The sequence below is a fragment of the Balaenoptera ricei genome, chromosome 5 (assembly GCF_028023285.1).
Source record: "Balaenoptera ricei isolate mBalRic1 chromosome 5, mBalRic1.hap2, whole genome shotgun sequence".
Lineage (NCBI taxonomy): Eukaryota > Metazoa > Chordata > Mammalia > Artiodactyla > Balaenopteridae > Balaenoptera > Balaenoptera ricei.
In genome coordinates this window covers 91,352,469-91,424,557 of record NC_082643.1, presented here as the reverse complement: position 1 = coordinate 91,424,557, position 72,089 = coordinate 91,352,469, and the positions used below count along the sequence as shown (strand labels likewise).

The 72,089-nt window shown below is 46.1% G+C and overlaps 1 protein-coding gene across 1 annotated transcript; it reads right to left on the bottom strand.

The window, feature by feature from the left end:
- Window positions 1–32,755: 32,755 nt before the first annotated feature.
- On the bottom strand, window positions 32,756–59,586 carry LGI2 (leucine rich repeat LGI family member 2). The gene is made up of 8 exons (XM_059924165.1): window positions 59,390–59,586; window positions 57,396–57,467; window positions 56,336–56,407; window positions 54,281–54,352; window positions 49,121–49,192; window positions 48,250–48,419; window positions 42,120–42,284; window positions 32,756–33,912 (listed from the first exon to the last, which is right to left on the bottom strand). Exons 1-8 carry the CDS (start codon window positions 59,584–59,586, stop codon window positions 33,095–33,097), a joined length of 1,638 nt encoding a protein of 545 aa, XP_059780148.1. The 3' UTR covers window positions 32,756–33,094.
- Between the last annotated feature and the right edge of the window lie 12,503 nt (window positions 59,587–72,089).

Sequence of the window (72,089 nt, the reverse complement as noted above, 5' to 3'; positions counted from 1 at the left end):
CAAATCCTTCTGAGAGAAGAGGGCAGAGGCAGAAGGATGAGACAGAGGAGTGTTTCTCCTCAAGAAGCTATCAGAGATTCAAGCTCGGACTCCCCAGGGCTCTTGGCTTAGGTGGATGGTTGCTTTAGAAACCTGCAGGACCACAGAGGGAGTGGCAGAGGTGATTGTGAACAGAATGATGGGCTGCAGAGTCTCTGGGCTGTGCCGAGGACCAGAGAGCCAGGTTCATGTCAGTGGTGCGTGGCTGAAGGCACCGTGTGTATGTCAGGGCCATTCCTCTGCTGTGGTTCCTCCTCACCTGGGAAAGTGAAGAGGGAGACTGTTCATCCTGCTGGGAAGAGGCGGGACTGGTCCTCACCTCCCTCCGCCGCACGAGGGGGCAGAGGTAAGATGCAGGAGCGCCTCTCTCCATTACATCCAACAGCACAGTTGCTGAGCACGAGGTCCAGAGCCAAACTGCCCGGCTTCCAAGCCAGTCTTTGCCTCTTGCGTACAAGCCACTTATTGTCTTCAGTCTCCTCATCTGTAAAGGTGAATTCTAGCCATCCCTCAGAAGAGGGCTGTGAAGATTTAATTAATTAATATACACAAGCACTTAGTGCCCACACCATGTAAGTGCTATACAAATATTAATTATGGTTACTCCACGCCAGTTGACTATTTTCATTTATTGATTGCCAAGTCCTAAAAGTGCTTCAAGATGGTCCCTGAGTCAAGTGGACTTGGAGGTGGAAATTTGGCCCATAAGCTTGAGCACAAGGTTGGAAGGGAAAGTGGAGCTTCCCAGCCTAAGACAAAGATTGGAAGCTCAGCTCTGCCACAAGCCAGCTCCGTGATCTTGGCAAGAGCTCACCCTCTCAGGTCCTTAGTTTTCTCATCTATAAAATGGGCATACTGATAGTGTTCCCCTCTGAGGGTTGTGGTGAGGCTTAATGCAAATCGTTCCTTTATTTTTCATTTGCTCATTCATTTATTCAATAAACAGATTTTTTTTCCCCACCAAACTAGATGTGTTTATTAAGGTAACAAACTTGTTTCTCAATTTGAGGTGGGTCTAAGGCACACATAATGATCCTTCAGAGCCTCTGATGAGCAGGACCAGATGAAAGTTGCCACAAGGAGTTGATAGAATTCTCACCTCTTAGTTAGATGCTCCCTGTGTGTCTCACATCCAGCCTTCAAGGACTCAGATTCCCTGCACACCTCACGTCAGCAGCATCTGTGTTCCCTCAGAAACCCCTTCTGGAGAAAAAGCAGCTGTTCCCATGCTGGGGAGGAGGGGGAGAGATGGGCGGGAATGTGCAGGAAATTGTTGCCCACAGTGGATGATTGCCCCATGTGTGGGTACCGCTTGTGCCTGGGCGGTGACCAGGACGGCAGGCGGCGAGTGACAGATGAGACTCATGCTTCGTCATTTATATACGACCCCTACTCCAGATCTGCCTGTCCCCAAGGAGGTCTCAGGGCAAGTTGCCCCCAACGTTTCCATTCAGAATGATGCATCCCCACTCATGTGGGGAAGCTTTTAAACTTCAGGGTGGACAGCGTGGCCCTTGGGAATGTACTTTCATGCATTAAGAGTTGATCTTAAACAGCAAATATGCCGCAGTCAGTCATAGAGGGAAATAATAATACAACTTCAAAAGTGCAGAGCCCAAGAGAAAGGGTATTATTAATAGGAAAAAAAATGTTAAGTCATATTAAAGAGCCTCAAGTCTGGTGGAAAAAGCCAGGAAATGGGAACAAAATTAGCATTATCATAGATTTTCACGGTAACTTACTCTGGGTTTTTATGGTGGCTTAAAAAGGGAGAAAAGAAGGGAAAACCTAGCCGATAACAATTTATACGACCAAATACATGTCCCATCCCAAACGCACCTGCGATAGTGACTGTATTTAAAATGTTTTCTTTTAATATTTGTTTGTGGCCGTTCATACCTCACAGTGTTACTAGACAAAGCAGCATTTTGTGTGGATCAGTAAATAGGAAAGCTCTTTGAGGCCTTTCAGGAAGAGGTGCCATTTAAGGGCCAGGCATTATGATCATTAATTTGCATCTTAATAATCCAAGTCTTCACAAAAGCTCACGCTGCAGATGCATCCTCCGAATCTCTGCCGAGGGTCAGCTCTGTAAATAAATGTGGCTCCTCAGATCCTAGAGGACGAAGAGGTTCTGTAAAGGGCAAGGCCCTTCCTTTCTCTCTCTGCCATCCTCTTCTAGGGGGTCCCACCTCCCTCTACTTCAGCCCCTGAGCTCAGCTAGACCGCCGCGCTCTCATGGCTCCCAACACAGGAGCACTGATTCCCAGTGTCCCAAACAATTTTCCTCCATCTGGCTTTGGGGCGCTCACAACTCCACTCTCCTGAAAGTATTATGGGACATATGTGTGTATGTCCATATGGAGTGTGTGCAGATGGGCATGCCTTGAACATACAGCTTTGTTCATACATATCGCTCTGCATATGTATATTAACTGGAGCCACCAGGGTTTGGAAGTATGTGAAGTTTAAATGACTTTAAAAAAATTTTTTTATTGTGATAAAAACACATAACATAAAATCTACCATCAGAAGCATTTTTAAGTATACAGTAATGTTAAGTGTATTCACATTGTTGTAAAACTGATCTCCAGAACTTTGGGGTGGGGGGTAGGATTTTTAAAAATTAAGACAGTTTTCTAGAGCCAGCTTTAGGTTGGCAGTCAAATTCAGGGGACGATACAGATATTTCCATAGACCCCTGACCCCAGACGTACATAGCCTCCCTTGTCAACATCCCTCACCAAAGTGGTGCATTTGTTACAATCAGTGAACCTATACTGACACACCATGATCACCTAGAGTCTGTAGTTTACATCACTGTTCACTCTTGGGGTTGTACATTCTATGGGTTTGGACGAATGTATGATGACATGTGTCAGTCAGTAGGGTATCATACAGAGTATTTTCACTACCCCCCAAAATCCTCTGCCTATTCATCCCTCCCCAACCTCCCCAGAATTTTTTCATCTTGTAAAACTGACACTCTGTACGCATTAAACAATAACTTCTCATTTCTTCTCCCCCAAGGCCCTGGTAACCACTACTCTACTTTCTGTTTCTATGAATCTGACTACTTTAGGTAACTCATACAGGTGGATTCATAGAGTATTTGTCTTTTGGTAAATGCCTTTTTATAAGAAGGCTGGATTCGAGAATTTCTATTAGGAGACGGTCATGATGTCACTGGAGACGTAGCTGATACTTCTGTGTGGCTCCGTGAGGTCCAGCCGACCCTCCAGTAAAGCGCTCACCTCCCAGTGACAAAACTCTCTCCTCTTCCTGTTGTCACCCACTGGCTCTTGGCTCTGGAGAGGATGGCAAGTGGGTGGCAGCTGGGAAAGGAATGAGGACCACTTCTGGCGCATCTGGTGGGGACTCCATCGGAGCTGAAGCTGACGGGCATCCCTCGCTGCGACTTCCTGCCTACCGCCTGGATTACTGAGGAGCTGCCCCCGGTTTTCGTCTGCCCTGGAAGCCCCATGTGGGCCAGGATAACTCCTTCCAGCCTGAGAGACAATAAGACCAACTTCCCCTGGTGGAAAGAAAAGGAGAGTGTCATTCCTAGGTTACATCTGAAGGAGGCTTCTTGAAGAAACAAAGATAAAATTCTTCTAGGGACTTTGGTTGAATGACACCTGCCCTCCTCCCCAAAAGAGAGGAAAACAACCTTTGCTTTAATCTTCACCCGAGAAGGTGGAAGGAAGCTTAACGCATGTATTAGACTCTGGAGGTGGTTCTGAAAAAAACGGGCACCATCGTTAGAATAGTAAGAGGCCAAACTATAAACCTCAAGGTTTTCATGTATCTTCTACCAAATTAATTGGATCTGTGCTGAGTCATTTCTCCCGGTGCTGAGGTAGAAGCAAAAGTGGTTCTTGGGAGATGACAGAAAACCTAGTTAACCCAACCTGACCCCATAACAAGGATTTCTCTGAACTTGCCCCGGGCCTGATGATCCCAACACACCCTCTTGGTGACCTTCTATTAACATATGTAAAGACTTTCAAAGTGACTTCTAAAGCTGTCCTGTTTTGTTTAAAGGCTGCTGACAGGCTTCTGACTCCATGCTCCAGCCTGAACTTGTGAATTTGCTATATGACCATCCTGTGAGGACTGAACCAGATCTAGGCGACTTCATGCTCTCAGTGCAAATTATTTTAGTGATCAGTTACCTCAATTCTCCCCAGCACACACTCCACTCTCACACCTTCCCCCTGCTACTCCAGACCTTCACCGTCTCCTTCTGGCTCACAGAACATGGTGTTGGATGGGCAGCCAACAAGGGTAACTGTTTAAAATGGAAAATCAAGAGCTTGAAGTTGGGTGAGAAGACTGAGATCAACCACCTCTGTAGAAAGTCATGACCCTCTGCCGGTTTCCAGACCTGAGCCACTTCTCAGACCCACAACCCGCTGCTTGGAGGAAAAGTCTTGTAAGGATGGATCCTGCAGCAGCTGAGCAAGTGTCATCCTTCCTCAAGGGTCAGTGTCCATCAATTCAGGTAACCGGGGGGAGGGGGATACCCAGAGATTCCAAGGGCTTTTGGTAAGGTCTAACTTGACACTGAAACTCAGAGGCAAAAAGCAACACTGTTAGTATACACATATAGGGTCAGGTGATAAATGGAGTCCTGGGGCAAGTCTGTTTCACAGTGAGACTCTGGGTCCATGAAACTACCCACTGGTAGTTTCCCTGGTTTCCAAATGTATAATGTGAATAGGCACACTCAGCAACTGACAGAGCCATCACCTTGGTTTCTTGTCTGTAAACACCAAGTGGAAGCTCCTAAAATTTCAGCATCTCCCCAGCCCTGCCAAGACATGATAGTACACATATTTTATATGGATTTTTATAAATATGAATCTATCTCTCTATCTATCTGGTCCTTTAAGGAAGGGGTATGGAGAGATCAGTGCCATCTTCAAAGACTTAAAGGATGCAGGGGTCCTGGTCCCCATCACATTCCCATTTAATTTACCAGTCTGGCCCCTGCAAAAATCAGATGGATCATGGTGGATGGAAAGACACTACCACAAATTTAATCAAGTAATAGCCCCAATTTCAGCTAATGTGCCATATATGGTATCTTTACTAGAGCAAATTAATACAACCTTGGGATCATGGTATGTGGCTATTAAGATGGTGAATGTGATTTTCCCCACACCCATCAAGAAGGAGGATCAGAATTTGCATGAGGTGGGCAACAGCATATAGTCACAGTTTTGCTCTGGATTTGTATACAAGGTTTGCCCCAGAGCTATCCTGATTTCTATCATAATATAGTCTAAGGGACCTGGGCTATGTAGACATCCTGAAGAACAATGCATTGGTTCATCATACCAGTGATATCATATAAATTGGACCCAATGAGCAAGAAGTACTGTGGATGCCAGAGTAGGACATGGTTGCGATGGGAGATAAACCCTACAGAGAGTTGGTGAACTTCATAGATGTTCAGTGGTCTGAGGCAGGCCGGGACATTCCATCCAAAGAAAAATGTACCTTGGACCTCCTATCACTAAGAAGGAAGCACAAACTTGGTGGGCCTCTGAGTTCTAGAGGCAGCATGTGTTTTACATGAGAAAACTGATACAATCAGAGTCATCAGGGAACCTGGAAAGTTTCTAGCTTTGAGTGGGGCCCAGAGCATGAAGGGGCTCTGTAGTAGAGCTAGGCCATTATATAAGCATCTCGTTTGTGCTGTGTAACCAAGAAACCCCACGGTACTAGAGATATCTGTGCAAGAGAAAGATATGACAGCCCCTCATTCCCAATAGTAGGGACGTAGCACTCTAGCACCCCTAGAGTTCTGGAACAAGGTCATGAAGTCTACGGAAGAAAACTTTGCACCATTTAGGATAAAGAAGGTGTGGTACATGTATACAATGAAATACTACTCAGCCATGAAAAAGAACAAAAGAATGCTATTTGTAGCAACATGGATGGACCTAGAGATTGTCACACCGAGTGAAGTAAGTCAGACAGAGAAAAACAAATATCATATGATATTGCTTATATGTGGAATCTAAAAAAATGGTACAAATGAACTTATTTACAAAACAGAAATAGAGTCACAGATGTAGAAAACAAACTTACGGTTACAAGAGGGGAGGGATAAATTGGGAGATTGGGATTGACATACACACACTACTACATGTAAAATAGATAACTAATAAGGACCTACTGTATAGCACAGGGAACACTTCTCAATACTCTGTAATGACCTAGATAGGAAAAGAATCTTAAAAAGAGTGGATATCTGTATAGGTATAACTGATACACTTAGCTGTACAGCAGAAACTAAGACAAATTGTAAATCAACTGTACTCCAGTAACAGTTAAAAAAAAAAGAAAAAGAAAGAAAACTATACACCATTCAAAATACAGCTCCTGGCACGTAACTGGGCTCTGGTAGAAACTGAGTATCTGACCCTGGGACCTCCAGCGACCATGTGACCAGCACTGCCCGTCTTAAGCTGGGAGCTGGCAACCCAATAGAACAGGCAGACCCAGTGGCAAGGCAGTGGAAGAAGAAATGGTACCTCTGGGTCAGACTCAAGCAGGGTCAGAGGGTACAAGGAAGCTTCACAAACAAGTAGTCCAGGTCTTCACGTCGCCTATGAGTGTTTCACAGATTCTGCTCTCACAGCTCACACCTCACACCAGATGTGGGTTTCCCTACAACTCTCTGAAGGAGGAGTAGTTAGCCCAAGCTCAGTGCTCTGACTCACTGACGTGACATGTAGGTGTGGGCCTGAAATGGACCATCAACCACAGCACAGCCCCACGGGGGGCTGAAAGACAGTGCGGAGAGAAATCTTCCTTCGGGGAGCTGCATCTGGTCAACCACTTTGTACGGAGCAGTAAGAGGTCAAGTCAAGGGAATACATGTACTCGCGGGCAGTGGTGAGTGACTCAGGTCATGGGGCTGCTCAAGGAGGCCAAATCCAGCCCTATACCTGTTTTTATAAATAAAGTTTTATTGGAACACAGTCACACCCGTTCATTTTCATGTTGTTTGTGGTTGCATTTGCACTTTAATGGTAGCGTTGAGTTCTTGCCACACTGCAAAGCCTAAAATATTTACTATTTGGCCCTTTACAGCAAGTGTTTGCTGACTCTTGACTTAGGTGGTTGAGAAGAGGAAGGAGCAAGATTGGGAGCCTAGGGGCAGGAAGGTCTGGGGAGGAGGCATGGCAGTGGCGGGGGGGACCCATGAGAGTGGACATAAAGTGTTGTAACATTGACTAGTACACTCAAGTTCACTAGAGAGCATCCCCTGCAGAAGAGACATAAAACAGCCAAGTGGACCAATGACTCAGCCCGTAGATACCAGCCAAAGTCTGTCCTTGCTCAGACTTCTAGGTATATTGTAATACTTAGAACAACCACTAAAAAAAAAACCTATTAAAAGATTCAAGTCATACCAAGTATATTCTCTGACCACAGTGGAAATAAACTTGAAATCAATAACAAAAATATATCTGGAAAATTCCCAAATGTTTGAAACAAAATTACATACTTCTAAATAACATGGATCAAAGGAGAAATTAGCAATTAAATTAGGAAGTATTTTGAACTAAATGACACTGAAAACACAACATACTGGAATTTGTGGGACTCCCCTAAAGCAGTGCTTAGAGAGAAATGTATAGCACTAAGCGTCTATGTTAGACAGGAAGAAAGGTCTCAGAACAATGTTTCCAGTTTCCACCTTAAGAAACTAGAAAACCAAGAGCCAGTTAATCTCAGAGTAAACCAGGACCTCTCCTCACAAGGAGTACATACTGTGTGATTCCATTTATACAAAACTCTAGAATATGCAAACTAAAGTGACAGAAAGCAGATCAGCAGTTACTTGGGGATGGGGGAGAAGAAAGATTGAGAAGGAAGATTACAAAGGGGTCAAGGAAACTTTTGGGTCAGAGATATATTCACTATATTGATTGTGGTGATGTTTCTTGGGTGTCTACGTATGTCAAAATTTATCAAATTGTATGTTTTAAATATGTGCAGTTTACTGTATATATTGATTGTGCCTCAATAGACCCATTAAAAATTAGCAAAGAAAAGAAGCTCTCATTTGGTTCAACTTGGAGCAAAGGATGTAAGCCTGAGGCTACTGGCAGCCATCTTGACATTATGAGGAGTAAACCTATTTGAGAATGAAGCCAACCCAGAGGAAAATAGAACTTGAAAGAAGAAGGCCAGAAAAAGACCAGATTCTGGTGATCCATAGAGCACCTGGATCCAGCTGTGCCTGAAACCATCCCTGACATTTTTGTTCATTGAGACAACACTTTTCTGTGTGTGTGTGTGTGTGTGTGTGTGTGTGTGTGTGTGTGTAACTCAGTCTGAGTTGAGTTTTCTCTGCTGCAACTGAAGAGTTCCATATAACACTGTCCACAGTCAGACACAGACTGAGAGGCCCTTCTTAAGGCACGTTAGGCACCTATCTTAGGGAGGGATTCACTTTGGGATTATGGGAGTGACCAGTGCTGCCTGTCTTCAGGCAGGAAGGCCGTGCCCTGCTCCCCGGTGGTCCCTGAGTGCAGAGGTCCGAGGGGGAGGCTTCAGTGCTTGCACTTCTGGACTGTCTCACAGAGAGTCACGGTCAGTTGCACATCTGCTTTGGAGGAGTATTTTTAGCAGCAAATAAGGTGGTCTGCAAACAAACAAACACCTGGAACAAATCCTGAAAAAGAGAGCATCTGTGTGCGGCCACTGTGAAACTAGGTCAGCCTCGGGCACAACTGCTTTTGACAGTTTGCTCCCGGAGGTGACCCGCAGGTGCCGGCTCCCTTTCCCACCAATCGGCCGTCTGTGGTTTGAGACGCCCAGGCCTGGGAGAGACCCGGGATGCCATTGGCTCCGTGCTCCCCACTTCCACGAGGGTGTAACCCCACCCCAGTCCAGAACCCAGAGGCCTGAGAATCCCCTGAATTCCACAAAGGGAAGCCCCACTGCTTTGTCTCGCAGCAATTCCAGGAGATGCGGTCTCGTCGAGTTGCAAACGTGTGATCACCTTGGAGCCAGGCAGACCCGGCATCTACTCCCAGCTCCTCTGTGGCAACGGAAACTGCTGGAATTTCTGTGTCTTCCGGGCTGACTTATCCCAAGGATCTAATGATATATTTCCCCAGCTCTTAGAAGTGCTCCCACAGTGGGACTTCCCTTTTTCCTCCTCGCTGGATTCTGAGCTTCTTAAGTATCCATATGGTGAGGGTAGGTGGGTGAGCGTGTCCCAGTCACCTCTACGCCTCCACACCAGTGCCCGCACACAGTAGGTGCTCAGTAAATGTCTGCTGAACAAGCGTAGGACTGAATCACATCTTCCCGTATTCACTGCCTGGCCTCAGCTGGGGCAATTCTGTGGGGCTCCAGGCGCCCTGATTCTGAGGGTCTCTATTTCAACCGTCCACTCAAAGTTGGCGCGAAGCATCTCTGAATCTCCATTTGTGTTTGCTTCACTGAGGCCTGCATGGGGTCGAGGCTGAGGCCTCAAAATAGACACATCCAGAACCTCAGTCTGCAGGGCCTATGGATGTGACTCTGATTACACCACTCCCCTGTTTGGAACCTTCTGGTAGCTTTCCCTGGCATTTGGAAAAAGTCCAAACTCCTCACATGACCGCCAGAGCCATCGTGAACTTGCCTCATCTTGCAAACAGTGTGGTCCCCGAGCTCCAGCAGCGCTGTTCCTCAAGCACACACAGAGCTTGTTCTGCTCCCGCCATTTCCTCAGTCTGGAATATTCCCTCCCTGGCTTTGTGTGAGGCTGGCTCCTTCCCTCATTCAGGGCTCAGCTCGGCTACTGCCTCGTCAGAGACGCCTCCCCATCCTCCCTGCCCAAGGGGGACCCTCCTTCCATCTCTGTCTCACCTGCCTCAACAGGGCAACCTCTGAAATTATCTTGTTCCCTTGTGTGTGCTCCTTGTTTGTCTCTCTTTCCCAAACGTGAATGTTTGTCCATTTTGTTCAAATCTTATGCCCGGTGCTTAGAATAGTGCTGGCATCCAATCAAGCTTAATCCATAGCTGCTGAATGAATGAATGAACCAGTAGGAAGGTGACAGGAGGAAGCCCTTCAGACTTGGCACCGGTGTGGGCAGCCCGCTGGAAGGGCCCTGGCTTCCAGGGCTGGGGTGGGGGCAGCGGGACCCAGCAGCAGGGGTCGGGCCTGACAGGGCTCCTGACGGATGACTGGACACAACTTAGGAGTGGAGCCTCCACAGCTGGGGAGAGAAGAGTCTGCGACGTGCGCATAGGAAGGACGTGGCTGGTTTTGCCTGCCCAGCCTCCATCCTCTCACTTTCCAGCAAATGATTCCTGCTTTTCCTTGAGGAGCCAGCTCTCCCTCACTCCCAATCTATGTGGCCTCGAGAACCTTCCTCCTCCCCTCCCCCGCTCCATCCAGGTGACCATCGGACCCAGGACTGGCCGTTCGGCTCAATCCACTGCCTGGCCACAGCAACTGGTTCAAGGACGGCCAAGCAAAGCCCACTCTGGGGCTTTTTCTGCAGCAACTGAATAAGAAGCAAGCAGAGGAGAGCAGAACCAGGAGAGGCTGAGTGGGGAGGGAGGGGAGGGAAGAGATCTGGCAGCAGTCACTTGAGTCCTCTCTGTTTAGCTGTGTCTACCTTGGATTTTTCAGTTGCATGAGTCAATAAATTACCTTTTTCCTTAAGTCAGTTTAGTTCTTTTTAAGAGTCCCTTGTACTCAAAGGGATCCTGCTAATATATCTGGGCCCCTCAGAGTCACCCCAGGGCCCACTTGGCAAGAAAAGCAATGCGGGAGCAATGCAGTCCTGGCTGAGGCAGCCTGCAGTTGTCTGCTGTGCTTGGGCACGGTTTAGCCCTGGAAGTGCATCTGTGTGGGTAGAGGTGACGGGCTGGGGGGTAGAAGTGTAATCTAATAGGCGGCAGGGGAAGGTGGACATGAGAGGAGAGGTATCACCAGGACAGTTACCCACACGGAGCCATCCTCTAGCCCATGCTGGTTCCATGCCCTGGTCCAAAGGACGTCACCAGAAGCATCGTCAAGTGCTCTGTGCAGTTCATGCCGGCTGGGAGCCAAGGGGGGATCTGGAAGTGATGCCTGACTGAGGGGGACATCTGACAGTGTCCATGGAGCACCCCAGAGCGCAGTCACTGTACTTCCCAGTTTCTCCTTTCCAAGCTTGAGTCAACCCACAGCCCTGGCTAGAAAAGGCTCGTCCCTAATGATGCAAACCCTAGGCCAGACACTCAAGATCTGTGGGGGAAACATCAGTGGTTCCTGCTTGCCCGGCACCCATTATTCCCTTTTCCTTTAGGGACCCACCCCTGACTCTGTCTTGCTTTCATGGCGCCAGAGGTGGACACTTGACTTAGTCCTGGGATATAGTTATTGGGTCAGGGATGGGAATGGGCCCATGCCAGACAAATGAGATCCCTCTGCAGACCTTTGCTGAAACTGTTGGGAAAAAGGCTTTTTTTTTTTTTTTTGCCATTGAGGATACCAAGCTGGCAGGATGGTGATCTTCTTTGCTATCTTGTGGGGAGAGCCTGTCTGAGAATGATAATGATACTAAGCATAGACAAAAGCAGAGTTTTCCTTTATAGGCAACATATTGATTCCTAACTTGTTTCTTTCTTAACTTTGTTCCTACAACTGAGAAGACTCCCTGTGGTTTCAAAATCAGGGTTGACGGGTAAGTCATGCCATTATTTCCTTCCTGAAACCAGAGTGCAATGGTAAGTGAATGAGGAGCTGCAGGAGGTGGGGTCCGAGTTCTTCTTGTGACCCAACAGCCCTTCCAGTGAAGAGGACCACACTGGGGAACCCACCCAACTCTCTCTAAACACGGTCAGCTCCATGTTCCAAACTGAATCCCATGTCCAATGCATTAGTGTTTCTTCCAGAAAACTGAATTCACATCAAAAATCTTGCTTCTAAGCACAAAGGCTTAAAAGGTTTCTTTGATGCTTCAGGGATTCTTACAGAAAAATAAATGGAAAATAACTAAGGAGTTATTTATATACTATATAAAATACTTATTTCTACAAATAATTTATGAAAAATAACTAAGGAAGAAGTTAGAAAAAGAAATTTCTCTTGAAATTCACATCATTTCACAAATATTCACAAAGATTCAGGAGGACATCTGGGCTCTAGGAAGATTTAGCATAACATCTGAGACTCCCTGAAAGCCTGCCTCTCTAGTATCCAATCCTGGACCCACCAACTTGGGGCAATTCCTCTTCTCAGTTTTGCTTTTGGGGGATGAGTGGGGAGGTGGGAAAAGAGATACAGTTCCATTCCTGCTATGGCCACAAGAGGGAGCTCCCAATGATTGGCTGTACCCGAAAGGAAATTATAGTCCAGTCCGTGGAAACTGACAAAGAAAACTTGATTTAAAAGGTGTCTTCTGATAAACCTCAGCATCTTCTTGCTAACATGCCAAGAACAATCGCTGAACACTTTTAGTCTGTTCAATGCATCCTCCTGGGATCTGAGAAGCATTGTCCTATTAAATCTAGGTCATTTGGTTTTGGGCATCAGTTTATCTTGGGAGCTGCCCCTACATTTTACAAGGTGAATTCTGGAGCAACAAGATTAAATATTCAGAAAGGGTAAAGTTAACACTGAGCCCTTGGCCTGGTAAATTGACAATAGTTATTCGTGCCAGAATAACTATTTACCATTCTAAAGCTCTGATCCTCATTTCACAATTGTTTATGAAGAATGCCACCATCATCTCCCTTCCCCACACTTGCCTGGGTCTTGTCAACTCATATTTGAATTGATTTTCTCTCTCTCTCTCTCTTTATTATTATTATCATTTTGCCAGGGACTTTGGATCATTATAAGATTGCTGGTAATGACAGACTATAATTAAGCTTAAGACAGATTTTTCTTTTAGGAAAGAGGAGAATCAGCTCTAGCTGAGACTCCAGACTGCTGGGGCTGTAATTTGCGGTGCTGTCACAAAGGGGTCCTTCTCGGCAACGGTGCACACAATGATGAGCAAGGAGCTGCAGTTGGGGGGTGCGTGCCTCTCCCCCCACTCTCTCTGGGGCGAGCAGAATGGACGCCTAAATAGCTGAGTATCGTTTGAGACTGATTACAGGCCAGATCCTGCTATTCTGCCTCATCAGTTGTCATTGTCAGGGCTGCAATTGCACTGGGATATTTCTCTGTCGCCTGCTCCAAGCTCGTTTCTAGGACAGTAGAGAAACTGTGTGGTGAGCCTGAGGCCAGGGTGAGGAGGATTGTTCTGGTTGTCGCCCAAGGAAGGGCTTGGCAGATCATTGGAAATGAAAGATGGACTGACTTCAGCCATGATGCCTGTAGCCTTGGTCTTGGTATGGCTCCCAGATTTACGGATTATCTCTCACAAAGACAGTTGAAGGCGTGGCTTTGCCCTCATCAGCTATGTGTACTTAAGAAAGCAACTTAACTTCTCTGGCCTTAGTTTTCTCATCTGTACAATGGGATAAACCATACTTACTCTCCTATTCCCAAAGCAGATTTGAGGAGCGATGGAAAGAAATTTGAAGAACCTAGAGATAGTTAGATGTAGACAGATAGAGATGGAGATAGATAGATACACACACGTATAATTTATATAGTAAATATAACAACTACCCATATATATTATTATGAGTATTGTGTGTGCATGTGTGTGTAGTTTCTCAGTAATAGGGATCAGATTATAGAGGGTTTTATATGCCAAGAGATGAAGTATGGACTTGATTGCCTAATAATAATAATGATAATGATAAACTTGCATTGAGTGCTTACTATGAGTCAGGCACTGCTCTGAGCACTTTCCATGCATTAATTAATTAATCCATCCATGCAGTGGGTCTCAGTAGGAGAACTCTCAGCACTTGGGCAGGACACTTCTTCATCCTCTTTGGGATCACCCTGGGCATTGTGTGAATGTCAAGATTCTTGTAGGACCCTCAGTTTCTCTGCCCACCAAGCACAGCGAGTGCATTTTCAGTCATATGACGTTCCAACCCCCTACACTTCTTAAAATATCCAGCTGAGTACCCGTCTGCTAGAGTGTAGGCATGTACTGTCCAGTATGGAAGCTCCCAGCCACATGTGACAATGGGGCTGTTGAAATGAAGCTAGTTTGAATTGAGATGTGCTCTGAATGTAAAATAATACACACTGGATTTTGAAGACTTGGCATGGAAAAAACCCTGAATCATCTCATGAATATTTTGTAATATTGATTACATGATGAAATAATAATACCTTGGAAATATTGTGTTAAATAAGATATATGAATTCAATTTCACCTGTTTCTTTTTTACTTTTAAAAATGTGGCTATGAGATAATGTTAAAGTAGTCCATAACTTGCATTTGTGGTTTGTGTTATATTTTTATTGGGCATTGCCAATATGGACTGGGATGTTGTAGAGGGTTTTGGAGCCATAATGGTGCCCAGAGCTGGTGGGGCACATTGCTGGGCCAGCCCAGCAAATATCCGTATTCTGTTTCCTCTGTACTAACAATATCCTAATTGAGTTTGGAATGGCCTTGTGTTAAAAATACTCTTTTCCTTAGTTTCCCATGTAACCTAGTTCTTGCCCAAAAGGTACAAATGGAAGTCTACTGGATGGGGCACCTGGGAAAGCTATCGTTAACCTGAGAAAAGGGGGATTTGGCTGACACGTGACTTTTGACCGTTGCTCTTCACCCCTTTTCCAGCCTGGAATGCAGACACGACGTCTAGAGGTAAAGCAGCCTTCTTGGAACCATGAGGTTGACAGTCACAATCTAAGAATGGTGGGAGGAGGAAAGAGACTGGTTCCATGAGCAGCATCACCAGCCCAGCACTGCCCACCCCTGGACTCTTCGTGATGTAAGCAGAACAGACACCTCTTTTGGTTAGGCCCCTGAACTGGGTTTCTGTTACATGAGCTGAACATGAGACTAACCAATCATCACCTTTATCTTTTGGAGTCAATACAGTGGATATTTATCCCATTTTTAGTTTTTCCCAAACATTGGAGCATTCTTGGTATGTCTGGGGAAATTCTGACATTAAGACTTGGGCTTCCCCACAGCAGAACTCAGAAAACAAAAATGCTCAGGCCCCTCCCAGCATGAGACTCTGGCAATCAAACTCATGTAAGGGAGACTTCAATTCAGAGAAACTGCAGAGGGGGATCTATGGGTTATGCCCCAGTAGCCTTTTAGTAAGCTCCTTTTTGGCTTAGTCATCCCAAGTCAGCACCTACGACCTGCGACCTAGAGACCCAATATATGCAGCTGTGACTTGGTGAAGGTCCTGCTCCTCCAAAGTCTCTAGTAAACTCCAGTTCCCCAAGAAAGGACACAAGAGCCCTGGACTCCTCAGCAGGAATGGCCGATCTGAGATCAGGCACTTCCTTTGCACCTCTGTGACACAGACAAAATGCAAGACAGTTCTTAGTGTCTCCACCCATCTCATTCCCAGAGGCTACCACGATGCTGGGCTTTTTGAGTTGAAGTTACTGATGTGGAAACTAAGGCAAAAACCAGACCTTTGTAGGGAAACGTAACAAGTGAGGAGTTGCTCAAACCTCAGCCTTCTGACTCCAAATGAAGTGGACTTTTCAGCTCAGCCTTCTGCCTTCAACCTAAGGAAATGTATATAGAGTTAGACAACATGGATTCAAATCGTTGCAGCAACACTTAAACTGCTGTGTGACTGTAGGCAGGACACGTAACCTCTCTGAGCTTTGGTTTCCTCTTCTACAGAACGATCTTCTGGATTGTGCAACCTGTGGTCACACAGGGCCCACTCTGCTTAGAAGGGTCCCCACTTTGTTTCCTACTTTGTTGTCGCCATCTTGAAATTCTTAATTTTTGAACAAGGAGCCCGGCCTTTTCATTTTGCACTGGGCCTTGCAAATGATGTAGGTAGTCCTGCTACTTTATAAAATGGGAATAATATTTACCTCAAAGGTTTGCCATGAGAATTAAATGAGAAAACAGCTCTTATGTGCTTAGCCTGGTGCCTGGAAATAGCATCATCTCAGCAAATGATAACTGTCCCATGTCAGTGCAGGTTAATTTTCCTGTGGCATCTTCCCTGGCAGGATAAGTCCCCACTCACTTGCTAACCTCCGTATAGTCAGGGCCCATCTGGGGAAAAATATGACACCCACTGCAGCATCAAGGAAGTGGGAAACATTAGGCAACTCAAAATTCCCAGAGGTGAGATTTTATTTCAGTTCTTTCCCAATGTAAGGGCACATTGAGCTTCTATGAGTTTGATGCTGCAGATGGAATTTCCTAGAGAACTCCACGATGAGAAACCTAGGCCATGTAATTAGGCGGAAACGCCACAGGCTCATAGCAGAAGCTCCAAGCCACCTTCCTCATCTGAACGCTGAGATCCATCTGCACGGGAAAGAACTGAGGTTTAGGGATCAGACCCCTCCTGAATGCTCCTTAAAACGCTCTGGACCTTGCCTCTTGTTTCAGCTGCTTCTGCAGTGACCAGTTCCAGGCAGACCCTGACCAGCTTGGCCCAGGGGCAACAGGAAACATCGTGTGGAATCCTCCTTGGGAGGATGTACATCTTGATGCCATCGTATGGGGCTCCCGCAGAGGCTGCCCAACCCAGAAGTGGGCAACAGTGAATGCCTGCAAGGCTACGCTTGGCTAATGGTAAGTGACAGCTGATGGATAAGTACTTCCATCGCCTCAGCAGGCAGCTCTGAAATTCAGGTCACACGGCCACTTAGATGTCCCTAGTGGGATCGGGTAGCAGCCCCCAGAGCACTGGCCAACCTGTCTCTTCCTGCTCCTCACTCCCAAGGGTCACAATCCCCTCGCAACCAAAGCTTTTGTCTCAGGCCCTGCTTTCTGGGGACCCAGGCTGAGACGATCCCCATGACTCTCCTGAAATGAAATTCATTCATAATAACCTACCTCCACACGTATTTTTTTTTAAATCAATATGGAGTTCTAACTGGATTTTAATGGAGAAATAAAAGGAAGTAATAAAAAAAAATGTCTTTCAATTTGTACATGTTCAGACAAAACTCTACTAGAAGACCAGATGAACAGGCTAAGTACCAGCACCTTCTTGTGGAGTCACCATGAATGTGACCTGGTGGGAAGAACCTGGAAGGAGGGTCGGGGACCTGGCTTTAGCAGTCAGCTCTGCCATTAACCTCCTGTGTCATTCGAGTCCTTTTCTCTGGGCATCTGTTTCCTCAAGGATAAAGTGTGGCATTGAACTGTGTGCTCCTGAAGGACCAGTTCTGCTCTATTTCTATATGGTTTTCTGATCTTCTGACCTTTTCTGAACACTTGTTTTCTTGCCTGGCCTTCCTCCAGCTGTTAGATCAGCCATCGAGAGCTGAAATAATAAAGTTTGCACTGAATATGCATACCTGCCAGGCCCTGACAGATGAGACAAAGTTTGCCATTATGAAATTTACATTTTGGGAGGAGCTGGGGGTGGGGGGTGGGTGAATAGGCAGCAAGAAAACAACTAAACATAGAGTGTGCCAGATAGTAAAGGGTTAAGGAATGTGGAGGTTAGGAGGCAAGGGAGGTTTGCCAAATAAATAAATTCCTTATAATACTCATCCCAGAATCGTCTACGAGGGGCAGGTTTCTCATTTGGAATGCCTGCTGTTCTAGTCACTAGTGCTACATAAAGAAAGGCCCCAAAGTGTAGTGGCTTAAAACAATAATTATTTCATCATCTCACATTGTTTCTGCTGTCTAGGAATTTGGGAAGTGCACAGCCAGGTGGTTTGGGCTCGGAATCTCTCCTGCAGTGCAGTCAGATGGGGGAATGGAGCAGCTGGGAGCCTCCTGGACATCTGTCTCTCTTCATGGAAGCTCCGAGTTTCTCCAGAAGGTCTGTCTACGTGAGGTAGTTTGAGCTTTCTCACAGCATGGAGGCCACAGTGCAATCAGACCCCTCATATGATGGCACAGAGCTCCAGGTGAGCATCCAGCAAACCAGGCGGACATTGTAACACCTTTTAGGGTGGACACGGTGGACATTCCCTAGGGAGGCCCCCATGATTGTTGTGCCCTAATGTCTACACCCTGTGTAATCCCCTTGCCTTGAAGTAGCAGGAACTGTGCCCTGATTCTAAGAATGTGGCCAAGGCAACAGACTGTCGCCCCCATGATTAGGTTACGTTATACGAGAAAAGTGTAAAGATTCTTCAGATGCAATTAAGGCTACTAATCAGTTGACTTTGAGTAAATATAAAAGGAGATGATCCTGAATGGGCCTGACCTAATCACATGTACCCTCTAAAAGAAGGCCTAGGCCTTTCCAGAAGTGAGGGACTCCAAGAAGCAGAGACCGTCTCTGTCCATTGCTTGCTGTTATGGGCTGAACTGTGTTCTCTCTAAATTCATATGTTGAAGTCCTAACCCATCCCACCATATCTCTGAACCTGACTGTTTGGAGACAGGGCCTTTAAAGAGGTGATTAAGTTAAAATGAGACCATGAGAGTGGTTCCTAATCCAACCCAACTGGTGTCTTTATAAGAAAAGGAAGTTAGGACACACAAAGAGACACCCAGCATGCACGCACACAGAGAAAGGACCATGTGAGGACCCAGCGAGAAGGCAACTATCCGCAAGCCAAAGAGAGGGGCGAAAGCTCAGAAGAAACCAAACTTGCCAACACCTTGATCTCAGACTTCCAGCCTCCAGAACTGTGAGGAAATAAATTTGTGTTCTTTAAGCCACGTGGTGCTGTGGTGTTTTGTTATGGCAGCCCCAGCAAACTAGGACCCTGCCTTGAACAAGTCAGCTGCCACGAATTGGACAGTCACAAGGTAATAAATTCTGCCAGAATGCCAAGGGAGCTGGAAAGTGGCTCCTTCCCTAGTTGAGCTTCCAGACAAGAACACAGTCCAGCCCAATGCCTTGATTTCATCCTTGGGAGACCCTGAGCAGAGACTCCAGCTAAGCCGTGCCTGGACTTCTGACCCACAGGGAGTGTGCGATCATAATGAGCATTGCGGTTAGCTGCTGTATTTGTGGTATTTGACTACGCGGCATAGATGCTGAGCCCATCTTTTCTGATCCAGCCTTGGAAGTCACAGCATCATTTCTGCTGCACTTCACTGGGGCCAAGTGAGCCATAAGCCCACCCAGATTCAAACACTGAAATGGGAGTTATTGCTGGGACCAAATTTGGAAAATACAGCCTGTGGCACCTGTATAATTAAACTTTAATTTGTGGCTCATGGTTGAAACGGTAGCCTGTTCTTTATCTACATCATCTTAGTTTACGCTGCATGCTTTCACCAAGTGGTCTTCACATGGGCCTCTGCTGAGACCTGTTTGAGCCCCTCTGGAGGATGTTTGTCTGTTCCTTTGAGGACACCCCCCAACTTACATAATACCAGCATAGCTTGTAAAACAGGCTTTTCCAAACATACCACCCACATTTTATGACTCTTCAGTCAGACATTTTCTCATGGTGCCTTGATAGAAACATTTATTTATCTTCATAGATTTTTCTTCGTCCCACCTTTGCTGTTTCCAGTGGCTGGTTCCATCTGTCAAGGCTGGGAAAGCATGAGTGTGGTGAGTGATGGGAAGCGTGTGTCTCAACACCCTGTCAAGTGGCCCCTGACATAGGTTCTCGGGGGGTGGGGGGCGGTATCTGCCATAAGAAGCCCCCAGTCTGGGCTTGCGCTGTACCTGAGGGCGTAACAAAAAGCCTGGCTCAGGTTCCCCCAGCTGGGAAGGCCCCTGGAGACCTCTAGGCCAACCAGACATCTGGGCTCCGTTCCCTTCTACAACATCCCCATCTAGTGGGTCTGCTGGGGTGCTTCTCCAGTGGGGATAATAATAAACCCCAGTTGCCCCAGGGAAGGAAAAGAGCAGGTTCTCTCTGGAAGGAAGAGGCCATTCATCAGCTTGAGTCTCTAAGCTCCCTTCCTTGACCTCCTTAGCAAGTCAATAGTCTTCACAGCCAGGCACTGTCAAAAGGCACTGTCTGAATTCCTCTAGTTTGATTACATGTTAGAGCTTGGCTGACTAGAACAGAGAGTTTTACCTTAAGACAGAGGAGAAAGAAGCCATGGTATGAGGCAGAGAAGATGAGCAGTCCATTTCTTCTACTTCGGGAGATTATGGGAAAGGGGAAAGATGCAGGGGAAGCCAAGGACCAGCCAAGGTCCTGGCTGTGCAGGATGTGTTGCAAAGGTCAAGGTGAGGGCCAAGAACTCAGCAGAGCCAGTGACCCACTTCTCTACACGTCCCAGTGGCGGCTGCAGAGTCTAAGAGAAGCTCACCGAGTGGTTTCTTCCAACATGGCGTGAGGGGAGGGATGGTGACCCTGACGGAGAAGCTTCTGGCCCCGTGGGATCTCAATGACTATGCACCTTGGGAAGCAGAGCTGCAGAGGCTGAGAGGGCTGGCAGGGAGGCCTGCGAGGGGGACAGGGAGGCCACTGATCTTTTATTATGATCACAATTTTGCAGATGAGGGAACCTGCCCAAGATCACTCGGAGAGAAGAGATGGGATCAGCCAGACCTCAGTGGTCCCAGGGCCAGGGACCGGACCAGGGCAGGGCAGAGGCCAGAAAATTCTACATGTACGTGAGGACCATTCCCTACCCCAATCCCACTGCCACGAGGACCTTGGAAAGCTCTCCTGAAGGAGAAGCCGAGAGGGTGGAAATCGGAAAAACTGTGTGTTTGACTCACTACAGCCTGAATGATCTAATGAGACTATTTAAATTGCTGGGTTCGACTGAGTTTACTAGATTGGCCTGCACTTAGTTTACTCATTACCCCTGGGGTGGGATGCATTAAAAAAATACTAAGTCAATTAGAGGAAAAATACAGAAGCTTAATTTTTTGCATGTTTAATTGGAGTGCAAGTCAACTTATGACTTAACATCAATGCTAGCCTGGCTTATCAAAGGCACTATTTGGTCTAAACTTGAGATTCAGACGGTTCTGGGTTGGAATTCCAGCTGAGCTACTCCTCACTAGCTATTTGACTTTGAACAACTTATTTAACCCTCGAGGGCTTCAGTTTCTTCACATGTAAAATGATGATCACGAGTGTATATTCTTTAGATCAGAGGCCAGCAAACATTTTCTATAAAGGTCCAGAGAGTAAATATTTTAGGCTTTGCTGGTCATGGAATCTCTGTCACAACTATTCAGCTCTGTGGTTGAAGCACAAAAGCAGCCACAGGTGATACATAAATGGTGAGCATGGCTGTGTTCTAATAAAACTTTATTTACAAACTCAGACAGAGCTGATCAGGGGAGTCCTTGCCGTGGTGAGGACTGGGGACAAGGATGACATCTCCAGCTTTTCATGTTCCCCACGCAGCACTCTTTGTGTTCCTCGATCCAATACTACACACACAGGCTTTACTTAGAGTGGAGTCAAACACATGTGGACCAGCAGTCGGCACTTACAAAGCTGCAGGCTGTTTTTGTATTTGTGAATTAAAGCGTGAATGTAGCACAGTGGATGAGAGTATACTCTTTGATGCCAGATTTTCCTGGGTTCAAAGCCAGGCTCTTCCACCTGCTGGCTGTGTGACTCCAGACAAGTTCCTTAACCTCTCTGTGCCTCTGTTGCTCCGTCTGTGAAATGGGAATAATGATTGGAACTGTCTTGCAGGACTTGTGAGGACTAAGTGAGAAAATAGGTATACAGCTCTTAAAAGAGCACCCAGCACTGGGCAAGTGCCATGTAAAGGATAGATGTAATTAGCATTTTCTGTGTGATTTTAAGGCAAAAGACATGAGCTCTTTGGGTCTCAGATTCCTCTTAGTATTGACCCTGCACATTGGTTATGAAGATGAGATGCAAAAATTTACATATGACGTAAACTATCCAGACATACAAACTAAAATGACAGGGAGGATCCTTCTCCCCAGCTGTACTTTGAGCATCTTGAAGACAGTGCAGTGCAGTGGTTAAAAGTGTGGGTTCTGGATTAGGCTTGCCAGATTTAGCAAATAAAAGTACAGGACACCGTACCTGTTAAATTTGAATTTCAGAAAAACAAAGAATAATTTTTTAGCATAAGTATATTCCATGCAATATTTGGGATATCCTTATGCTTAAAAAAACTGTTGCTATCTGAAATTCAAATCTAACTGGGCATCCTGCATTTTTAACCCTAGTCTGGAGGTGAACTATGTAATTGTGTTCTTAACCCAGGTCTTAATCGCTGAACAAACGTGAACAAGTCACCTGACTTTGCCACTCTTTAACAGTGTGACCCAGAGAAGCCCTCAAACTCTTTGTGACTCGATTCTCTTGTCTGTGAGGTGGGGATACGAGAGTGTCTGCTTCACAGGCTCGTGACATACTGGGTGCTGGGGAAACACTGGTGACCCACAGACACAGCCCGTGGAATGAGAGCTGCCTCCTGCCACGGCCTCCTTCTCCACCCACGACTTTAATGGTTATAGAAGTTCCATGCCTTTAATTTCCTAACAGCCATTGAGCTTTTGTTTGAATTCACTTATTTTTCCTTTACAAATGTCCACTTGTCCCTTCCTCTGGGCCATCACGACTATAAATCATTGTCTGTGATTCCATGCTTAGAAAGAGCCAGGGCTAGAACCTACTCTTCGGAGGGTTTTACGGGGTTATTTATTGTGACAGAAAATGCAAATGCATTGGCAGTGAACATCAGGGCAAAAAGCTACCTCAGCAGTATGCACAGAACGTAAATGCAGATGGAAACGGTGGGGAGAGAGTGTCATTTTTAGTAAGTAGAGCAGATACTCCACTTTGCTGAAAATATGAAATGCCAGAAAATTCTCCTGAATTTCTATGTTACTGAAAGACAATTAAAGTTGACCTGCTTCTTCTTTCAGGACCCTGGAATGACATTATATTTCACTATATTTGGTGCTATGCAGTGTGAAAAGCTGATAAAATAGCAAATACAAATTAGAAAGGGATTGTGGGGAGAACAGAGCTTTACTGAGTCATATCTACTCCCATCACCTGCAGGGAGGATCCTCCCTCAGTGCTGGCAAATTTCCCTTTTCTTCTGGTCTATTTTATACCAAAAGATCTCTTCCAAATGGTTAAGAATATGTTCCCCTGGTCTCTGTGGACGACTTGCAAACAGAGCTAAGGAACAGGGAGCCGAGCTCCCCAGATCCACTCAAGGATCAAGAAACATTGCCTTATCCTGAGCTGTTGATGGTAGCAGAGAAAAGGCTCCTTTCCTTCTCCTGACGTTGCCCTCCACGTGGAGGGAGCCCAGGAGCATTTATTCCTGGCACCAATGTGTTGGCTTTCTCTCTCCACCCTGGAAAGGGGGGTGGGATGTCCGAATGCAATTGGTGACTTAGGGTGAGAAATTGGACATGCTAAACCCAGTCGCACCCTCTACCTCCTGGTCTGCCTGCAGAGAGCAAGTGTGTCCCTTGCTCCTCCAAACTGTAAGTCTGTGACCAGCTATGGCAGTCTGTTTTGGGGTTCAGTGTTAAGAAGCCCACTTGCCTGCAGATAAGTCACAGTCTCTGAAGTGACCCTTATCAGTTATAGAGGTGCTATTCTGGCATTTTCCTATTTCTCAATGGGTACAGCTTTCAGACAAAGAACAGGGGCTCGTGTCTTAGTCTGTTCAGGCTGCTATGACAGAACACCATAGACTGGGTGGCTTAAACCACATTTATTTCTTGCAGTCTGGAGGCTGGAAGTCTATGATCAAGGTGCTGGCAGATTTGGGTCTGGTGAGGACCCACTTCCTGGCTTGCAGACGGCTGTCTTCTTGTTATATCCTCATGTGGCAGAGGGAGAGATCCTGTGTCTCCTCCTCTTTTATAAGGGCACTAATGCCATTCTTAAGGGCTCCGCCCTCATGACCTAATCACCCCCCAAAAGCCCCACCTCCAAATATTATCCCATTGGGGATTAGGCTTCAACATATGAATTTTAGGGGGAAACAAACATTCAGTCCATAGCAGCTAGTGACAGGCTGACCTCAAAGCCCAAGAGTTGACAAAGATGTCTCTGAGGTATCCTGGATGGTCTTCAGAGCATTGCTATCTTTCTCTAGGTCAACCACAACCCACAAGCCTCACTGTCACTAAGAATTCTTCTTGGGAGTGGTTAAGGAAGCTAAGGCAATTGCATTCCTCTTCCACACTCAATTCCCAGTCAAGACTCTGCTCATATGTCTTCAAGTAACCTCTCCTGATATTTTTAGCTAAACTGAATATTTTCGCTTTTTAATTTTAATACAGCTGTTTACTCAGGAGGCATATACCAACCTAGGAATGAACTATTTGTGGAAATGGCACCTGTCCCTTAAACAATGTGTGTGTGTGTGTTTGTATGAATGTGTCTGATGTGGCATGGTGTGTGGTGGAGTGTGGTATAGTGTGGTGTGTGTGCATGTAGTGTGTGTGTGTGTGTGTGTGTGATGTGGTATGTATGTGTGGGGCTGTGTGGCATGTGTATATGTTGGCTCCTAAACTTCCTCAAATTAATGGATTCACTTGTCAACCATCTCATTCCTATAAGCCAATAAAAACATTATATAGCTATTCATTACTGCACAGCAAATTACTCCCAAACTCAGCAGCTTAAAATAATAACACTTATTATCTCAGTTTCTATGGGTCAGAAATGCAGGAGTGGCTCAGTGGCACAGGGCCTCTCATGAGGCTGGAGTCAAGATTGTGGCCAGGTCTGCAGTCACCTGAAGTCTTGACTGAGGTCGGCAGATCCACCTCCAAGGTGGTTCACTCACATGGTGCTGGTGTTGGCAGGAAGCCGCAGTTCCTCCCACGTGGGCCTCTCAACAGGCTGCTTAAGTGTCCTCACAACGTGGCAGCTGGCTTCCCAGAGCGAGTAGTCCAAGAGAGAACAAGAAGGTAGCCACAATGCCTTTTAAGACCTATTCTCAGAAGTTACAGACACTTCCACTACATTCTGTTCCTTAGAAGCGAGTCACTAACTACAACTTGCACTCAGAGAGTGAAGTCAGGCTCCAACTCCTGGGAGGGGGAGGGAAATCAAAGAATTTGTACACATATTTTAAAACCACCATGAGTAACATGGTGCAGAAAGAGAGAAGCAAAGTAAGAAGAATCTTAAAATTTTCTGAACTTACTACAGCAGCAATAAAATATATTAATGTTTGAGCATTAGTGCTTCTTTCCCTCTACTGTTGTCCCAGAAGAACTGAGGTGAAGAAATGAAAAGAGGGCCAGGCAGCGGATGACAAGGTGATGGAGGGGAGGTGTTTGGAACAGTGGAGACTCAGGACCGGGGCTGCCACTGGGGGTAAGCTGTTGGAGAGGGAAAGGCTTGAGGGAGACTGGATTTAGGAAGCAGTGAGTGGGAGGTTATGAACAGGCTTTCCTCTCCTTTCAGGGACACAAGTAGAGATCAGAATCACTCGTGTTAACTCTTTGGTTTGGGGCTGCTTCGTTAAGTGCTACACTGTGGTGAGACTGGATCACATGGGTCTCATTATTTACCCGGGTTACATTCACATTTCCTGAGAATTTTCACCATGAACGTAAAATGGCAAGGAAACACTATTTTTAAAGCTTCTTAAATGCTTCTGCCTCTTACTAAAGACTTATGTATTCTTGGTATCTAGCACAGCACTGTTCACATAGTGGGTACTCAATATTATCCGAAAAGAATCAAGTGAAAAAAGTTCATTTGGATTTTCACATAATTTATGAACCAAGATGCTATAATCCAAAGGAACAGAGGAACAAGGTAAACTTGAAATGAAAATATTTTGGAGTTGCAATGTGTCCAGAATTCTTAGATGGGTCAGGAAAAACAAAGGCAGGAGATTAGGAGCGTATCACCCCAGGGGTGAGCAGAGTTGCGCTTGGGGCCAGGCAAAATGTCAAGACTGCTATTTTTTCCTGAGGCCACAACCTTACTTTCAGATGCTCTTCAGGCCTACGACCCTTGAGAGCAAATAGAGCTAACTGGGCTGCCGACAAAACCTGGAATCTCACAGCCCTACTGCTGGAGATGCCGACTGGCGCTCTGGGTCATTTCTGGGGATGCTGGATGGGGGGAGGTGGGGTCTGGAGGGCGGGGCCGGTTTCTAGTAGACTTTCTGGAGCAGAACCTGGAGATGTATGCAGGAGAATGTTCTCCAGGGCTCACGTACAATTTCAGAAAGGCCTGGGGATTCTGGGGTGGCTCCTCCATTACTGTGGACCTCTCTGCCTCTGTTGTTTTGGTTTGTTGTCTGACTGAAGGAGAATCTCAGGTTTACCAACAGGCTGTCTGGAGCAGAGGCCAAGAGGTGGGGTTCGCCAAAGGCCTTCAGTCTCAGCTCTACTACCAATTTGTTGGAAGAAGTCATTTGTGCCAATTAGACATGGTTAGTAAAGGGCTGTAGTGTCTGGGAGGTAGGTAGAGAAACCAATTGCAAGAATAGGTGATCAGTGCAAGTAACACATTACTTATGCCTCCAGTTCTTTTTAGACAGTTAGCTCCCATCAATCAGCTCTCTGAGAAACAGAGAAAATAAGTGTGCTTCCCTTGCTAATGGGCACATGTTCAGGACCGGGCAATTTGCACAGAGCATTTTAGTTCCAAGATGAAATGCACTGAGAGACTGGGATGAGTGAGCTTCTGACTTGCAGGTGTGGAAAAATTCAGTTCTTTCCTGCACGTCTCCACTAACACAAAACAATCATGAAAAGGAACGAGGCCCTTCTCCCCTCTATCCTGGTCAAGAGTTCTTGCCCTGGCATGAAGTGACCTTTTCTCCTACAAATTTATTATCTGTATTTATAGCTCATGTTCCACTGGAATGCACTGGTCAAGGTTGTTCATGCCTAGTATCTGCTCTGATCAGCAGGGCATCCGTTCTATTTGGCTGGTGCCTGTTCTGGACACACTCTAAGGTGATCTGTCTCCAGGAGTCATGCTCTTTATAATTCCCTCCCTATGAGTGAGGGTGGGACCTGCTTCAAATCAATAACAGGGCAAAGGTGATGGAATGTCAGGCCCAAGATTCCTGATGACCATGAAGAAACCAACAGTTCATGTTGTGAAGACAACTATGGTGAAGGTCAGTGGCATGGAGCCGTGAGTGGCCTCGAGGAGCTGGAAGTGTCCCCCCAACCACAGCCAGCAAGAAATGGGCCCTCAGTCCTATAATCACAAAGAAATGAATTCTACCAACCATCAGAATGAGCTTGAAATCAGATCTTTTCCTAGCTGAGCCTCCAAATGAGGATGTGGTCTTGCCGACACCTGACTGTAGCCTCGTGACGCCCTGAGCAGAGGACCTGGTGAGACAGGCCAGGACTTCTGACCCACAGGAACTGGGAGCTGATGAACGTGTTTCTTTTTAAGCCGCTACATGTGTGGTCATTTATTAAACTAATTCAGGGCACATGCCATACCAATAGTTAAATATTTGGTTGTCACCCCTACTTGTCCCATTCATTGCATAGTCACACACCGCTTTGCAGAATATTCCTTAAACCTCATATTGTAACTATAGCTTCATGCAATTATGACTTTTCCTCTTCACTGGATTGTAAATCCAATGAGGGCAAGAACTCTGGTCTTGTACTTTTTAAAAAGCCCCACAGCATATCAAAGTACCTGACACACAGTAGGGACACAGTCATATGTGATTTGAGGTTTTGACCCTTCATTTGTTCAACTAAACCACATGGGTCTTAGATTAAAGGTAGGTGGCCGACTTTGACTGCATGACTACTGGGTACCAGGTTAGACCTCAGACATGCAGAGAACGAATCAGAAGTCCTGACCTGAAGTTGATCATGGCTCAACCCAGCCAACGGGATCTTATAATCTCATCTCCTTCTCACCAGCAGAATCAGAAAATACCCAAAGATTCCTAGAGTTCTTTGTCAATATGTCAAGATTACGATTCTGCTGACCCGGCCAAGGTATAACTGTAAAAGTTCTTCAGTGACTTCTTAGTTTGCAAGTAGAAGCAGCAAGAGGCACCTGCCATGCCTATCTTCCGTGTAAACGGGGAGGAAGCCACCAAGAGAAATGGGCACATGCTGCCCTTCCTCAGTAGCCCATTGTGGGCAGCCCTTCAACTCCACGACTCAAGTGGCTCTACCCAGATTCAAGCAGACCAGAAACCAAAGCCATATTAGGCATGGGTTACTTTTTATTCACAGGCTTACAGAATATATTGAAGTAAGAGGCAAGTCATTCGTTAAGTCTATTTACCAACAAGAGCTAAATATATATATATTCAGCCTTAAAATTCATCCATGGTAGCTTGCATTGTATTGTAGATTGCAAAATCTGCTTTCATATACATATAAACTATTCTTATTTGGCCTAAGTTATGCATTTAAAATACATAAAAATGGTACCAAATGGCATATTGGCCAATTTGTCACAGGTCTTATACATTCCTGATAGTCAAAGACATTGATAGGGAATGCATAGTTTCCTACTAGAAAAAAGGCAGATTCTGATAGAAGCAATGGAATGATATCAGGATAAGAGTGCCTCAGTGTAGATCTCAGTAGCTTTACAATATAATTCTTATTTTAAATTGCATTACACTTGGTTCTCTTCATTAATAATTGGGATGCTGTTAAATTTGCCTGGTCTTTCCACCCCTCTACTTGCTCGGCTGAATCAAAGGAAACCATTATTACTTTTTCTTTTCTTCCACTTTATTTCTACTTTCCCAAGAGAGTTTCCTCCACAGCCATCTGCCCTGCTTTTCTGCCCATTCCATTATCCCCCAAGTCTGGGCCACCTTGCTCACTGCATCAGCATCTAGATTATAGCATTCCACTCCAGAATGCTGCTTAACAGAATCTTTGACCACGGCCTAATTAAAGAATTCTCTTCCAAAACCACGAGCGAAGGCCTGATACCTCTGCAGAAGAATCAGGAAGCCGGCTAAGGACATTTTCTTTAGATGGCATGCAAATAGACTCCCCTCCTGCAGACCTTCATCTCTCTTTCATTATACCCAGGTCGGAGAAATTTCCATCGTGAGTGTTCCTGGCAGCCAAACCTCCAGCATCCCACGCTGATTTCTTGCCTAAAAATACACAGCCTCTCACTCCATGGGGAAGAAAAATGCAACACTGCCATTTCCAGCATGCTCCCCAAAGGCTGATTACGGCCCGGGAGCAATTCATCATCACTCGTGCATTGGAGGTTTTAGTTTTTCCCTCATGGAACTCTTCTTGTTTATCTTGTGGACATTGTGACAAGAACCAGATGTGTCTCAACTTTAACATCCCTCCCATAGCTATCTGGGGAAGGGGTTGGGGAGAAACTATCATGCTAGCTAAAAACCCTCCTTAGAACAGAAAATTATCTGTAACTTCTGGCAGACTTTTAAGAGGGTCTTGCTTGTAATAGCAGTTCTGTACTGTTTAATTGTTAAATGGACCGGATGATTGAATGGTGTCTGTTCAGCATGATTTTCCCTCTGTCTATGCACATTTTGTTGCATTTTTAATTTTATCTCAAAGTGCTGCTATATTCAAAATTGTGATAAAAAGTCTTTACTGGGAGGGCATGGCAGTGTCACAGAAAGAAAATATAAAGCCTGCTGTTCAGAGGGAAAGCTTTAGCTCTGCCACTCACAACTGGATAACCTTGAGCGATTGACTTAAGGTTTTCTGTGTCTATTTCCTTCTCTCTGACATTAGAATAGTATCTGCCCTCCAATATGCCTTCAAAAACTGAAGAACTATTTATGAACAGCTGAGATGAACACAAATGTACATTGAAAAATATAAAGTTTTGCCAAAACGCAGGGTGGTCTTGTTATCCACTGCCTGAGAACACAGTGCTACTCACACCTAAGGCTTGTTTTTAGAGTGTTCGTGAGAGATCTATTCCTGACCCCATGGAGTTTGGGGACAAGTCCTCAATTTAAGGCTGTGTGGCTTGGCCACATGGCCATGTGGAGGGACTCGATCTGGGAGCCTAGCCGCTGAGATTATAAAGAAGAAACAAACTGAGAAGATGTGGGTAATGGGAAGGAATGGAGATGCAAAGGCAGACTCTCCTAAGGCCAGCTCCACAGAGGATGGGCCCACATGCCTCTCTGCTTTGGGTTTTTGTTGCTGCTGTTTGGGGTTTTTTTGTTTGTTTGCCTTCCATTATTACTGGAAGAAAGCTTCTTGCAGAAATTGTTTCTTGGGGTTCTTGGGACAGAGCAGGAAGATTAATGAAGCAAAGCTTCCACAGCCTCCCGTCAAGAACATCTATGCTGTTTGGGTAAGTCGGCCAGAATACCTCCTCCCTTAGCACGGGGACTGTACATTGCAGCCTCCGATGTTGTCTGCAATTTTTTAAAAAGAAAAACTGATTGTAGCCGAGTGGGTTTCCCACCCTCTCATCCCCACACCCCTCCCCATCCCCAGTTGCTTTAGATCTTCCTTTCGCTCTCCAGTGTCTCATCTGGACTTAGCTAGTCCCCCCACTGCCAGTCTCGCCCCCTTTGCTCCCTGGTTTTCCAGATTCCAGGCCACGGTTCCCAGCGTGGTGAGTGCAGAGGGCGGCCCCTAACTCCGCCCTCCGAGGTAAGGCTGGGAAGGGGGCCACTGCTCTGTGGAGGCAGCACTGGGAAAAGGTGCTTCCGCTGTCTCCTCTACATTTCAACCCGGCACAAGTGCTAGGACGGTCTAAGTGTCTCTTACACTCCTTGCCAAGTGCGCGTTTTTCCACCCAGGCTTGTTGCCTGAGGGGCTCCATGCGCCAGAAAGCATAGCTTGCCCGTCTTGACAGTCAGAGGAAAGGCAGATCAGCCTCCAATGTGAGGATCTGGGTATTTCTAGTCAATTCAAATAAACCAGGAAGGCAAAAGAACATGGAAGAAAGAGTGATTTGTGCTTAAAAAGGAAAACAAACCGCTTTTTTTCTTGTTTGCTCCATGGTTAGTAGGAAAGTTTCGAGCAGCAGCCCTACTATGTGTGGGTGAATTAGTTCGGCAGGAAGCCCTGAGCCTGCGGTCCCACAGTGTTCCCAAGAGTGCTGCTGTGACATGGCCGCATCGTTCTCTGAGTGCTGATTATTGCCTCCATCTGCACTGCTCAAAGTCTGGAAACAACAAACACATCCATATTTGTGACAGAACATCTACCTACTCATGACTTGGCAAACAATCATTAAAAAACAGCAATACAGGGCTTCCCTGGTGGCACTGTGGTTAAGAATCCGCCTGCCAATGCAGGGGACACGGGTTCGAGCCCTGGTCCGGGAAGATCCCACATGCCATGGAGCAACTAAGCCCGTGCGTCGCAACTACTGAGCCTGCGCTCTAGAGCCCGCGAGCCACAACTACTGAGCCCACGTGCCACAACTACTGAAGCCCACGCACCTAGAGCCTGTGCTCTGGAACAAAAGAAGCCACTGCAATGAGAAGCCCGCGCACCACAACGAAGAGTAGTCCCTGCTCGCCACAACTAGAGAAAGCCCGTGCTCAGCAATGAAGACCCAACACAGCCAAAGATAAATAAATAAAATAAACAAAACAAAACAAACAAACAAACAAAAAAAAACAGCAATACAATACAAGGTGACTGTACTTTCACAGCCACAAGAGAACCTGTTGGATTTCTCTTTGAGAGCCGCTCTTGAAAGCACTCATTTCATATTCTCTGAAGAGAACCAGCTAACCAGGCAGACTATCTACCTGGAACCTTTCACGAAACCAGACCCCATGAGCTTCCTAAATGGGCCTCACCAGAGAGGCCATCTTGTCCCCTGCGTGTGGACGGGGATTCAGTATGTCTGGCTCCAAATCTGGTCCCTCTGGATCAACCTGAGACCCTTCCCACCCCCCAGCCCCAGCCTGTACCGGATGAGCCCCTGCCAGCACATCACCCTGTGTAAGGGCATGGGTCTCCTCTGCGAGCGTGCTGGGAGAGGAAGGGGCACAGCCGTCACGGACACCCGGGGTTCTGCAATGTGGTGCCTCAGCACCTTCAGGAGGATTGGACTGGCAGCAGCAATATCAGCAAGTCGACAAAGCAGGACGGTGACGTGAGTGGGCGGGGAGGCAGGTGGGCAGGTAGGTAGGCTGGCATGCAGTTACTTGAAATATTAAGTAGCCCAGAGGACAAAGACACGCATCCATCACAGAATCATCTCTAGGTTTCAAAGAACATCAAGACTTGTATAAAAAAGCCCTCTCTGACTCCACAAAACCTTACTTCAGAAATCCTACCAAATGCTCCACAGATGAACATACCTGTTCTATCGCTCTAAAGGACAGAATAAAAAGCACCATTCAGTCTTTGGCCTGTCTGCTGGTTACCCACAAACTCAAAGCATGGGTCCAGAGAAGCAGATGAGCCATGGAGAGCATCAAACAAGCACAACTGCTCTGGCCACCATGGGGGTCAGCTCTGAACCACAAGAAGAGGGGGAAACTTCTTTGTCTCACTCCTGGGTCCACAGCCTGTGATGGACCAATACGTGTGTCAGCAGAATATTTTTTCTGTAGCAGAGGAAGCAACGTTAAACGTTATTTTGTTAACACACCCGTGATGAACAGCCATCTATATGAGCCAATGAAACTGTCAAGGCTCTGCTATTAGGGGGGATTCAGGAAACAGGGAAGGCTCAAAATAGCACTGCTGAGTGTTATCAGATTTTTAAACTAATCATCAGCAAATCTTTTCAGCTGACTTTGGCTTTAAGCGTTCTTACCCACTAGATTGCTAAAATGGAATGAGAAGGGCCCATAGTGTGTTTGGTCTTTTTTTTTTTGCTTTTATTTCATTATAAGAGCTGTCCCATCTTATCCGATTTTCTCCTTCCTCATTAAAAAGAAAAAAAGGCACATTATTTCCCTAGATGGTAAGAGTTAACGTTGTACTCCTTTCTCAGTAATTACAGGCTTTCAGATGTCTTTTTAAGTGGGAGAATGGACATGTCATGCAGTTAGCCAATAAATGCAATCCCTGATTAAAATATGAGTTCTAAAAGTTTGAAAACTTCTATTTCCCCAGTGCATTTGTAATTTCAGACCTGTGAACCTGGCTTTCTTTTCCCCCCTTGGTCCTCTCTTGTGACAGCTAAAGCTACGCGTCTTTTGAATTCACCAATCACACCTTCACAAACTTAAGTCAACAATTATGTGTTCAAAAATCTTTGTTTTCCCTTTGAAACTGGATGCAAAAAAGAAATCTCTCCTGTCAGTGGAGACGGCTGTGAAGGAACGAGGCGCCTGCACATAAATCTCCTTGAATTTTTTGAAGAGCTGCTTCTCTTTATCCCACTGGTATATCTGGGAGAACGTATAGTCACTCCCCAGGGCCAGGTAGTGATTCTCTTTAAAAGAAAAGGGCTGCAGGGTCATGGCCCCCCGGGATGGGAGAGCCTGGATCTCCACAAACTGCTTGCTATTCCACCGCATGACCCTAGAGTCCCCGATGAAGCGGGTGAGGGAAAGGTAGAGGGCGTTCTGCATCCTGAAGCTCTTCACGGCCAGCACATCTTCCATGTTGGGGATGTCGCTGTGGGGGACAAACTTCTTAGAGCTTTTATTCCACTGGAGGATGATGGGGACCTGGGAGCGGCTGGATAGGATCAGGTGTGATTTGCCGTCTATTTCAACAAACTCGGCGTCCGTGTCCCTGAACCACTCGTGCAGAGACTGGTACGAGTAGAATCCTTTGCTGTTCCACTTGTACACGGTCGACAGACCGGCTTTGGAGCTGTCTGCGATGACAAAGAACTTCTCGTCCTCGATCTGAAACAGCTCGATGTCGTTGGGCTTGGAAATGCGAGAGACTTCTATGTCCTGGAATTTGACAAACTTGGTCCAGCTCTCGTCGTATCTGTAAATGTGAGAGCCGCCGAAGAGCTGGGCCACCACCACAAAGACCTGGTCGTCGATGAGGATGGCCTTACAGCCCACGATGGACTGACCTGCGCTCCAGAAGAGGGGAGACGGGGTTAGGGCAGCCACTGTGAGAAACACTCGTCCAGAGTCAGAGAAAGACAAATATTACATGATACCACTCATATGTGGAATCTAAAAATAAAACAGGTGAACTTACTTATAAAACAGAAGCAGACTCACAGACATAGAAAGTAAACTTACGGTTACCAAAGGGAAAAGGGGGTGGATAAATCAGGAGTATGGGGTTAACAGATACACACTACTATATGTAAAACAGATAAACAACGAGGACCTACTGCATGGCACAGGGAACTATATCCAATACCTTGTAATAATCTATAATGGAAAATAATCTGAAATATATATATACACACACACATATATGTATATAAAATGGAATCACTTTGCTGTACACCTGAAACTAACACAATATTGTAAATCAACTATAGTTCATTTTTTTTAAAAGAAGAAATAACAAAGAACAATGAACAGAGTAAATATTTGTTTATGTAAATCTAAACTATATATACCAAAAATTTCTTTAGGTAAATTAACTGTATTGAATAATAATATATTAAACAATCAGAATATTTTTGCGTTTAATCAAGAGAATGAAAAGGATAAATCTTTATGTAAATCTAATTGGTACAAAACAATAATAAAATCTTCAGGTAAATAAAAAAAAAATGCCCGTCCACAGTGAAACTGGAACCCTTATGAACTGCTGGCGAGAAATATAACATGTTCAGCCACTGTGGAAAACAGTATGGCGATTCATCAGAAAATTTAACAAAGAATTACCATATGATCCAGCAATTCCACTTCTGGGTCTGTACCCAAAGAACTGAAAGCAGGGTTTTGAAGAGATATGTGTACGCCATGTTCATAGCAGCATTATTCACAATAGCCAAAAGGTGGAAACAACCCAAGTGCCCACTGATGGATGAATGGATAAACAAAATGTGGTATATACACACAATGGATTATTGTTACACCTTAAAAAGGAAGGACATTCCGACACATGCTGTGTCATGGATGAATGTTGAAGACATTATGCTAAGTGATATAAGCAGTCACAAAAAGACAAATAGTGTATGATTCCACTCATATGAGGTACCTAGAGGAGTCAGATTCATAGAGATAGAAAGCAGAAGGGTGGTTGCCAGGGTCTGAGAGGAGGGGAGAATGGGGAATTACAGTTTAATGGGTACCGAGTTTCAGTTTTTCAAGATGAAGAGTTCTGGGGATGGATGCATTTATTGAACCACACACAAACACAGTTAAGACGGTAAATGTTATGTTATGTGTATTTCCTCACAATTAAAAAAAATAGCTTTAAATGTACCTCCATCGAAATAGGTTAAGTGTTGGTCACCTGGGCCTCTGGCGTCTTTAGAGGCAGGCGTATAATTCAGGAAATTCACTAAGACACCAAGCGAATTGTCTGCATGCTATGCCCGACTCCATAGGGCAGAATGAGGCATTTAAACGGGTTTCCTCTCTTGGGGGGTAAAAAGCTAGGAGTCAGGACTTAGAGGCAGGAAAAAAAAAATGTAATGAGAGCTCTTGAGGACGTTTGACCTTTTCTGATTTCTGAAGCTGAGCGGAGGCAGAATAGACCAGTGTTAAACCTTGTGACTCCAGACCACACGGCCCAGCACCTCCTAAGCTTTCTGACCCTGTGGCAGTTCCTCAGGCTCCTCCCCTACCAGACGAGACTAAGGATGCTGCCAGCCCTGACCTTACACAGACGCCGTAAAGACCACCTGAGAAATTTCACGCTCAGGGTTTTTAGTAGAGAGCTTGTACACACAGGAAGTGATCAGTAACTAGTCGCTCTCATTATTGGATCATTGAGGCAACTGAGATCACGAGCCATGATCTGAGTGATCTAGCTCAGGAGGCGCCAAACCAGAACTTCGCAGGAAAAGGGGAACATTTTCAGTCGTGACTCCCCTGTCTGGGTCACCTCCCATCATCTTCTCCCTATCTGCACCCAGACCCCCAACCCTCACCATTCCAGCCAGACAGCAATAAGACCACCCACATCTCAAGAGTATTGACCCGTCATCTGGGTCATTCAATTAAAAGTTATTTCTTCCCCCTAATTTTCTAGGCAGTTTGGACCAAAGTGAATTTGGTCTGTAAATTACAAGGATAATTACCCAATTTCTGTCCTCAGTATTAACATTGGGGGCAGACGGTGGGTGGATTTTAGGGTGGTATTTACTTTTCTCTTCCACTGCTTTGGCTTTCCTGCAAGAACCTGGTCTCTTTCCTTTGTTTAAAACTAATTATTGCATTTTTTCTGAGTATAAAGGTTTTTAATGTTCATCAAAGCAAATTTTGAAAATAATAATAGGTAACACATAAAGGCACTATACTAAGCACTATACATGCTTATTATATACTTAGCATACACTTAATATTGTACCCCGTTTTATAAAGGCACAGAGAAGTTAAGTAACTTATACAAGGTCACACAGCTACAATGTGATGGAGCCTGGGATCCAAATCCAGGTAGTCTGGCTCCAGTCTACACTCCACCACCAATGTACCAAAAAGTACAGAGAAGAAAATCAAAATCACTTGAACTGCAAATGCTGAAATAACACTTAATATCTTGGTATATTTCTTTAATTGCCAATCTCTGCACATATTCAAATGTGCTTTTTAAGTTAGATCTGGGCTTATAGTGTACATGGATTTTTTATAACCTGCTTTTTTCCCTTGACCACTATGTCGTGAACATTTTCCCATGTTATTGCATCTTCTACAACTTGATTTTTTAACACTACATGGTATTCCATTGCATGGAGGCACCATATTTTATTTAATCCCCTACTGCTGGACATTGCACTTATTTCCAGTTTTTCATTATTGTAAGTAATAGACTTCCCTGTAGAGAAATCTGTGTTTGAAAACCATCTGGTAGTGTTCTTAAATGGAGAGATTGCGGGGTAGACATTGTGCACGTTGTTAAGGCTTCTGGGTTTAAACTACCAAACTGCTCCTCAGAAACTGCACTGACTCCCCCCTGACAGCACTAACTGAGATGCATGTTCCTCCTGAGTCCCTGGCTACGGAGGTCCCTTCTACCCAGAAGCATCCTGCAGCTTTACTGGTCTCAGCCGAGGGGCCGTGTGAGAAAGAAAGAATTCCTTTCTTGGAGATGCCCCATAAAGCATCCTCTTTCCAGGTGTAGCCTGTGGAGTTGTAGCTTATGGAGTTGTCAGCAGCAGCAGAAATCCTCGTGTGTGTGTGTGTGTGTGTGTGTGTGTGTGTTTTAATCTAGGAGGAGAGATGCTGCAACATACTTAGTGGGCAGAAATCAAAAGGCAAACAAAATTAATCAAAAACAGGAGAGCTGAGAAGAGATGTAGAGAGAAAAAGGAGAAGACGTAAGGAGCAAAACTTGGGGGGCGGGGGGTGGGGGCGGCTCATGACCCTGGCTCTCCCTCTCCCACTAGAGGATGGATGTCCCTTTTGCACAATGCCCAGCAGGGCCACAGAGGGGGGAAGCATGTGTCCCTCCCATTCCTCGGGGCCCCAGACTTGCCGGCCATGGATGGAGAAAATCCTGCCCAGCTCTTGTTGACTCTGGGATCACCCTGTGATCAAACGAGATGATAAATGAGGCATGCACAGCCCCATGAGGAGAGAACGGTCCACATTTACCTTGGTCTTGTTCGAGGCAAGTGGTTCTGGGGCTGTGTCCTTGCTCATCCATTTGTTATCTGCCCAGCTTGTGTGAGCTGCAGGGCTTTCCTTCACAGCAGGCTGAATTCCAGCGAGCCACACTCTTTCCTCCACAGAGCGAGCAAGGCCCCTACTTCTGTAACCACCCTCTTTCCCAGCCTCCCTCAGGCCATGCTCTGCTGGTCCTGGCACTCCTATGCTTTTGAAAGTTGTGGAGACAATTTTATTGAAGTCAAAGAGTTAGGGTCTATGGGAGAAGGAGGGCTGCTCCTATTTTTTTTTTTTTCACTATAAAATAGAGACAATAAGTACACATTATGAGGTTGTGTAGCTGACGAAAGAAACAGCTTATAAATCACTGAGTATGTAAATGTGAGTTGCCTTCCTCTAAGTGAAAAATTATGTGACGAGATTTGTGTTTAATGGAAATTCATGTAATAAGGGAGCAGAGAAGGCAGACTTCATTCCAATCCGGTCAACAAGAAATGCTTCCTGTAGGAGGCTGCATTTGAGCCTGGAAACCCAGGTGAAGGGAGAAACAAAAGAGGGGTGGTTGAATTGTAAGATGGGATCAGAAATCAATAAGTGACAGGAAATTGGCAATATGTATTCAGAAATGTGTGTTGGGACCCTAATGTATGAAATCTGTGTGCTTTCATGAATTAAGAAGAGTAAAAGATCCAAACCTGGTGGATTTCCCTAGCGGTGGTAGCAAGGAATAATAATCAAATATCTATTTTTTATCCGCAACTGATATCCCAACACTTGTTGAGAACTTACTATACGCCAGGCCCCATGCTAAGTGTTATATAAGCTACCCAGTTAAATTTCCATGGGCCCAATACTATGATGATACCATTTTACAGATGGAATTCCCACTCTACAGATGAAAGGGGCTCATGGAAGTTAAAACTTGGCCAAGGTCACCAGCTAGAAAGATCTAGAGCCAGATTTGTGAAAAACCAGTGTGACGTTGGAGTTCATAAACTTAACGAACACACTTTTGTAGCTCACTTCTTGGGCTTGGCTGTGAAGAGGATCCCAGTGGGCTGCATGCCCAGCTGCCCACCTCTCAGACTTCAACACTGAGAGGCCAAGGAATCCCTGGAAACCAGTAAGCTCCAGCCCTGGCTCTGGCCACACCCACTCTGCTCTCACTGACCACTTCCTACCCCCAGCTCTGCAGCCTCCGCTGGGTCCAGGCCATTAACACTTGCCTGAATCCTTGCAATAGCCTCTCAACTACTTGCTCTGATTCCACTTTGATCCCCTCCCCACACACGGACTACGCTCAACCCAGCAGCCGGACACAACCCAGCATTCTGTAGCAGGCACCTGCATCTTCTGTGCAGACTGGCTGACCTCTGAACAAAGGTAAAAGCCCAAGCCCTTCGTAGGACCTGCAAGGCCCCCACGATCAGCCCTCTTACCTCTCTGACTCTGTCTCCTACAACTGCCCCTGGATCATTCTGTCCAAGCCAAACCAGCCACCTGCCTGTTCATCAAACAGGAAAAATACCCTCCTGCCTCTGGACTGCTGCACTCACTCTTCCCTGTCTGGAATGTTCTCCCCACCGTCCCCACTCTCCATGCGCATCAAGCCCTCGTGTCCCACAAGTTTTATTCAAACACCTTCTTAATGAGGCCTCTACCAGACACTCTATCTAAAATTTCAGTCCTCTCATGCCAACACTTCAAATCTTTCCTCTCTGCCACCTTTTCCCTTCTTAGCATGCTGCCATCTAATGTGTTGTATGTATTACAATTATGTGTCTTATTTTATTGTCTCTCTGTCTCCCATTATAACACAGACTCCTTGAGGGTGGAGGTTTTCTTGTGACTTGTTCACTGCTATGGCCCCAGCACCTAGACTGGGCCTGGCTCAGAGTAAGCGCTCAAGAAATCTTTGCGAACAAATGAAAAAATGAATGAATGACTTGATGAACCTAGGGGTGTGACCAGCTGCTGTATGTAGGAAGGGCAGGTGGAGGGCAATGTTGTCCCTTCGTGCCAAGGTCAACCTGGGAGAAGGAAAGGGTGGGATGCAGCAGTGACAGGTCCCGGGCTCTGCCTTGGAAGTAACAGTGGAGTGATTCAACATGCCTGAGCCTTCATCGCTTCGTTCGGAAAGGTGAGGAGGAAGCCAGCATTAAGAACTGCCTGCTTCGGACTTCCCTGGTGGCGCAGTGGTTACGAATCTGCTTGCCAATGCAGGGAACACGGGTTCGAGCCCTGGTCTGGGAAGATCCCACATGCCGCAGAGCAATTAAACCCGTGCACCACAGCTACTGAGCCTGTGCTCTAGAGCCCGTGCTCTGCAACAAGAGAAGCCACCGCAGTGAGAAGCCCACGCACAGCAACGAAGAGTAGCCCAGCTCTCTGCAACTAGAGAAAGCCCACGCGCAGCAATGAAGACTGAACGCAGCCAAAAATAAATAAAATAAATAAATTTTTTTAATTAAAAAAAAAGAGAAAGAGGAAACACTTAAAAAAAAAAAAAAAAAGAACTGCCTGCTCTGTGCCTGGCACTCATCCAATTCTCACAACATCCATGGGAGGTACATCTCCTGCCCATTTCACGGATGAGAAAACAGAGGCTCAAAGGCCCCAGCTACTTCCTAGCACATGGCAGAGTCAGGAGTAGAATCCATGTTCATAGGTTTTCAAAACCTGAGCTCTTTTTTTTTTTTTTAAGAAATTCACGTTCTTTTATTTATTTATTTATTTATTTTTGGCTGTGTTGGGTCTTCATTTCTGTGCGAGGGCTTTCTCTAGTTGCGGCAAGTGGGGACAACTCTTCATCGCGATGCGCCGGCCTCTCACCATCGCGGCCTCTCTTGTTGCGGAGCACAGGCTCCAGACGTGCAGGCTCAGTAATTGTGGCTCACGGGCCCAGTTGCTCCGTGGCATGTGGATCTTCCCAGACCAGGGCTCGAACCCGTGTCCCCTGCATTGGCAGGCAGACTCTCAACCACTGCACCACCAGGGAAGCCCCAAAACCTGAGCTCTTTATAGCCCATATGCCTCCTCTCTCTTGAAGAGAGGTCGCTTGTCCTCTACCTACGGGCAGGGAACCTGCAATAACACCTCAAACAGCTGTTATGAGCCCCAACGAGACTAACCCGAACCTGGCTCTCTGCAAGCCCACACCCAGCACCGGCAGCAAGCACTGGCATCAGAACTCCCTGCACGAGAGCCCGGCTTCACTCTGCTCCCACCTCCTCGTGTGAGAGGGAGGAGAGAAGGCAGAGGGGCCTGCTCATTCAGCCCTCACCGATCTTCCAGGTCAGAGAAGAGATGGAAGCACAAAACCATGCGGGTGGTGAGTTCCTCTCTCACCTCGTTTCCTCTAACACGGACCGGCTTTAGGGTCCTGAGGCCTGGGTTCCCCTCCACAGGTTCACCTGCACTGCTCTGTGCTGAGTCTGCGCTTGGAGGGAGCGGGGCTGCTCCCGGGAATGTGGGCTCAGCACTGGGAGGCCAGATGGCACGTCGGGGCGTCAGGATATACGGGGCGTCAGGATATACGTCTCAAAGACCTCTCCGGGCTGCCAGATCAGCCTCATTAGCAGCTCTGCTCCCCGAGGGTGAACGACGCTCTCCTTGCATCCCTGCACCTGCTGCAAGGCCAGAACCTCCGTATCTGGAAATGCTACCTGGATACGCTTCTCTCTGCCCCAGCAAGACGCTGCTCGAACCAGAGCAGGAATCACTGAAGGAAACCCTCACATGGGGCAACAGTTAGGCCACGTGGTGCTGCTTGTAACGTCAGTATTATTATCAGATTGCACTTTGATAAATGAGAAGTCTTTGAAAGATTATTTTGACTTTATCCACTTATTTAAAAAGCAAGTAGACAGTCCATTTTTAGTAGCACTAAGACACTGGGATTCAATGATGGCCCCAAATGAAGCTCTAACTAAGTCTTATTCCAAAGGCTTGAATTAGGAAGCCATTTATGCTTATTTTGTATGTACTTATTAAAAGGAAGTAGTGATCACCAGGACTTGGCAAGGGGGCAATAGAAACAGCTATAGTGTGTGTGTGTTCGTGAGTGTGTGCATGTGTGTACGTGAGCACATTGCATGTGTGTGCATGAGCACGCGTGTGTGTGTGTGTGTGAGTGTGCATTAGCATATTAGTTAAGAGTTTACAAAAGTCAAAGGATTCATTTAGCTGCTAAAATGCTCATGCAGTCTGAGGCTGTCGTAACTGCTCGAAGTCAAGGGATTCAGGGAGTGACTTCTCACCATTTCAGGAAAATGCTTCCCACCACAGGCCCCCATCACCCTCTCCCTTTACAAAAGGATCACCAACAATAAATAGAATCACCACCTGAGGTTTCTGCTCTCACCAATAACTGACCATATCCAGAAAAAGTTGGAGGGAAGAGGGTGGGCTGGAATGTGCTCCCAAATCAAACCAAGCCAGAGAGCCAAGCTCCCTCTCGGGATGACAGAGAACATTTCTTCCCTCCCGGGCTTTAGGCCACGCTGAAATGAGGTCAGTACATCCAGTCAAAGCCATAACACACCTGTAATATTGTCATAGCTCCGGAAATTCATTTCGATGTGGTCCCACTCCAGCACCATGCAGTTCTCCATGCTGGGCTGAGCGATGGCCACGTACACATCATTCTTGGAGTTGAACGTATCCACTGAAACCGACTGGTAGGGCAGAGTCTGATGAACAACAAAATCTGGGAAGAGGTGTTTAAAAAAAAGTCTCCATGAGCTCTCCTGTGAGCATTATGGACCGCCATTCCTCTTCTATCCTTTCTCTCATCAGTTCCAAAGAGGACTGGGGAGGGGGGAGGGCAGGAGAGAAGCAACACACATCATGGCGTGCTTCACTCTGGGTGAGTCCAGAGGGTTCTGGCTTGTGCAGAATTAGCAGACTGAACGCACAGCTTCTAATACAGCTTCCTTGAGATAAATAGCTCACAAGTCTGGCTAGAGGATCTCAAAGTTTTAAACAAATTTGGTGAGACCTGGCTTTCAGAAAGACAGGACAGAAAGGATACTGCAGGGCAACATTCCTGAAACTATCGTGAAATTTACTCCATGAAGAAGGGCTGCTGTGGTCAAATTCCTTTGGGGAATGCTGTTATTTTTAGCTCTCTCAGAATAGTCCAGGTAATAAAGAAAACTAAAAGTAAATTCCCCAAAGGGCACGCTGCAGTTTTGGAAACCAATCCAAACTCTTTGACAAGGTCTTGGAGGTTTATAAAGCCCACGGTGCGGGGAAGTTAACCTAAGTGTGTTTACTGGTTACTGGACTCGTAGCAGTGCTAAGTACGGCCGTGCCTGGGATCTGGGTAGCGCTCTGCAGCTCAGGGAGCAGTTACAGGAGATCTATTAGATTTTCCAGCAACATAGACGCCGTCCTATTTAAGCACGCATTCTGCTCTTACACTTAGTGGCGAGTCAATACCCATCATCTGTGTCGCTCCCTGAGCTACAATGACTCACTGTGTGAAATCTTGGTAGGGAATGAACAGTCTTACCAAGAAACAGGGTTAGCATGCCCTCGGATGCAAGAACAGTTAGTGTGTGCAGTAGCTAGAGAAACAATGACGAAAGAAGTTTTTCTAAAAAAACAAAATACTAATAAAGTTTATTTCTTTGGCCAGAGATCTTTCAGGGTGCACTGCTTCTCAGCAGGCTAAAAGTGCCCAGGGTAAAATGAGGGTGGACGTCTGGCTTAGGAAAGTAGTTCCTATGAGAAAATCCTGGCTTTGCCCACCTCTTCCCCACCCAATCCTTATCCATGCCCCCTGAAGTCCCATCTCCTCTGCAAAGCTGCCCTGACCGGTCCAATCAGGGACCCTTCCTAACTTGCTGGACTCATAATCAGGCAATGTTGTTTACATCTTAATATCTACTAGGACTGAGTCTCCAACACAGAGACATCAGGGTCAGATTTGAAGAAATGGGAGAGATCTTAGAGCCAGAAGCTGAAGCTCAGAGAGGGTGTGTGCCCGGCCATGGACACACAGCCAGCGTGGTGTGTCTCCTGAACCAAGGGCTTCCTAAGGAAGGTCCTACACTTCTCGGAGCTCCAATGACACAAGCCCACAGCAGCCACTCAAGAAATAATTGACTCAGAAGCCTCATGAAAGATGTCAACTGAGAAAGGCATTAAAAGGGCAGGTACCAGGTAGTGAGTAAGGAGGGCCAGTGCAAAAGGACTAGAGGCAGGTAAAGGGGCAGAGCAGCTGAGCGAGTGTTAAGGTGGGAAGCGTGGAGCCGGGGCGGGAAGAGCAGGTGCCAGTCAGCGGGCAGAAGGTAAAGCTGAGGAGTAAGGGCGGCGTGAGGCACTGGAAAGAGCGCTGTGCCTGGAGTCAGACAACCTGAAACCAATTCCTGTGTTTGAATCCCTGGGCTGCGTGTGCACCTCCCCTTACGAGGCCTCGGTTTACTCATCTGCAGTATGGGGGCAATGATCCAAGCTCGATGGCAGGAACAGACTAGGGAATGTGGTGGACATGCCGACCTCAGGCTCAGCACACGGTAGGCGACTGATAAATATGGAATTGAGATCCAAGCAAGGACAGTCCCCCTCCACTGTCCTGGTCACCACTGGGCCATCTCTTGGGGAGAGTGTTCATTTTAATGGCATCTAAGATAAAGTGCCGGAGCGCTGACTCTGCCTTTTTGCTGAGTGACCTTAGGGAAGTTACCCAACCTCTCTCTGCCTCAGTCTCTTCATCGTCTGTTATGATTCATACTCACGTAGAACAGTGCTTTGCACAAGGTGCGTGCTCAATACATGTTACCTTTTGGAGGGGCCCCTCTCGTTCTCAGTGGACAGGAGCTGCTGAGTAAATGCTTGCTGGCTTGGCGAGTGTGGGAGGGCTGGCCTCGCCCCTGACCGTGGCGGGGAGAGGACGGGGCTGAATGAAGGACGCTTGCAGGTACAGGGAGAAGAGGGAGAAGCAAAGAGGAAGCTGCCTCTGCACCCGACAGCAAGAGGTGGCCGAGGGACAGTGGGGAGAGGCGGCAAGAATGGGGGAGGTACCCCCCCTTCTGGAACATTCGGAAGAGCTGGGGCAGGTGAGACAGACTGGTTTCCACCCCGCCTGCGCTTGCAGCTCCAGGAGCTCGGGCAAGAGCTTCAGGTTCCCCAGGAGTAAAATGGGGGTGACGTCTATTTCACAGGGTTGCTGTAGAGGCCAAATGGGAGAGGGAGGATTAAGTGTCAGCGCCCAGCCTCGGCTGCGGTGATCCCTCCGGAGTTCTACTTGCGTAACAGTGACAGCGTGAAGCTGCCTGCGTGAAGACTTAGGGAAGAGTCACCGTGGATCCTAGTTCCCCCTCCTCTATCAAGTCCCCCAAAATAACAGCGTTGCTTGGTCAAAGACTAAAAACTGAAAAACCCCTGGTTCATTCCTGTGGGCCCTGGTGGCCCCAGTGTAGAAGTCGGAAAACGCTGCAAAAGGCTTCCGTGTTCACAGGCTGGTAAATGGGAAAAGGGAAATGGGAGCAGTCACAGTCTGCTTTCTTTCCTGGAGGCAGAAGAGGACTCAGAGAATACAGCTGCGTTCTTTTAATTACCACCAAGACGTCTATAACCTCCTCCAGCATCTCCGATTGCCTTGCCTCATCCAAGTCTGCCCAAGGTTCCCAACACTCCTGACGCTTGTAACCCCGTCTCCTTGTGCTCAGAGCTTCCTGACTACACTCTGAATTCTCAGAAACACGAGCACTTTGTGAGCTTAAAAATGCAGGCCGTTTAAAGTGCAGACCCAAAAGTTTCAGTTTTCTATTTTTAAAAAGTTCCAGAATTTTAATCTTATTTAAAAAAGGAAAATAGAGAGCATTTTTACAGATCTAGCCTTTAATGGTCCTATTTTCATTGATTTTCCCCAAACATTGGTTTCATAATATTTTCTATATACTGGCTATCTGGCACAGCACAGACTGTTAAATCATTCAAATTATAAATCTAATTCTTAAGAGGAGACTCCTTCTCCCCCTTCACCGCTCCTGTCCAAAAAAAAGGAGGAGAAGAGAAAGAAGGAAGAAGGGAAGAAAGCGGTGAAACAATATGATTGATGAATGTGTGTTTGTGTGAATGGGGGAGAGGACTCGGGGAATTTAAACATCTTCCCCATCCCCATCGTAAGTTATTTCTCACAAACGGCAAAAGCACATTCATTGTGGAAAGATCTCAAACAATCCACATACTGATATGACATCAATTTACTAGTGTTAAAGTATTAATGGCCTCCTCTGCAAAAAGCACTTCCACTTCCATTCACATTGGATTAAATTAAGTTCATGATGTCAGTGGGACTCTTACAATTTAGGCCTTGCTCCCACTGGAATCAACAGATTTTTACATACCTATTTATAGCACTTGCGGAAAATAAATTATACATGACGCTGATCCTATTGGGAGAGAAACTGCACATTAATGCATTATTTCTCTCTGCATTTTCATCAGCCCTGAAATAGGGAAACTAACAGGACAATTAGGATGCAAAATTCACTCCCTCTAAGGAATTTAGTGAATTATCCACCTAACATGGGGAATTATGAGTAGGTAACAGGGATTTTTGAGTTGGTTAAAAATAGACTTGAAGCAGAGGGTTATGGAGGGACTGATTAATCTGGAGAGCTGAAACCGGCCAGGGGTGGCTTTGTGGTGTTAATTACACCCCTGTGCTGAGGAACAGGATGGTAATCATATCCTCCTCTCCCTGGGAAGAACAAGGTGAGACATCTACCAGAAGAATTTACTCCTTTGCTAAAACCCCGAGCTAAGAGGAAATCAGTGCACTCAGAAAATGTGCTTCTTCCCCAAACTCGAGTGAGGATGTGGTAATGGTACCATGAGTCTTAGACTTGGCTTTCCAACTTCCATCCATCCTCACCTATCTCCTCCCTGGCCTTAAATAGAGCACCAGCGTATGAGGCTTGATCTGAGCCAGAAGATAGGAACCCCCAAAACTCATACTTTATCGACCTAGTTCTTACAAGGCAGGGACTATGTCTGGGGGGAGGGGTCACAACTTGGTGGCACCATTTTTTCGTGATGGAAGACACCGTGAGTGAGAGCTCATCAGTTCATGAGCCTTAAAGGGATAAAACAAGAGCAAAGACAGAATCATCATCTCCCTGTTTCCAGGCAGGGGGGCTGACTTTCTAAATTTTAGCAAAAAGCTTGTTAGCAAAGATAAATATGTATAAGAGAATGCCCCCAAATGTGTTAAGGGGCTCATGCTGCCCCAGAGATTCTGGGTTTAGGACAGATTCCTAGTTTCCAAGGCCCTCTATAGCCCAAGCCATTTCTCTCTGAGATTGGCAACGTTGTCACACACTAGGGCCGGGTGTGAAGAGAACAATGTAAAAGCTGCTCACTTCAGCATGGGGTTTAGAGAACTCTCCAGAAAAATGAGAAGAGACAGAGAGGAGCCCCAGCGAGCTGTGGTTTCACATTTCATACGGCATGGCCTTGAATGCCACCTTTTGGTGCAAATGTCACTGACCGTGACCTCTGATATATTGCACTGCTCTACAATACAATAAATAACCCCCCAGTGGCCTCAGCTGGCTAAAGGGCACCTGCCAATTACACAGCTGAATAAGTCCCTGTTCAGTGATGAAAGGCAAGGTCATTTCCATAAGACTTCATCTCAGAAAAGAACAGAACTTGTCAGGTTCCTTATTTACAAAGATACCTAGAAATAATTTTTACTTTTGAGTTTTTTGTTTATTTGATCGGGGTATAGCAGTAGGACTAGCCTAAATGTGATATTTTGTTCTTAGAGTTTTTTTGTCTTTTGAGTTTCCATAACTATTTTCTGAGTTCTCATTCCTGCTGCTCCTACTGACATGACCTGAGGCTTTGTAGATACCAACTCTCAGCCTAAGTGTTTATTTTTATAAGTCTGGTAAGCAGGTTTCATACTGTGGATTGATCCGCTCTCCTTTAAAATCTGGCTTTTAGAAGCTATAGAAACTCCATCTAAGCCTTTCATATGGAGATACTCTTGGGCTCTCTACAAGATATGACAGTTGAGGTGGTTAGTATTTTAGTTTTATCTTATAACCTGAAAATGTATAAACTGAAACCCTGAGGCAGACTCTGGAAAACAAAATCAAACTTTCTTGACATTTTTTTCCTCAATGTGAATTTTTCCTTTTGGTAACTAGTTGTTAACTTATATTCCTACCTTGCCATCGATTAGGATGCCTAGTTATCTCATTTTACATGGAACTACAAAAGCAGTTTATAAATTTTAAAGTCTGGTATTTATTAGTTAAATGTCCTATAAATTTCATAGTATTCAATCAAGAGAACAGTGACTTAGGTCTCTCTGTACTGTCTTTATATGAAACCTAGATTGCTTTGAAAATGTTCTCATGCCAAACCCACCTTTGACCTTAAAAAAAAAAATCTTTAGACAAATTTGAATTTTGTAAAGAATCAAAAAGAATCAAAAGTAAAGCCAGTGCAGTTAACAAAAATCCTTCCAAACTGTTGAGATATTTTCCTTGCCACATCAAATCATTTCTTTGAGAATGCTTAAATTTCCCCTAAAATAATTTTGATAGAAAACTTTTACCCCCATGTTTCCCCACTCCCTGTTGACAGTCTAAAAGAAAAACAAAGGGTTATTCTAAATATCAGACTTTGATGATAGAGGTTCTGAATACCTGTAGTTGTGCATTCGTAGTCAAAGCTGGTCACGTCATTCAGCTTCTTTTCCTGATATTCTGGTGGACCGATACACAGGACATCAGAAACAGTGGAATTTGTCATCTTCAACCACAGATACAACCACTTGGCTTTGCAGTCACATTCAAACTTATTGCCCCTTAAATCTCTAAAAAACAAAACAAACACAGACACAGAGAAACAGACATGTTGGAAATATTTTGGCCCTAACATGAAACTCCAGAAATCCTGATATCCTGACATATTTAATAACTCCCCAAAGTGGAATTTTTAAAAAATTTTGTATTTAATACATCCGATGTCTCTTATGTACCACTGACTTTATTTAACACTCTTCAGTGCCCATGATTTTAACCGTATAGCACAGAGAGTGCTCAGAGTTGACACAGCACCATTTTTCCAAATCCTCTTGAAACTGTCACCACGCCATGGTGGAAATGGGGGAGGGGTTACAGAAGAACACCACCCAGCATAGGTTCTCACAAGCAAAAACAGGACATTACAGGAAGATAGTTTTGACAAACACAATTGAAACTTTAAGATCTTGTTAAACTTTGCCCAGCAAGGAGTGACAAGTACTAGAAGACAACGCAGGTGGATACACTACTGCTCTCTGGAAGAAAAGAAGCCCCCCCCCAACCCCCCCCCACCCCGACCCAGCATGCCGAATTACCATTGGCCTAATGCTACTAAGTATATTCCAAAATGGCAAAGCTAACACGATACAAACTATATGCTGTTTCCCAGTATTCGCTACTTTGTCATAGATTTTTAGCTACAACATAAAAAAAATGCAGTATAGGGGGAGAGGGGATTTCAAGACAAGCACACATAATTTTCATTACTTACAGTTCAATCAGAGAGTCTAAATCACTGAAGACATCCCTTGGGAGTGCTTTTATGTGATTATTGGCCAAAGAACTAGAACAAAAAGTCACATTTTAATGTGGTTATTATCTTCATGCCCTATCCCTCTGAAGTCCCTTAAATAAAGCAAGTGATTTAAAACAGAGCTCTAAACCTCTTTAGCAAAAGGTAGTTCAATTTCTGGCTTTGGTCATTGATACTGAGATAAAGAAATGAGTTTAGTTACACAAAGATAACATTATAGATGCTGGAGCATAGAATGTCAGTTTTTTGTTTTGTTTTTAAAACAAGCATTTATTAAGCTCTTGATATACATGTTAATCCTCAGATGGCATCTCACGTTTCTCAGAATAAAAGTCAAAGTCCCTTTGATGGCACCCAAGGCCCTCCACTGTCTAGTTACCTCCATTCCCACTTACCTGTGGGACTGAATCTCTGGTGATTCAGATCACCCACACTGGTTCCTTTGCTATTCCTCACACAGGCTAGTTACACTCCCAGCTCAAGTTCTCTGAACTTGGTGTTCATCTGCCTGACGCTCTTCCCCTAGGTGTAGTTCATCCATCACCTCCTTTAGGTCTGTCCTCCACTTTCACCACCTTCCCTGATCTCTACCCAACTCCTTCCCATGCTCTGTTGATCTTCACTGCACAACTGTCACTTAGCATACAATATATATTAATTATCTATCTATTTGTTTACTGACTCTGTGTTCTCCCTATACATAAGCAACATGAGGACAGAGATTTTTGTCTGTCCACATCCATATCCCTTGCATCTAGAACAGTGCCTGGCACATAGTGGGTACTCAGTAAAGTCTTTCTGAATGGATGATTTAAGCACTAAAATGAGAATGATAAAAGGACAGATGTACAGTCTTATCCTAAGAAGTTCCCTAATGGGGCATCTAAGTGAATTTTATTACTTGTGACTATTAAAAAATAGTATTTACTTTATGTAAATATTCTTTTACATGAAGAATCTCAGCTCTAACCCTAATGATAATAGAAAATCTCAGTGAACCACAATGTTTAGGGAATGACTGATTATGATCAATTTCATTTTCTCATTAATTAAGGTTGACCAGAAACCATATTTTGTATTTTTGCTCTTAGTGTTGAAGATCCTTCTAAAATGTCCTAATCTACACCCCCATCTCCAGGAAGCAGACTTGAACAAACATCATCAATGCTTTCTCTGATGATTCAGGATTATGCAGTGCCCTGTCATCCTGCTGAAGATGAATGTACATGGTGCTGGGCTGTTGACGTAGAAAGATGATAGGTGTTGAAATGACATACATCAAGTCTGATTTCTCCCAGGCATCATGCCCTAATGTGAGTCAGCCAAAAAACTGATGCTTACTTTTGTTTTCTTTTATACATTTGAGCATACAAACAGCAAAACATATAAATGATAATCCACATGTAGGTAATTCAGCACCAACCTCTTTAAAAATATATATGAAATTAATCTTTTGTAGCATCATAATGACCCATCCCAGAAGTAGGAATGAAAGGGTTTTTCCTCCTTAGAGTCAGCTAGGGTAGAAAGCTTTGTGCCCATTTTAAATCCAAACATTCTTGCTGCACGATAGCAACGGAATACAGGGAGACCTATAGTTTCTAAATTATGTCTTTTCCTATCCAGTTAACCACGAATGGATTAAAATACAATTTCATGTATTATTTTACCTTCTTTTCCTAAATGATTTATTGGTACAATTTTAAAGATGTTGGAAAACAGGCTGAACAGATTGAAATCGTAACTACAGACTGTAGATTATAGACTACAGACTGTAATCAGACTGAACATTCTCTAGAAGTAGCTTCTTGAAATTTAAAAAGGAGACAGTTTTGATTTTTTTTCTGGCTGCTCACTTTTTCTGGAAAGTAAAGTACAATTTTTTTAGCTAATCAAAGGTTAGTAGTTTAGCTAAACATTTTTAGTGAATTGAAATGCATTGGATTGAAGTGATAAGCATATACAGAATGGTCAAGGCCAAAAAAAAAAAAGCAGAATGTTTAGTAACTGTTCCAAGTGTTCAATTTAGATATCAGAAAGCTGAAATATTTAGATGGACTGTCCACCCCTACCCCGCCCAGACTCCGTGCATAACATCTCACTTTCCACTTCATTTTGTGTACAAGTTCATGGCACTTCATTTCTAAAACTACTTAACAGCAACTGGTCCCTTGGGCTTTGTGGGACCGCTGGAAAACAAATGTCCTAGATTTTAGTTACAGATTGGCACTGCTCCGTCAATGCTTTGAAACCTGATCTATGTTTCTTTACGCATGGATGTGAGTCTGCAGGTGTTGGAAAAGTTCATAAAGGTAAAAAGCAGATACTTAAGCAAGCAACTTCCAGATAGTCACTTCCTTAAGCACAGGAGTGAACTTTAGAGAGCTGATGTGTTCTTCTTGCTTAGAAGTTTACAAAAAAAGGGGATGGGGTAGGCTGGGAGGATCAGTTCATTCTTTCAACGGTGTATTAAATGTTTTTATTACTACGTACATCTCCAGCCCAGAGGAGTCAACTTTAAAAGTCATAAGACTTGCCCTGCAGTAGAGCACATATGGAAAACCCAGCTTAGTAGCTCATTGGTCAGTCAGTGAATCAGAAAGAATGTCCTGCTGGCTTAGTCCTGTGTTAGACCCTGGGGGAAGAGCAGAGCTAATGGAAGATCCGCAGGGGCCCTGCCCTCAGGGAGCTTTCAACACAGCTGGGGAGATGAAACTAACATCCGTGAAACGGCACCAACCAATACGGCCAGTGTCTACAGCAAAGTGTCGGTTGTGTGGAGTCAGCTGGGAGGGCTGCAAGAGGTGTGGAGGGGAGATCAGGAATGGCTCCAAGGAAAAGACAGAACTTAATCTGGACTGTGAAAGAAAAGGCAGATTCCAGGAGATCGTGGGCAGAAGAAACCGTATCCTGGGCAAGGGAAAGGATGTAAGGGAAAGGCCCAGTAACGGGGTGAATTGGGTGTGCACAGGGGCGCCCTGAGAGCCCAGTGTTGTGAGTACGTTCAGGGAAATGAGCTGGAGAGCTGAGGGGAGGAGGGCCCCATAGGCTTGACTGTGGGATGGGAACCCACGCTGGATGGGCTTACATCTCCTCTAATGCATCAGATGCGCTCTGGACCCAAACAAAGGACTCCTTTGTTCCCTCTGTGTGTGCCCCCTGCATGTCACACAGACAAGCAGGTGCCTCTTGCACACATATGGGTAATACACAGCATGTGGTTGTACGTGCAAATGTGCAAGCACACACACACAGTTATGTGCACACATGAATAGAAGTCCATGTACCCAAGGGCCCACATGCACAAAGATATGCAAATACATATGCACAATACCTGCATATTTACATCTGTTTTCAGACCAAGGACCCACAGCCAGCTGGTCAGATGAAAGTTGACATCTGGGCGAACTCAACCAGTCACACAGGCTTTGCTTTAGGTGCATAATCTGCCCAGAGCCTTTGCTCAAAAACAAAGGCCTCATTCCTGACTTCTGGGAACTGGATTTGTCTTGCCACAGCTGTTCTTCTCCAGACACCCACAGTTGTCTTCCTAGCAGACCCTGTCTAGCCACCCAAACTGCTAAGGCTACTCAGCAGCCCCTGGAAAAAACTGAGGCTTCTTCATTAGCAGAGGGAGGGAATGATGCTATTGTTGTGAACGATGACGACGATGATGATAAAAACGCCAATCAGACCTTGAACATTTACCGTGGATAATGGGCCGGATGCTTTGCAAGCAAGCACTAACCCACTACGTGCGGCAATCTTATGAGGTCTGTGTAATCATCCCCATTTTTAAGGATGAGAAAAGTGAGGCTCGGAAAAGGCTAAGTAATACTAACAAATGGTGGCCTTGAGATTTGCACTCAAGTCTATTGTGACTCAAAGCCCATTGTCTTCGCCTCTACAAGAACGTGGGGATTTGGCATCTAGGTTGAATCTGAGAAACCAATCAAGACTTTTATAGCAAGGAAAGAAAACATGGAGGAATAATGCCAATAAGAGTCTGATGCTGTCCAGGATGGGCTGTGCGGCTCCAGATGTTTAGACTCCCATTTCCACTCCCTCATCTCCTTACTCTACAAGCTGTAACTTAGCCAGGACTTCAGATTGGTAGGATTCCAGAATCAAGTGCTTACTGAGCCTATCGACAGACACCTTTGCCTCTATCAGGGTCTGATGTGAATGATTATCTCCTTAGATGCTGTATCGGTTACAGTTACACACCCTGGAGGTATTGCCACCCTGCCTAATACCCCTACTCAAAGCCCTCTAACTTCCTCAATTGTCTTTTTACCACAGATAAGCTGACTATGGAGATGGGACATGTTATCCTACTCAAACACAAAGTTTCTAGTGTGCAAATGGGACTGGTTCCTGGTTAATAAATTGCTCCTGCCAAGACAATGACGATGTTCACATTTTCATAAGCACAGGCACTATTTTTCCAGTTTTCTAAATTTGCTAAGTGGGTGTGCTTGCTTTATTTGATATGCCAATTCAAATCAATTTGTTTAATTTTTTTCTCCGGAAGGCTATTAAAGAACCCAGAGAGCTTAGCTTAAACCACAGAGTAATCCAACATAAAAAAAAAAAAGCTATTTGCATCCAAACTAAATGAACCACAAAAATGTCTCTATTCTACTTCATCCTAATGTTAATCCTCCATTCAACAAACATTCTTCAGTGAGTCAGGTAAGCCTCAGTTCCCAAATCTGTACAATGGGGACTCACAGATTACGGTGAAATATAAAGAAGAGAAGGCTCACTAAGCACTCAGCCCAGGGCCTGGCACAGAGTAGGTATATGATACATGTTTCATTCCTTCCCACCTCGTCCATCACTCCCAGCTCAGAGTGCTCCTGACTTCACATGCAGTCATGTGGACCATAACGGCAATGCGGGAGGACAGAGAAGATAAGAAAGCCAAGTGTGTGAGCGATCACAATGGGCTGGTGTCTGATCAACAATACAGAAACCGCTCGGGCAATCTGGCAATGAGTCTCCTTCAGAAGCTATTACAATATGTACAAAACAGTCAAGAAAGAGATAGGCACTGGGAAGTGACCCTCACTCTACACATTAAATAGGACTTACAACACTTTTCACAGGACTTACAGGTGAGTCAGGTCACGAAGGCCACGGAAGGCGTTTCTTGAAATGGTTTCTATTTTGTTCCCTTCAATGAACCTAAGGAGAACAGCCATATAATTAAACTGAATTTTCTCTGCTTAATATCTCAAAAAAACGATATTGGGATGCTTTCAGGATGAAATCTAAAAGCATTTATGAATTTCAGAAATTCATCTCCAAAGGCTAGGTCAGCTATACCAGATTCCAAGTGGGAGCTGGGTGTGTGTGCAAGAGTGCCTCCACACAAATGTGCTTTTTGCACTCCTTCCAGAAGCAGCCTGGAAGTCTTCAAAGTCAGAATTGGCAGCATGGGTAAAAACATCTTGGGGGGAAAAAAGAGAAGAAAGCCCTACACAAAGGCAAGATATTCTCAAATTCCGCAAGACTGGAACGCTTCCAAACATCTTCCCCCCTCCAACCTTCTTACATTTCACAGTGCCTAGCTATTAATACTTCTGTTAATATCATTGCCCCTTGAGGGGAGCCCATTGTTTTACATCTTCATATTAAAGTCTTTGCCCAGGGAGAATTCCATTAAGCTTGGCTTCCGGCAAGCTTGAGTTCATCATGTCCTACACAGTGTCACCTCTGAACAAGTGGGTGACAAGGCAAGGATATTCTCAAGATCTCTAGGCTACTTGGAAATAGAAAGTATAAGGAAGTTGAGCATGGGCCAAACTTCTTTCTCTGTGCTAAGATGTCTTAGGGCTTGTACACAGGACCTTGCAGTAATAACTTCAGCCATGCTTTAAAATGGGAAATACATGAAGTGAATGCACTAGGACTATTCCCTAGGGCCACAGTGAACTAAATTTTAGTTTACGGCATCACATTTCTTCAAATGTAAGAAAGTCTCTGATGAGATGGTCCAAGGGAGACTTTGCAACATGATGTTTTTCGTTAGTGAAACAGTTCTTGATTCATACACTGAGAATGATCTGGTGCCTGGTTTTTTTTAAAATCAGGGGTCTATTCAGTAATAGACTTCAGTATAAGCTGAGAAGCGAACTTCCTCCTCAGTAACCTTGACAGGAAGATGTGCTGCTTGAAAGAGAGAATGGATGGCTCTTTGTTCACCACCTCCATCGGCTGTTGATGTGCTTTGAGAGAACCTAGTTGGCCTAGCACTTCAGCCTGACCACTCCTCCCAGGTTACCTAGACTATCAAGTATTATGAGAGTACCTATATTATGTATCCTCTGAAGAAAGAATTTCTCCAGAGACATCTTTCCTGAGGACAGGAAATCAGCAGAGAGCTTTCTTAGACCCAGGATGTATTTAGAATTCAAACATCTACCTGTTAACCTCAGATAAGAAAGCAGAGACATGGATTTAAAAAATCTCCCTGAATGCTAAGTAAGGAAATCCCATCTGATAGCAGGATTAATATTATTACAAAGTGACAGAAGACAAGGGTGGAAGAACTTAAGGGGAAAAAAGACGACGTTAAAGTGTGAAGAGGCAGAAATCAGAGCCAGGCATTGCTGGGGGGGGGGTGGTGGTGGGAAATATGCACAACTGAAAAGGGAAAAATAACCTTTATTTTAAAGGAGAAAAAACAAAATTAGACCCTCAGCTGCAGCTCACAGGAGACACTGCAAACGGGATATAGGACAGGTAAACTAAAAACATGAAGCTGTATCCCCAAATAGGGAGACTTTCTTAAAAATATGTAACCCTCAGAATCCTTCAGCTTTATTTCTGGCTGATCAGCAAATCCACGTCTAGTTTTGAGAGGTAAAAATATCCAATGTAATTTCCAATTGTGCTTATGACATGACAAATTAAATGTCAGCAGAGAATGAATGGATATCTTTCCTTCTTTGTTTCCTTTCCCCCTCTTTGTCTCCAACCTCCTCCTGTCTCAGCATGTTTATACACAAGTAAACTATAAAAGGTCAGCGCTGAAAACAGAATGGGGTTTTCTGAATTTTCTCCACCCTTAAGCTCTCTAAGAGATGCTGTTCCAGCTTGGAAAGCAATACAGCCATTCCACTGGCATGCCAAACACTCAGCAAATAGACAAAGCACAAAACTTACAGGTATTCAAGATGAAAAAGTCCAGCAAAAGCATCGTCCCGGATGACTGTGAATGAGTTAGAATTCAGCAATCTGAAAATAAGAGACATTAGGTTTCAATGCAGAAGTGTAAAATTTGAGTCACATGGTGAAGCCATTTCTGTTTCTTTTGTTATGTTCTGATCTGTGGGCAAACATGGGCTCTTCTCAGTGTAAAACTGGCCCATTCGGTGTGCGACCTGACTCACAGACACTGATGGACAATGGCAAGTGGATTCCCTTTGGCCAGATTTTCTGGTCACCCCCATTACTTCACCTTTCTTCCCTACGGGTCTCAGTACATATGATCTGAGAGCTCCTATTTCCATAATAACATTTAGAGGTTAAAAATGGAGGTTCTCTTTTAAAGTGAGGTGTTTGGAAAATGGTACGTTTACGTGAAATTCAGGTCATAATTCAATGTAATCTTGTCCCCAGTTGCTGGATATGGGAGATGGCATCTACAATAAAGTCCTTGACAGGAATAAAGATGCAGATGTAGAGAATGGACTTGAGGACACGGGGAGGGGAAAGGGTAAGCTGGGAAGAAGTGAGAGAGTAGCACTGACATATATACACTACCAAATGTAAAATAGACAGCTAGTGGGAAACAGCCGAATAGCACAGGGAGATCAGCTGGGTGTTTTGTGTCCACCTAGAGGGGTGAGATAGGGAGGGAGGGAGGGAGACGCAAGAGGGAAGAGATATGGGGATATATGTATACATATAGCTGATTCACTTTGTTATAAAGCAGAAACTAACACAACAATGTAAAGCAATTATACTCCAATAAAGATGGTAAAATAAATAAATAAATAAAGTCCTTGAGAAAAACACGTGCTGAAAGAAGGAAAAGACACTGAACACTGGGGACTCAGCTCAGTGGGGACACAACGGGGCAAGTAAACACCAAGAGCCAGCCACAGGTTACTTGTGGAGCTTGGGTATCTTGGGAAGGACTGATACCCAAGAGACAGAGATGGCTCTTCCCAGGACTGCACCTCCAGGCCCGCCCTTTCCAGAGAGGACTTCCCATACTCACAGCAGCTGCAGGGAAGGCAGATGAGAAAACATTCGGTCCTTGATTTCCGAGAACGTTCCATTTACCAGGCTCCTACGGGCAAGAGAGAAAAAAAACAAGGACTAGTTTGCTTTGAGGAAGTGCCGGGCAAGATGGACGAGAGGCCTTATCCTCTACCTGTGCTTTAAACTCCTCCACTCAGGAATGAGGCTTCAAATGGTTGGCCAGGGTCTTCTCAGGGGTAAGAACAAGATGAGTCCAGCCATTTTCCAATGAACTGGATCAATAGGAAAACTGGACTGAATAATAGAAACCGTTACTATCAGTCTAGCTCCTTGCATAGACATTATCTCAGCCGGTTTATATCAATAAACCCTCACTTCCTTTTCTTAACTACAGGAGGCCCCAGCTGAAGATGGATAATTCCTTCACCTCTGCCCATGATTCTGTTCGTGTAGACACAGCATTAGTGTTGGCCGACGAAACTCAAGGGTAGGATTAAGAGTTCCCCTTGGGAGCACATCTCTGAAAGCCGCTCAGAGCACTTCTGATTAAATGCACTGTGAAAGCCTTGGGAAACAACCCAGAGACACCTGAACTTGAACGTGTGGTGGGAGGCCACGCCATCTGCCAGAGTTAACAGCCAATCAGAACAAGGAACCTGACTATTTTAGCCACCAGGGCCCCTATCCTTTCTGGCCGCAGTAGGACCTCAATACATCATTTCAGAATTATTTCAGTTAATATGCAGATCCGTTAAGCAGCTGCTGGTCTAAGGGATTTAACCAGGGGAATTCTCATTTCTGGAATGCTCCAGGTCACCCGACTTAGCAATATTAGGCGTCAAACAGGCCCTCTGTTCCTGCTCAGCCAGACTCTCCTGACTTCTGATACATGCGAACAGGAAGCCCTTCACTCCTGGGTCCAGGCCCCAGCGCCTTGCCTGGGGTGGAGACGCGGAAGTAGAGCACAAGAGCAAGTGAGAGCAACCCCCTGCCCCCCATGGGAATCCCTGCCTCTACGACTGCGTGGGCATCACCCAGCACCTTGGCCTGGATGTGGGAGTCGTTTCAGCAGGAAACATTTCCCGGCAGTGAAGATATTGCCCAGTAGCCCCTTCCACAGCCACTATGAGAGCTGGCCATGTGGCTTGAGTGGCTGTGTGAGGCCAGGCTGAAAGCTCCTGAGCAGGTGGACCAATAATGGGGAGCCCTTTCCTGTCCGTTCCTCCAGCACTGAATAAGCAGCCAGCACAACGCGCGGTGAGGAGGGGGGCAAGAAGCCCTTATGAACTCAGGGCAAGGAGTCCGGCTGACTCCCAGCACTTGCCCACTGGGCTGGATGCCCACATTCCCCAATGCTCCGCCAGGTCCTCTGTGCTTCCCTCTTCCGGGCCACATGCGGCGGCATCTCCACTTCTAGAGGTGACATGCCTTCTCCCAGGTTCTGCCCTACCTGCCGTGTGGACAGGTCCAGAGGAGGGCACCATGTAAACCACAGCCTCAGACCTCAGGAGGGACGGTGAGGCCTCATCCCTCTGCAAGCGCTCCAGTCATGCTCGGCTGCATACACATGCCCCCCACACAACCTTCCCACCCCCAACACACATCCTCTCAAACTTTAATGCGCCCCAGAATCACCTGGGGAGGCCAAACGCAGACTCCAAGGCTCCACTCTCAGACCCTGCATCATTCGGTGCGGGCCCCGGAATCTGCATTGGCACAAGCCCCCCCAGGTGGATCTGATGCAGGTGGCCCGCGGGCCAGACTTTGAGAAACACTGCCCCAGGGACTCGTCTGGCTTCCCAGACTCTGGATCTCGGGTTCCCCTCATCCTCCCCGGGGCCCGAGACTCCAACCCACGTCCCACCGCGCGCCCCAACCCAAACGCAAAGGAAGGGGCCGGGAAGTGGGGTCAGGGTCGCGCTGTCCCGGCACCAGAGGCAACTCCCCGGCGGCGGCGGGCGCCGGGTGGGGCAGGACGGGGCAGGGGCTGCCGGGGTCCCACTCACTCACAGGGAGCTGATGTCGCCCGGCACGATCCTGGGCACCCAGGAGGAGCCCACGCAGATGATGGACTCCTTGGTACAGCTGCAAGTGGCGGGGCAGCGCGCCAGCCGCCTCACCTGCGCGCTCGGCGGGATCAGGCACGCGGCTCCCAGCAGCAACAGCAGCCGTCCCGGCGCCCCGCCGCCGCCCCGCCGCAGCGCCATGCCGCGTCCCCGGTCCCCGCCCCGGCCGCGACCCCCGCTGCCGCGCCGCGCGCTCGGACTCCGCGCCGCTGCAGACGCGGGCGCCGCTCGCTGCTCCGCCGCCGCCGCCGCCGCTGGCTAGGACGAGGGCGCCGCGGGTGTGGGAGGCCGAGCCGCAGCCGAGCAGCATGCTGGCCGTCACCCCCACTCGGCGCCCCCCCACCGGCGCCCGGGCCTCGCCCGCGCCCGCCTGACATCAGCACCCGAGCCCGCAGCCCGCTCTGGCCAATGAATAATGCGGGGCGGGCGCCCGCCCGCGGGGGAGGGGGCCTCGCGCCGCCCCCCGCCGCGCCCCGCCGGCCCCTCCCGGACCCTTCCCAGGAGCTGCGGAGAGAGGAGAAAGTTGGGTGACCTTAGGGGAGGAGCCGGCCTGGACGGAGCCCCTCTGTGGACACGGCCGAGCGGTTGGGGATCAGATGCCCGCAGTCCCTCCACCGACTCGAAATAATTTTGGGGAGACACTGGGCTCCTTTTAGCCGGGCCAAAACGTGAGGGGTTGGCGGCGGAAAGAGTAGAGCCTGGGGAACTGGCTTCATGACTGGGAAGGGAGACTTTGTCCCGGGTCTCTGAAGAGTACGGAATTTTGAGCAGCCTTTATTAATGTTTAAAAGACGTGAATGCTGCCATTGAGTTCAGCGGGCATGGCTTTGCTTGTCTTTTGCGGTGCGCGATGGGGCTGGCTGCCTTCCCACAGCGCCCTGGGCTCACTGATGCCAGCCCCCTTTCCCCCCCGAAGGCATGTGGGCAAGCAAAGCTGCTACAGCAGTGCACGGTCGGCTGCTCTGGGGCCTGCCGCCGGCTTGCCGCAGAGCTCAAACGCCCGTACCAGTTCTCCCTCCCTCAGCGGCTCACTAGGCACCGCACCCACCCCAGGTAAAGGACAGGGGGCAACTGTTAGTAGAGATAAATGGTGTGATACATTCTAGGGCTCTGTACATGTAATCTTCTAACCCTTTGAGCCAGGTCCTAATCTACGGATTAGGAAACTGAGGCACCGAAAGCATCAGTAACTGGCCGGTGATCAAGGAGTAAATGGCTGGGGAGAGATGGGGATGAGAGTCTGGGCTGAGGATTGGTAACCAGACCCTGCTGGGCCCCTCTTCTCTCCGCACCTTTGGTGCAATGAGCTTGAATCTTACCACAAGGTAGTGTGAACTGGAGAAATCAAAGAAAATGGCCAAAGCAGAATCAAAATTGCTAAAAACCAGGGCTGCTCAGAGTGGGGAATCAAGGGCCCATCATCCGGCTACTAACCAAGGAAAACCATTTCATATGTTAAGCTATACCCCAAAAAGGCAGTGACCAATGCAAAAGGTTATTATTACTGTAGGACTCACCAATACTAGACTCCTTCAGCAGTCATTTGGAGCACATATGGCTGGCCACTGGTTGGAGGGGGCGGGGGAACAAAGCTCCTCAGGGAGCTTGAAGTCTAGCTGGCAGATAGCCCTGAAGGAGTAACTCCACGTGGCTACATGGGGGTCACAGATTGACCAAAAGGGGTTCAGGAATCGAAAGTCAGTTTGTTGCAGGTAACTTCATGGAGGGAGTTGACATTCGTTACAGGTCACCATTTAGCCAGCACCTAGCATCCATGGGAACCGGTGTACATTTATCATCACACAATTCACATCTGCCCTGAGAAATGGGTCTTCCCATCCTATAGATGGGAAAACTGAGCTCAGAGATGTTTTTTCTCTTGCCCAGGGTCACACAGGACACAGCCAGGAGAATCCTGCTCCAGAACTGGCTGCTGTGAGTAGCCCTCGCTGCTGTGTGGACACGCATTGCCCACATGCCTTACTCAGCAAGGCCCGGTGCTGGCACTGAGGCCGCAGACCACGGTCTGGAGAGGGTGATAGGCACATGGACCCACAATCATGGGTGTGTGTCCTGCACATCCTGAAAGATGTCTGCCTTAAGTGAGATGGGCTACTGCTTTATAGAGAGGAGGGGGCAGGGATTCTCAAACACAGTGCCTTCCTGCTCACCCAGGAAAAGGTTCTCAGCTGTGTTGAAGTGGAGCAAGGAAAAAAGGGTGGGGAAGGTAAACTCTCTGTCCCCAGAGCTAGACAGCTGTGGGTTTGCAACCCAGCCTGCCACTTACTAACTAACTGTGTAATTGTGGGCAATTATGACCTCTCAGTGCCTCAGTTTCCTCACCTGTAAAATGGGATAGTTGTATACACCTTTGGGAGCTAAATGTGAGCAAAACTTTAAAGGACCCAATGCCACACAAGAGGTACTAGGTATTTGTTCAGAGATCTGCGCGATATTGTGGGCAGGGCAATTCTCAGATAAACCCTGGGATTGGAGGGAATGGGTGGTGGGTGGGGTGTGAGAGGCAGTGAAAGGAGATGAATTTTGCTAACCTTTGTGCCTCCATTTTAATCAAGGACAAGGACACAGGCTAGCACAGTGGTTCTCAATCAGAGGTGACACTTGACAACATCTGGGGACAGTTTTGGTTGTTGCAGTGGGGTGGGTGATACTGACATCTAATAAGTAGAGGCCAGAGATGCTGTTAAACATCCTGCAAGGCACAACAAAGCATGATCCAGCCCAAAATACCACCAGTGCCAAAGTGGAGAGATCCTAATCTCGTATCCTAGAAAGACCCTTGGCATGAAGAATTCCAGAGATGCAGATTCTAGGCCTGGCTCCATCACTCATAAGCAAACCTTCTTGGTCATGTCACTCCCATCTCCAGCCTATATTTTATCATCTATAAAATGGGTATAATGAGACCTTCCTCTTTCTTCCCTAAATAAATGTGACATATCATTATTACTTCTATCCTTACCCTCCCCAAGCTAGGTCTAGCTCCAAACCATTCCCTCCAACCTGAAAAACTAGAAAGTTCCTGATAGGAAGGGTGCAGAGAGAAGACTTGGGTGGTATAGTTGGCACGGTTGGTATTTGTTTCGGCTCCGTTAGAGACACTAAGTGAATGCTTGTAAATTATAAGGTGCAGTTTATAAATTAAGATATAAAAATGGAAATGCAGATTACTTTGGTTTGATTCCAAGATCTTCAGTGGTTAAAAAAAAAAAACTTAATAGACAATCAGAGAGACACAATCTGTTTCCAGGAAATAGCAAGTTTTTCAAAATGTAAAAATCCTTGTTCGGATGTACACTTACTCATGCTGTATCTCCATGGCAGGAGCACACATTCCTATGGGAGGTGAAATGACACAGGCTGGAGTAGCATGTGTAGGCAGCTCACAGCATTGTTCATTCATTCACTTCGCATTCAACCACCTGTCATTAGGTCAGTATTGATTCAGAGCCTACTAGGTGCTGGGTTGGATTTAGGCATGAAGTTGAAGGAAAAGTCGAAAATGCCTCCTCCCAGGTTTTGACTGGAGCCAGTGGGTAGATGGAAGCACCATTCCTTTAGAAGAGAAAGCCTAGAAGAGAAGAAAGTTTGGCTGGGAGAGAGGTATCAACGGTTTGGTATTGGAGGTGTTGACTCTGAAATGCCCATGAGCCATCCACATGCCAATGCTGAGTTGGCAGCTAGATGACCAGTGGGAATGGTAAGGAGGAGATGGGGGTGCTGGGTAGGAAATCTTCAGGATGAAACCTTGATTCTCCCTCAGTAAGCTCTCAATGTAATGTTGGTTGATTGAATGAATGAATGAGAAGATGAATGAAAGATATTTTGTACATAAGAACACTAAAGACATTCAAGAGAAAATCTCTCTCAGGTGCAATCAGCAAGGAATCACAGAAATCTTGCAGAAGAGTGCAAATCTAAGAATACTGCAGTTTGGGGATCTATTTTTAAACCAAGCATAATCTTCAAATTCTAAACCAAACTGTAAATCGTGTAAGAATCTCAGAGACCTCATCATGCTTTTCATCCCCTTCCCCCATTTTTCAAATAACCCCCACCGTGCCACCCGCCCCTCTCCCACCTTGCTGGTGTTCTCACCAGAGCTCTAAGCTTTGGAAAGCCTTCACTAACATCTAAGTGGCTCTGATGCTTGCTGTAACAACCGAAGAAAACTTATTCATCCAAACCTCAAAGGCACTTGGTTTGAATGGCTACAAATTGGATTCTCTGGTGAAAAAAACCCCCAAAAAACACAAAACACAGTCTTGTCTCTCTCTTTTTTTTAATCAAAGAGTTTGCCAATCCCTCTTTGACCACATCACCCTAATATGCCACTCTTGTGGTTGGCTGCTGGTCAAATGTAGATGCCGTTTCTGGCTTCCCATCGTTTCTTTGCTTCATAAACTCAGTGGGTGTCACAAGTCTGGAATTCATTCTGAATCTGCCTCAGATTGGCCTCTTGAATTCAGTCATGTTCTTGAAGCGCTGCCTGTGGATATTTCACGCAGTTTCCTAAATCAGCTGAAAGGCCCTCAAGACACTGGCCGTGGTACCTGGTGATCTCTGCCACCTCCTCCCCACCACCAGCGTGACGGACACCTGTGGGAGATTTGCTGCCCAGCGTGAGCCACCCCTTCTCGTGACAACAGGACACAATTTTGCTTTGGAGGGAATCATTCCTTCCCAACATACAATCCATGTGGCTCACTTGATGAATACTCCCATTTCCCATGGCACATGGCTCTAGACTAGAGCATTCCGGAACATTCCACTCTCCCAGCCACAGTGACTGGTTTTGCGGTGAATACCTCATCCAACTGGAGCAATCAGGGCTAACAAAACTGCTTGACAGGACCTATGCTTGACATATGGGAAAGCAGTCTCACTCTTCCACTGGCCGAGGAGTTGGGGTGGTGTGAGCCTGGAAACACACACAGGTTCCTGAGAAGGTGCCCCCCCCCGCCCGCCCAGGAGAGGAATCCTGATGGTATCGTTTGGGTCTCAGATCAAGTCACCCATTAAATTCTGCAGTTTTGTGAGATAATAACTTCCCTTTTTTGTTTAACTAGTCGGAGTATGGGTTTTGGTTTATTGCAACAAGATGAATCCTGCCTCGTCCATCCAGACATCACTAGTTCATTCAGACATCATTAGTCCATGCAGACATCAGAGACAATACATAGCACCTTCAAGATGAAACTGAGAAGCAGGTAAGACTCAGTAAGTGTCCCCAGCTTTGCCTCTAAAAGCTCTTTTCCCTCTTTCCCCAGTTTTGCTCTTTCCCCAATTTTGTGATGTCCTTTCCCTCCCCTTTGTCAGGGAAATTTTGAAATTCTATACTTTTTTTGTCATTTTTCTTCTTCTCATCAATACTGCCAGAATTCCGTCTATTTTATTAGTTTTCTCAAGGAATCAAGTTATGCCTTTGTTGATTTTTTTCTATTTGATCTTTGTTCTCTATGTCATTACTATATTTTAATCTTTTTCATCTGTTTTCTACTACTTATTCTGAAATTTTGCACCTTTTTAAAAAAAGTTAATCAGAATAACGTTAGTTTACAAGTCACTTTATTTTACAAGAGTCACTTGTGATGGTTAATTTTATGTGTCAACTTGACTGGACCATGGGATGCCCAGCTAGCTGGTAAAACATGATTTCTGGGTGTGTCTGTGAGGGGGTTTCAGGAAGAAGTAAGCTTTTGAATTGGTAGACTGAGGAAAGAAGATCACCCTCACCAGCCTCACCAGTGCAAGCAGGCGTCATCCAAGCCATTGAGGGCCTGAATAGAACAAAAAGGTGGATCAAGGGTGAATTTGCTGTCGCTGCTTGAGCTAAGACATCTGTCTTCTCCTGCCTTCAGACATTGGTGCTCCTGTTTCTCAGGTTAGAGGAGTCAAACCAGGACTTACACCATCACTTCCGTGCCCTACCCATCCACCCCTCCCCAGTTCTCAGGCTTTTGGATTAAACTAAAGTACACTGTCAGTGTTTCTGGGTCTCCAGTCTACAGACAGCAGATCATGGAGCTTCTCAGCCTCCATAACTGCAACCAGCCAATTCCTATAATAAATCCTCTCATCTATATCTTATTGGTTCTGTTTTTCTGGAGAACTTTGATGAATACATCACTTTATTTATATTTATATCAGAATGCCTTTAACTATGTTCCTAGTTCTAGGAGAAGGTCCCCGACCTTTTAGCTGGGTTGAGTTGATTAGAAGTACATCTGTGAGTCACAGACAGTGGGTCTGTGAGTAAAGTCAATCTCCTAAGACAAGGACGGTTTTCTATATAACCAACTTTCCCAGTCTCAAATTTACAAGTCAATATAATAATTTTATGGGAAATCGCTTCACTCTTCTTAGCAAACAGACTTAGAAATTCTACTTTAGGAGAACAAGTTACAAAATGAGTACGGATTTAACTTCAATGTATAATAATGGGTCTTTAAATATCCTCTAAGCTCTTCTCTAATCCATAAACCATGGCTAATTCAAAGCTTTGCATTCTCTAAGGACATAGAGCCTCTTAAGTTTCTTGCTGTTGAAGCCTGTGGCCTCTGGTCTCAACTTAATTTTAAATAAGACTAAATTAAAGATATTTGGGGCTTATTTTTTTTTTCATTCAATAGAATCTGAGTTATTCTGTGATCTTACGCCCTCTGCTCAAACCACCCCAGCCCACATCAAAACATGTTCTGAGGGAAGTATCTGAAATGCATCCACATTTAATCCCAATGGTTATTAATTCACTGGACTGCCCTTCCCAGGGATGTTTGTGTTTGAACATAGCTTTCAGGAGTAAGCTCAACACCAAGAGAAGAATTTCAGACAGACTCCCTGAAATCAGAAAACGGACTAAGTCTTCCACTGCTACCTGCAGACCTGGCTATGAGTCTCCCCTCTTCAACGTACCCATGTCTTATAGGAAGAGTTGCTCTGAAGAAGAGTTTCCAGAACTTATCTTCAGAGTCCTCCCTCATGACTTCCTTCCTGAGGTCTTCAGAATCTAGTACTATGACCCACTGGTGAAGAGGGACCATCATGGAATGTGTTGTCAGGGGTCCTGATATGATCCCAGTTTCATCATTTATCACCATTGAAACCTGGGCAGGTCTCATCTTCAAAGGGCCTTGATTTCTTCTTCAGCAAATGGGAGAGGACGATGCACATCACCCTGGATTGCTTGAAGGATGAAATCAGTTGAAGAATATGAAAATTCTTCATATTGGAAGTTAGTTAATTACATGGTTAATTACATGGTTAGCTAGTTGGTCTCTACCTGTTCATTGAGAGCCACAAATCACAATAGGTAAAGATATAGCTTTAGATATAAATAAAAATTGATATAGATATGGATAGATATAGATTTAAATATAAATAGATTCTCCTCAGGGAGCTTAAAACAAACCCAAGGAAATAAGACTTTTCTATGTCAAAAAAGCCTGCTGGTACTCAGAAGGGTCTTAGTTCTTCCCCACCACTTTCTTTCCACATCCCAAGAGACAGAATCTGTGCATTTATCTGAAAGCTGGAAAACTTAGTTTAATTGGCCAATAAATATTTATTGAGCAGAAACTGTGCTAGACCCTGGGAATACAGTGGTGGACAAGGCAGATGTGGGTTCCCACTGCCCTCGGCCGGCCCTGCACATGCAGTAAATCTGGGAGGGTGTCCTGCGTGCCTGGGTTAGCAGCCCCCAGGCAACTGGGCAGAATCTCAGGAGCCTGGCCAAAGGGCAAGATGGTGGTGACTCCAGTACACTGTTCCCCTCCCCGACACACACACTCACATTACACTAGGGCAAGACCAGGGCAAGACCAGACCTGCCACTGCGCTGAGATAAATTCGCATCCCTTAAACCTCATGACTCCTTGTTCTCGATCGTTAGGATGACATTGAAGCTTAGAATTTATGTGGCTCCTGAAGACTGCTAATTTGGTAGGAGAGCAGGGGATCCATCATTTAAGGAAGGCAAGGGGGTGTATCCACTGGCACGAATGCTGACCCACAGGGGCAGTCATTTCGGGAAGAGGGCAGTAGTAAATCCCAAGTTTGTCCTCAGCAGGCCATCTTAGCTCATGTCAGACAAAGGCTTGCCCTCTGTTGAAAAAAAGGTCTGCAAGTGTTTCTAACTCAAGCATCCCTGTGTAGGGATATTTACCTTCCCAGGCAGGAGAAGTAAAGTACCTCTTAAGGGTGCAGTGATAGGGGACTTCTCTGGCTGTCCAGCGGTTAAGACTTCGCCTTCCAATGCAAGGGGTGCGGGTTGGATCCCTGATTGGGGAGCTAAGATCCCACATGCCTCCCCGCCAAAAAACCAAAGCATAAAACGAAAGCAATATCATAACAAATTCAATAAAAGACGTTAAAAAAAAGAGGGTGCAGTGATAGGATCTGACATTCACACAGCAGTTTCACAGCTTACAAAGCCTTTTCACACTCCATGATCTCAATTGCAGCCTCATGAACAGAAGGCATTTTCAGAGGAAGAAACTGAGGCGTGGACAGGTTAAGTGTCCTGACCAAGATCAGGCAGCCAACGTCAGGGTGTCAAAGAGTGCAGTGGATGGAGTTGTCCTATCCCATCACAATCCTGCTGGGGGGTATTGGGGAGAGTGTTAGGGATAAGTTGGGGAAAAAATACATATCAATGCCTTTCACAGTATTCTAGAAAACAGAAGCCCTGGCATTCCTTTCTCCATCTTGCCCCCCCGTTATTTGAAAGTATATCTTCTCCCCCCCTTCCCGCCGCCCCACGTACTGTTGATGGGAATATAAATTGGTGCAGTCATTATGGAAAATGGTGTGGAGGTTCCTTGAAAACTTAAAATAGAGCTCCATATGATCCAGTCGTCCCACTATTGGGTATATATCCAAAGGAAAATGAAATCAGGATCTTGAAGGGATATCTGCAATCCCATGTTCATTGCAGCATTATTCATAATAGCCAAGATATGGAAACCATCTAAGTGTCCGATGATGAAGGCATATCTCTATGTTGGACTATTGTCCAAAAGCAATGTTAAATATAACCGTTCCTCAAGCCCTCAGAGGATGGGTCTTGATGATGTTTAGGCATACGTGACCTACAAGAATGAAGGCAGAATGAAGGTCCTCTACAAATTTCCCCTTGATGCATATGAGGCCTGGCTTGAGGCAAAAATCCCCAGGAACCAAGAGAGAGTTGCTGAAGGGTGACAAGGGCAGAGAGAGGAAAAGGCATAGTCACCTTTGTAGATCATGAATAATCCTGGAGCCTCCAGACCAAAAAAGGGCCAGCTGAGAAAACTGCCCCCAGCGACCCTCCACACTCTTCTCCATCCCAGTACAAGCTGAGGCAGTTCCCTGGAGTGTACAATCCATACAGCGCTATTTATTTTTATCTTTTGTCCTCTGAGAGGAATAATAGAATTCATCGATAATGTCTTGTTTTTAGACTCGCTTGGGAAATCAGAAAATGTGCCATGAGGATGGCATTCTTTCTGATCGATTTCACTATAATATTTTGGACAATGTAATTATAGTTGGATTTCCCCATAAAAACCAAAGATCCCTTGGTGTCCTTTGTGGTATCTGGGCAGGCCACTGGAAAAGGCTTCCAATGGTCAGAGTATGGCCAATATTGGTACTGTCAGATCAGCTCAATATTCTGTATTTCCTCACCTGCCATAAGTGTGCATCTCTCCTGGAAGATGAGGTCAGTCTTCCTTCTGGCTCTTTCTAGGCTCTTTTGGGACACTGGTCTGCAGCGGTGTGCTATTTGGGATCTGGAGGAAGCAGAGGCTGAGCTGAAGTTGAAATTGCAAAAGCTCTATTAGGGAGGAATGCCTATAAAAGAAAACAGGGAGAAGCAGGTCGGGGCAGGGGAGTATCAGACTGCAATACAGACCCCACCAAGCTCAGCCAACCTTGCTGCCTGGTAAAGGGGTCCAACTTCCAGCAGAAATGGCCAGCCCTTGTACCACCGCTTTGCTCAGTCATAGTGCAGACTTTCCCTGAGAGAAGAGTGAGCTCGGCTTGCAAGCTGAGAAGGATCTAGAAGGAGCTGGCAGCTGGAAACTGTCAGCTAAGCCCACTCCTGGCCGCTGGAGAACCAGGCCTTTGACGAAGAGACATCTGAGTTGTGATTCTCTGGGTCTGCTATAAATAGTGAAAAAGATATTTGGGCTTTGCCAGTTGACATGAACTGAGAGGAACTTGGTAAAAGCTGTTACAGAAGATCTCTAGGCCTTTCTGAACCCAAGAGAATATTAGCAGTGATTTCTTCTGAGAAACGTACTGCTTAAGAGGAGCTGATAACTGCTGCTCATTGAATTCCATGCTTTCATAGTTCCCTGGTTGATTCAATAAGCATCTATTGAGCACTTTCAATATTTATCTATTGAGGTCCTTGAATATGGCAACTGGAGTGAAGGACTGAGGCTACAAAGATTCCGGACGCTTAAGCCCTGCGCTCAAAGAGCTGGCACTTAAGCAGCAGATAAATAACTAAAGAAATGTAAGAGATCGTACAATCGCTATTGAAAAGAAAAGCTTTTGGGGCTTGATCAGTTGACAAAAACTGAGAGGAACTCGGTAAAAGTTGTTACAGAAGATCTTCAGGTCTTTCTGGACCCAAGACACTATTAGCAGTGATTTCTTCTTCTAAATTCACTGCTTAACAGGAGTTAATAACACAGAGTGCCATAAATGTACAGAAAAGGGAGTGATTTCTTCTAACTTGTAAGCCTTCCCAAGCCTGCTCTCACTGGACCCTGACAGATGGGTAGGGTCTGAGAAGACAGATACAGAGAGGGACATTCTGCATGGAGGAAATAAAAGGAGCAAAGCTACCGATTAAGAACGACAGCAAGGATAGTAGCTAACACTTTTCTAATACCTATTTGTGTTAGGCACTTTGTATAAGTTTATTTTACTTAGGACTTGAAACATCTCTGCCAAGGAGGTGTTTATATCCCCAGCATACAGGAGAAGAGTCTGAGTGTCAGAAAGTTTAAGTAATTTGTCCAAGGTTGCATAGGCAGTAGCTGATTCAAGAGTCTAAGTCGGGTCACCTGACCTGCAAGTCAATTCCCAACCCTACGCTGTCCCCTAACATGGGTAAATTGGAGACCAATGACACCGGTGGCCAGGGAGGGCACAGAGCAGGATGAGGAGGAGAAGGAGGGAGGATTCTAGGGAAGGACAGTGGGTCCAGTCGTGGGTTGTCTGTGGAACATCCAGGTGGACATGCCGAAGAGCCAGGTGGAAATTTGCATCTGAAATGCAGACAAGAGACTGGCGTTGGAAAAGGGTCTGGGAGAGACGTGGGGAGAGGACATTGCTGTGTTAAGAGGCGGAGACCTGTTTATGTACCAAGGGGAGCAGTGGGTCTGAGGTTGGCTAAGTGCCTTGTTTGCAGAGGAAGAGGAGCAGCATATGCTCTGTTGGGGGTGAGAGTGGGCTAGAGAGACAGGGAGAGAGCAGGAAGGACAGACACAGAGACAGGAGGGGGGCTCTGCTGGCTATGAGCCCTTCCTCACCACTGCCCAGTCTTTGGGAAAACTGCCAAAAGCACACATGCTCACAATGAGTGATTGTGTGTGTGTGTGTGTGTGTGTGTGTGTGTGTGTGTGTAAGCCAGCAAAGGAGCCTTTCGTGTCAGACCCACACTGAGTCCAACAGAGTCTGTCTGCTTGCAGCAGAGGCCCAAGGAGGAGGGACCCTGACAACCGAAGCCCCAGGAATTCGTAGAAACCATGGGTGGGGCTCGGGCCTTTCTCAGGCTGGGGATTCAAGTTAAATCTGTCAAGTTCTCCACAGAGCAAGGGGGCCATGGCCAAGAGAAAACACGCTGAGGATGGAACTTCAGCCACTGAAGAAGCTGCAGCGGAGACCAAATCCAGTGAAGGGGAAGTCAAAGGGCAGACTAGAGAAAGGCTGGAGTGACATTGAGCAGACAGGGAATGGGGCCTGGCTCTGCCCTGAGGCAGTTGTCGGGCGTTGGATAAATCGGCAGAGCGCCCCTGGGTCTCCTGTCCCCATATGCGAGCACCAGACCCCAGGACCCCAGAGCTTTCCAACTGATGACGCCTGTGGGCTTTCAGGAAGGTTGGCAGAAGGTAGGAACACCACAAAGAGCTGCATGTCCTGTGTGCAAAGAGGGGAGTCACAGGGAGGCAACCGCCTGTGCTGTCAGGTGTGGAGACGGAGAAGGTTGTGGACTTAGAGTTGCTGTGGGTGCGGTGAGGGGCAGTGCCCTTGGGGAGGGTGAGTGCCCTTCTTCTGTCTGGGAGATTGTGTCCACAATTCCTTTTTGTAAAAGGTGCTGAGCCTAAGCGTGCTCCATTGGGAAAGTGTCCCTGTACCGAAGCTGTGTCCTGATGTGCATGTTGGCAAGGCTGCCCACTTGGTGAGGGTGGCACAGTCTGTCCTGGCTGCTGACCCATTTCCCAAAGCCAGGTGACAAAAACCCCACTGCTCAAACTCATGGCTCCAGGGATAATTAGGTTCTGATCAAGCAGTTCTGGGAAATGATGCCTTCCCCTCTCCTGAACGGATGAAAAAGTCCCAGGAGGCAGGAGGCATGCGATTTCACGTGGTGTGTCTCCTTTGTGCCCCTCTGACTTTGACTATCCCAG

Coding starts and splice junctions, on each gene's coding strand:
- LGI2 (XM_059924165.1), bottom strand. CDS start 59,586: ATGGCGCTGCGGCGGGGCGGCGGCGGGGCGCCGGGACGGCTGCTGTTG. Junction 56,408..57,395: donor CTGCCTTCCCTGCAGCTGCT/GTGAGTATGGGA, acceptor TCTTATTTTCAG/ATTGCTGAATTCTAACTCAT. Junction 33,913..42,119: donor GAGCTATGACAATATTACAG/GTGTGTTATGGC, acceptor TCTGGAGCGCAG/GTCAGTCCATCGTGGGCTGT.